The following is a 60,497-nucleotide window of genomic DNA, read 5'->3' on the forward strand; positions in this document are numbered from 1 at the left end:
ATTTCTCCCCTGAGATTCTTTTCTCAATGTCTGTGCTGTTCTATTTTAAGGGCCAAGGAAGTCACCCCAGTACCAAAATGGAAATGAATGTCCCTCCATGCAGTTTGTGGGCAGGAATCCCCTTCTCAGGGAAGGAAAGCAGCTTGCCCAAAGTCACACAGTGAGCAGCTGGGCCTAAAGCTGGGTCTCCCATCACCTAGTCCACAGAGCCTTCCGCATCTCTAGGAGGGCCTTTGGACTTTCAAATACTGGATTACCACTTACCTCCTTTTAGAGAGAATAGCTGAAGGCTGGCTCATCCGTGCCCTGGAGCCGCTTGAGATTGAGAACTGGAAGATACGGCAGATGAATTTGTAATGGATTGCCTCAGATATCTACAGCCTGAGTTAGGGAGATGGAGGGCCCAGGGAGAAGTGACTAGGGAAGCCTTCCAAGGGTGGAGGACACAGACAAGGTTCCTGTAACCACTGTCATGTACGGAACTCTCCCCAGGCAGAGAGGATGAGGACCAGGGGCCAGAGTGAGAGCCCCCACCACAAACTCTGCAGAGGACTAAACCCTGCTCCTGCCCTGGATGTTACAGCTGACAGCCAGCCACACCAACCTCTTCTCCATGTGTCTCCTGTGCCCGATAATGGTGTGTCCCACCCAGCCTCACTGAACTCACTGCGGTTCCTTCCCTGTCCTCAGCCCTAAGCAGCAGTGATGCACACATGCCCTGTTGCAGTTGCAAGCTGGAGTGACCCTGCCCTCCCTCAGTGCTCAGTCCCCATCTCACTGCTAAGCAGGGCCAAGTGTCACCCACTTCTATGTCTCCTGTCCTGCAACCTAGTAGGGGCTCAATAAATGGACAAACAGCGAGTAGTTTCTTCTCTGGGACAGAGCAGAGAGCAGGAATGGCCTGGGCTCTACACCCTGCCCAGTGATTTGGCAACGCAGGCCGGAGTCGGGCCTTTCCTGAACTGCAAAGGGCAATAGTCAACAGCCCTGGTTTCCACCTTCAGATGGGAAAACACAGGTATGGAGGACAGCCTCCCGCCTGAAAGCAGACACCCTCTCCCTACTCATAGTCATCATCTCAACGCCCCAAATCCCTGGGTCTTCTGACCTGGAGAACTGGGTCCCAGATCCTTCATCAATTCTCGTGTATAACATGGCTATTCAACTAAAGGCTTTCCTTTTGGAACATAGGCAGTTGGTCATGCTCTGAGCACTGGGAAGAGCTCCAGAGGAAGGAAACATTTCCTACCCTCAGGGAGTCCCCAGTCTGATGGGGAGACCACTGTCACTGCGCTACTCCTGTGGTTAATGGGGAGGACGCAGAGGACCCTAGGATGCTTAGAGAGAGACACATCAGCCAGAATGAAATTGTGGAGGGCAAGGCTGGTAATAAGCAGGGAGGGCTGTGTGAAGGAACAAGAGAGACGGTTTGTTGTGAGCCCTCAGGCCTCCCCAGTGTTCCTCCTCCTACCTTACTCTCAGTGAGCTGTATAGGAGTGGGGCAGTGCACGCCCTTTCCAGACACCACAGCAGGATCCCCCAGGTAACACACTATCAGATCCACTCCCCAACTCCTTACTTTCAGTGCCTGGTGCACACCCACCAGCCCCCATCTCCCCACCCACCAGTGCTGGGAGCCCAAGAGGCAGTTCACAGTCATAACCAAACTTGAAGGATCCTCAAAGATTAAAGATTTTATTTTTGAAGTTTGGGATGTTTAAGAGAAACTGGAGTCCCCAAACACGTGAGTTTCCCTCTGTGCCAGCACTTTGCCAGGAACCCAGATGGGACCAGGAAGATAGAAGAAGTAGAAGACAAATCTGTCCTTGGAGACCTAACACCTTCTAAGGGAGTTGAGATGTGCAAAGCCCATGCCTTGCTCTATTGGTCCTTTTCAAACCCACCTATGTTCCCTCAAGCTTCTGGTTTCTGCACATACCATTCTAGGGAGTTCTTACTCAGAGATCAATGTCTCTGTAAAGCCTTTCCAAGTTGGGAACCACCCATTCACCCCCTCCCCTGAGTTCCCAAAGTACCCTGCACATTCTTCCATGACAACACTTAACATATGATGTTCTAATTCTTGAGTACATGGACCACATCCGATTTATCTTTATCCCAGTGCCAGCACTAGCACTTGGCACACAGAGGTCCTTGGAAAGTTTTGTTGTTGTTGTTTTATTAAGATTTTATTTATTTATTCATGAGAGGGGGGGGGCGGAGAAGCAGAGGGAGAAGCAGGCTCCATGCAGGGAGCCAGATGTGGGACTCGATCCTGGGACTCCAGGATCACGCCCTGGGCTGAAGGTGGCACTAAACCGCTGAGCCATCCAGGCATCCCAGGAGAATGTTTTGACAAAGGACTCACACTTTCTGTCCTCGCCAGGTCTGTCTCTAGAGAGCTATGAGGGAACCAAACTTAATGCAGGTACCTGAAATTAATAGCAGCTAAAACTTATTGCATACGCATCCTGTAGTTCTCAAACTCAGCATGTCCCAATGCTCAACTCTTCACCTACTGCCCCAACGCCAGTCCTCACTGTGGTGAGCATCTCCAGAAATGGTGCCTCTGTGTGCCCTGCTGCTCTATGAATGAGAAACCTGGGAGTTATCCTCCACTCCTCACTCCCAACATTGAAAATGTCCCCTAGCTCTTGGTTTCTCCAAAATCCATCTCAAACTCCTGCCCCCTCCACTACCATGGTTAATACAAACCAGTCTGCTCTTGCCTGGAGGGAAGCAGCCCTCCTTGCTTCCCATCTTACTGCCAGACCCACCTCCATCCATTCTCCATCTGGAGCATGACCTTTTGAAATGAGAAATTGTGTGTGTGTGTGTGTGTGGGGGGGTGGTGGAACATCTCTGGGTGGCTCAGTCAATTAAACACCTGCCTTTGGCTCAGGTCATGATACTGTGGTCCTGGGATAGGGCCAAGCATTGGGCTCTCTGCTCAGCTGAGAATCTGCTTCTCTTCTTCTGCCTGCTGCTCCCCCTGCTTGTGTGTGGTCACAAATATTTTTAAAAATGAGAAATTGGGTCCTGCCATCCCCTGCTGACCACAGTTCAGCTCTTGGGATAAACCCGAGTTTATCTTGGGATAAACCTAAATCTCATTAAGGCCTCCAAGGCCCAGTGCTCACAGGTCATTCTTCACAAGCCTGGCTCTTCTCAGGCCCTTGCATACACCAAGGGCTTGCTTACAGTGGGATCTATACCTAAGTGCTCTCCACTGTCTGAACGCTGCCCCCATCCCTCCACTCTTCCTTGGACTATCTCCTCATTGTTCAGGTCCAGGATAAAGGCCCTTCCTCCAACAGGGTTTCCTCCATAACTGAGATCAACTACATCCCTCTAGTTCTACCCACACACCTTGTCCTTTGTCCCTTCATGGCACTGATCACAATTAGAAATTCTACGTATTAATATGTCTCCTACAGACACTTCAAGGGCCATGTGTTTTGTACAAATCAGGCATGCTGCAAAAACAATTTCCGTTCACAGTTACTATCCTTACTCCGTAGATGAAAAGCCACGTGCTTTAAGTTACACAGAGAATGGCAGAGCCAGGATTTGAGCCAAGGTGCCTTCACTTCAAACACCCAACCCGGGGCAGCCCTTGTGGCTCAGCGGGTTAGCACCACCTTCAGCCCAGGGCCTGATCCTGGGGACCCAGGATCGAGTCCCACGTCAGGGTCCCTGCATGGAGCCTGCTTCTCCCTCTGCCTGTGCCTCTCTCTCTCTGTGTGTGTCTCTCATGATTAAATAAAATAAAAAAATCTTAAAAAAAAAAACAACAACCCACAAACACCCAACCCCTCCCTACCTTACTTGGTCTATGCCATAATCATACAGACCATTCTCTGGCAGAATTAAGACTTCACAAGGAATTACTTTTTAGCGGGGCCATTTCAACTCTTAGGAAAGAAACTTCCAAATATCTGCCTCCAGCAAACCAGTCTCTCAGGAGGATCCTTCCAGAGCAGATCACTTTAGGGAATGTTACTGTGTCCTCTTCTAGGAAAACCCCAAGGGAGGTTTTGAGAAGTTGTGATGTTAAGAAACATACTGATACTTTTTAACGGTCTTCCAAGCATATGACTACAGTATCCTTTTTGCCCATACTACTGCGCTCAATGGGCTTGGGAGGACTGTTGAAGAGGAAGATTTCCCAGTAAAAAGGGGAAAAGGGATAAAGACTAATCCAGTTGTACTTTGAGTTAGGTGTCAGAATGATGAAAGCTATGTAGGCTGTCAGCTTATGGAAAGCCTTGAAAGCGAGGCTCAGTGTGACCTTAATCCAATGAGGAAAGGGGAAGCCTGATGGATGAGCAGAGAAGTGACGAGCCACGTCTCGATAGGAGAACCTTCACTTTCCCGATAGTCTTCTGTAAGGAGGTAGCTAATATTCCCAGGCCAGGTAGGGAGGGGCCTCAGCCCCACCTTGACTGACGGTGCAAACAAACAGGGCTTGAACTGGCTCCCAGGGTGCCACTGGATGGAATAGGAATCACGCCCCCTAGAGTTACACAGGGTGGTGTCCCTCTGCCCAACACCTCAGGCAACGGGTAGATGGGACCTCCAAGCCAAACTGAATTCTACTCCTCTCATTTCCTGCACTTAACCCATTGCAGTGTATTGAACCATCCCCAAAACAATGGCTTATAAGCCTTTCTCACAATTCCCTTGGTTGGCAGGACTCAGCTGTGTTCCACTGGAGAGGTCTGGGATTCAGGTGCTACTGGCTACAGCTTCTCGGTCCTTGCATGCATGGTCTCTTACACAGTTTTGTTTACGTTAGCTCAGGCTTCTGGTGTGGAAATACTTCAGCTGGTTTCCAACAGCCAAAGTGGAAGCTGCCAGAATATCATATCTGACACATCCAATTAGTCAAAACAAGTAAAAAGTCAGGTCCACTCAAGAAGGAAAAAAATTCTTATTGGAAGGAGCAGAACACATACCCAGAAATGGCAGAAATTGCTGGTGGCCAGCTCTAGAGATGACCTAGGTTTGTGTGTGTGTGTGTGTGTGTCTGTGTGTATGTGTGAGACAAGAGTGTAGACTTCTAATAACATTGCAATACAAGCTGTTCCCAGAAACAAATACCCAGTTAAGAAAAGAGTAGCTTCTTGGAATGAATAGGACTTGTAACAGATAAAGGTGTTCTTAGAGAGAACAGCTGGGAGGAGGCATGGCCAATGTTGCCAAAGAAGCAGGTTATTTTCTCCACTCTTGGACATAAACACCCCAGTCCCCAAATGGTGACAGTATGACCTGCATGGACAACTACTGCACAAGACAGGAGAGACGAACCAGCACTAGAGATATTTGTCACCACTGGGCAGTCCTTTGTTTCCTTCTCAGTGACATTCACTGGCATTCTTAGAAGGTGCCACAAAGGGAGTGGGCAATTCTACTGACCCCATCAGCAGGAAACAGTCTGGAAGAGACAGCCATGCAAGTCTGTAGCAGAAAGTTCTAGGGCAAACTACGTGGATCTGGTACTAGAATTCAAGATCCTCACCAATAGCAAAGGTAGTTTCCAGAATTCCTAGCACACATACGTATTTAGCAAGCAAAGGAGTTTTTGCTTTAATAACATTACAGAACCCTGGTCAGCATTTCGAATATACATGCACCTGCGAAGCATGGGAGGAAGTGGAGACACAAAGGGCTGGGCCTGATCCCTTAGTCACTCCACTTCACTCAGTGGTACCTGTTGGTTTGAGCCTGCACACTCACATCCCAGCTGAGGGTCTCAGAGTGAGTGAAGGCAAGGTTCACAACTGCTCACAGAAGCTTTCTTATACCCAAGTTTTCTTAACCCCAGTATGAGAATGGAATTCGAAAGCTCCATTTCCTGAACTGTAGACAAACGTGCATTTTTGCATCACATGTGTTCAAGATCCAATGCTAGGATTTTTCTCAAAAGGTCTAAAGAGGGAAAAAAAAAAAAAAAGGGTAAAGGAGCCCTGCTGAGATACACTGCTTGATCCTGGCACTACACACAAACTGCTGCTGGAGGGCCATTTGGCTTATCAATTGGCTCTTCAGACCAAGGCAGGTTTAGAACTACCCTTGAAGTGACCTCTAAGATGCTTTCTGTTCTGTAATCCCAGAGTGTGTGCTGTAAGCAAGCTGTGGTCTTTTTCTAGCAGCCTTTGACATGAAGCCCCAACCCTGATCTAAACCAACTGTCCTCACATCAATTCCGCTGAGGTCATTCCTAACCCTAGGCAGGAAATCTGCCTAGAACTGCAGGGACAAAACAAAGTTAAGTCAAAAGCATCCTCTTGTTACATAAAGGGTAAACCCAAAGATTTGACTCACTATTCCCCCCTGTGAGAAATAGGGACAGGCAGAGGCATCAGAGGCCTCAAGATGGCATTAATGCATCTGGAATCTGAGAATCAGGGCTTGGTTCCCATAATCCAGCTGCAAGACCACTGAGCCTCCACCTTTGCCAAGAGAAGAACGTCCACCTTACAGAGGTGTGGTGAGGGACACCAGTGAAGAGCCAGTCCTTATTCAATAGTTTTCCTAAATCGGCAGCAGCGTCAGAATGTGGGGCTGGGGCTTCCTGGTTCAAGTCTTGGGCCCCCAATGGCTACTAATAGGATCAACTAAAATCCCTGCTTTCATCTGGAATTTCCCACTTTTTCTGCAATGGCACCCACCAGAAGCATGGAGGCCTATCTATGGCTGAAGCAAGGAAATCTAAAAAGGCAAGAATTCATTATTACTAATGAACTAAAAGAATTGTGATTTCAAGGGCAAAGGTACTGACTGTACACCAAACTTCAAGTGTCCTGATCTCTCAGCATTCCAGTCTCCTGGTTCCTATTATCCACCCCCAGGTTTTCGAAATGTGAGGGAACAGAATTTCCTTTTGATACATATATGACAGGGAGATTTAGGCATACATCATTCTAAGAGTGCAGAAAGGGTCTTTTTTAGGCTCAAGCTGCTCTCCAACCCAGTCTCCACCCCGAGAAAGTGACATACGGGACTCTAATCTTACAAAGGAAAACCTTTAGTTTATCCATTGGGATTAGGTTTTCAACCCTACTGGCTTATGGTGAGCAAAACCATCCATGCATATACAATTTCCACCATACAGGAAAGTGTCAGCCTCCCTTTTCCTGCACTGGGTAAATGTTACAGGTTAATGCAAGGGCTTTCAGATCCTTTCTGCTGGTACCTTTGCCCTTGAAATCACAAGAAAATGAACTTAGGGATGAATTAACACTGAGGCATGGGGTTGAGTTCAGTGGGAAGAGCACAGGACTCTTGATCCTAGGGTTGTGACTTTAAGCCCCATGTTGGGCATACAGGTTTTAAAAAAGTAAGGAATATTTACTAGTCATTGTTATGCATATCTATTAGTCACAACCAAGAGAGGCAGAATTTGTCCTACCAACTAGACAAGTTCATAATAATCACTCCCTCTATAGATAGCCTGCATCACAGAAAAAAAAAAAAAAAAAAAAAAAAAAAACCCTCCACAGCCACAAACCACATCCCTTAACAGCCAGCTCACTGCTGAGGAAAGTAAACCCCAGGTGTACTCACTATTAGTAGCAGGTCAGCTGCACCCTTTTCAGACACAAAGAAGAGTTCCTGAATGAAACAGGCTTGAGCAGAGAACATGCTTTATTGAGGAGTAGATATAGAACAGCACATTCTACCACATGTGGGGAAGGGTTAGCTTCGGTAAAAGACCTTTACCCCTTAAGAAAACCCCCAGTGAAGTTGCTTTTGGATAAACTTTAACAGTGACACTGAAACTGGCAGGGAGCTGCCACTGAACATGCTTAAAATTAGCTCCCCCCAACCCACAGTGAGTATAAGTAGTGTACACAGATGACAAGAGAAAGGCACAAATGACCAGAGTCGGGATTGTGGGAAGGGCTCCACACGAAGACAGCAGTGTTGGAGGAGACCAAGTTGGGAAGGGTGGCATGTCATACATCAAAAGCTGCCCCAAGATAGCAGGTTATAATGGGCTGGAGAGAAATTAGAGGGAGCATTTCTTCCTTTGCTTGAAACCAAAAATAGAGCAGAGAACAGGGGGAATGGTGGCAAATCCCAAAAAGGAAATGGAGGAGGAGTTCTTGGAAGGGCAGGAGCACTTCAGTTCAAGAGGGAGGGCGAGGCACTGTCAGAGAAGCAAACACTGGGAGGGGGTGGCACTCTGCCTTGCTGAGTCATGGGCTTAGAGGAGATCTGGAAGTCATGTGCACTCATTTCCTACTTCTCCAAGGAGGTTTAGGCAAAAAAAAAAAAAAAATCAATGCAAAAATACAGGTGTGCCAGATGAGACTGGCAGGTACGGTGGGGGGCGGGGGGTAGGTTCTGCAGTCTGATGAACTGGTTAGCATGCAGCATGAAAGGGAGAACCGGACACTGTTTAGCCCCTGCCAATGTAAAAAGGAGCAAGGGCTTACGAGAGAGGAAAACATTTAGGGCTGGGCACTTTCTGGTGAGGCAATGAGGACTGGTTTCCTTCCACTGACACACGATGCCCACAGGTGAACTCAAATCAAATTACAGAATCACCACCTGTCAATTCTCTCCATTTCATTCTGATTAAGTTATGTGCAGTTACCAAGACGAATCCATGGGAGAGTTTTAAAAAATATTGGTCTCTTGTCAGCTTGACACGGATCAAAAACCGGCCTTTCAATAAAAATGGCAGAAAAAATTTCAAGTGAGATAAAATCCAAAGGGAATGGACCCCTCCTAGTACACACACTCAGAAATGTTACCTCTTCCCTGCTCTTCCAAAAAAACCGCATGTAAGGAGTAATTGGAAAGGTCCTGGTGGTGGCAACCATGGTTTGAAGTCTGGTATCCGGGCAGCAAGAAGCACTAGTACAAAGTTTAGAAGACACAACACAACCTCATGGGGCTAGAGGACATGAGGAGAACCAGTGACTGGACAGGTACAGTACCAAACAGAACACCTTGGGTCAGTGCTACGAGGGATCTGCACTCAAGTCTAAACAGCGATCCCATCCAGGCAACCTCACTGAGGCCGAAACAACAGTTCCTCAGAACCAGCGTCTGCAGTGTACACGAGGGTCGGAGCCAGGACAGTCCTGAGGGGGATGGCCTTCCCAAAGGATACTGTACTTGCCAATCACAAGAGCAACAGAAATGACAGACAGATCCCTAGGGTACGGATTCCTACTGCTGGGGTTCGCTGGCTCAGAGTAACAGGTCACTTTAAGTGCCCTTGGGAGGGGTCCATTTTAAACAGCTTGGATCCATGGTTTTATTGGAGTTAGATCTTTTGGCCTCTTTGGCTATCCACTCATCAATCAGGTCCTGCGGGAGAACAATAGGAAAAATGACTATACACATTCAATGAAAATACCTTTATATATGGATTCCAAAATGCTTGTTAGTGAAGAAGGAATCAAAGGTTTAATAATATACTAAGGTGTGAAGCAGGTATTAAAACTTCTCTTTTGATTTAGAAAATGCTTTCCCCTACAATCCATTTCTTCTGTGTTCCTCAGAAAGAAGTGAAAATCATTATTCACCTTCCCTTAAACATGAGTCCACTTAAACAAGTTGAATTTGGGCATTGGTTGAGATGACATTTGTTAAAGGAATTTCAAACACCTCCACCACAAGGGGCACCTGGGCAGCTCTGTAGGTTGGGCACCTGACTCTTGGTTTCAGCTCAGGTGGTGACCTTAATATCTCATGAGACCAAGCCCTGAGTTAGGTTGAATGCTCAGTAAGGAGTCTGCAAGATTCTCTCGCTACCTGCCCTGACCCCTGCTTGCCCTAAAGAAATATCTCTAAAAAAAAAAAAAAAAAAAAATTTTTAAAAATGTGCACTTCCACAAGCTCTGGAGTTAATGAGGACTCCTCTTTAACAGATGGGCAATTTGCTCCAATCTAAGAAAACCATAAATGACAGAAGTACTGTGTGACACAAATCTGCTTAACTGAGCTCCTTCACTTGTGCCATCCAAATTTGAGACAGCTTACTAAAAGCTTCTGATAAGATAGGAGATAAGCCTAACAGGCATCGATGCACAGCATACCAAAAAAAAAAAAAAAAAAAAGAAAAGAAAAGAAAAAGGGAACGAGACCCAGTAAAAGATACATGTAGGCAAACTCCTTTAAGGAGTAAAGGCTATTGGGAAGCCCGGGTGGCTCAGTAGTTTAGCACTGCCTTCGGGCCCAGGGTGTGATCCTGGAGACCCGGGATCGAGTTCCACATTGGGCTCCTTGCGTGGAGCCTGCTTCTCCCTCTGCCTGTGTTCTCTGCCCCTTCCCTCCGTCCCCTGTGTGTCTCTCATAAATAAATAAAATCTTAAAAAAGGAGTGAAGGCTACACCTTTCAGGTGTTAAAGCCCCATTTACTCTGCTAAGCCTCAAGAGACATTCAGCACTGAGCCAGCAGCTGACCAAAACTTTACCTGTCTCTTTAGAACTAGATGTTTTCCTTTCCAGTACTTGAGCATCTGAAGGGCTTGCAGAGTACTGACAATGTCCACAGGATTCACAGCTGTCTCCTGGCTAATTTCTGAAATAGAAGCACTCCTAAGAACTGGGCCAAAGTGCAGACACCCACCCCCACCAGCCCCCCACCCTGCTTTAAAGGAAACCCAGATGGTTGGGATTTCTGATACTCAACCCAACTTGTTCAGAAAAAGTTTATGAAGCATTTATTTGATCGGTCCTAATAACTATGAAAGAGAACTACTACAGGAAGAAATCACTCTGGCCCCTAGAGATCATGGTCAGAGACAGGACAGACCTGATTTCTTCTACCCTTCCATAAACATACAGATGTCATACCAGCTCCTCTGTTAGCCAAGACTTAGAAAAAAGGGAACATTTTTCTTTTATCTTGACTTTAATTCTTAACAAAAGTGTTAACTACCCCAAGTTTGTGAAACCAAAATCATATAGCCATTACCAAAGGGCCAAATGCTCTGGAATCCTTAGACAACTTTCATGAGATCTCTGTAGTGGCCCACATCCAGGGGGCCTTCTCTTTGCAATGAAGAAACTGGAATGTTTCCTGGCATTAACTTCTTGGGTACCAGCTATCCTAAAGAGCCAAAAACCAACCTTTGATAGAAATCTCTTTGCCTTGGAAATTATGCAGGTAACGGAGAAGCACTTCTTTCCAGTAACTGCGATAGCTTATGAGCCCCAGGTCAGAGAGGGGACGCTCCGGGGAGCCAACTTTTTCTTCCACTTTGGAAAGCAAGTAACCTACAGGGGAACAAAATGCAGACACTGTATTTCATTCTAATAACAAACACCATGGTGCCAACATGGAAGGCTTGAGAAGGACAGGCTGCTTCATGGTACCAATTAGGCATCAGATATTCAATGAAATATGGGGTGGCTGCTGTACAGTGTGCTGCCTTGTGATAAACCACAGGGGAAGAATGGTGTGTTTGCATTTAGTTGTATTAGTCATTAAGAAAACTCTGCAAGGTTCCATGAGATAGAAACTTTAATAACAATGGTAATCTGTAGGTGCAAACTAGGAATAGAAATGGGAAGCCATTTCATTACATTGCTTTTTCTATTTGAGACTTTTAAGTTTTTATAGATTATTATCTCAATGCTGGATCTCACAAAGCCTCTGGTTCTAACATTTGAATGTTAAACATGATGGGGATGCAATCTGAAAAATCCACTCTGCAAAACTAACCTGCTTTCAACGAATAGGTTAGAATTACAAGAGTTGGAGTGAGAACTTTCAGATTAAAAGTAATTTATAATTCACAACTATCAATTCCAACGTGAATTCCATTTGGAATTAAGTAAGAATAATTGCATGTGGGGAGGCTTGGGTGGCTTAGCAGTTGAGTGTCTTTGGCTTTGGCTCAGGGCATGATCTCGGAGTCCCAGGATGGAGTCCCACATCAGGCTCCGTGCAGTCTGCTTCTCCCTCTGCCTATGTCTGCCTCCCTCTCTCTGACTCTCATGAATAAATAAAATCTTAAAAAAAAAAAAAAAGGGGATCCCTGGGTGGCGCAGTGGTTTAGCGTCTGCCTTTGGCCCAGGGCGTGATCCTGGAGTCCCAGGATCGAGTCCCACGTCGGGCTCCCTGCATGGAGCCTGCTTCTCCCTCTGCCCATGTCTCTGCCTCTCTCTCTCTCTCTGTGTGACTATCATGAATAAATAAATAAAATCTTTAAAAAAAAAAAAAAAAGAATAATTGCATGTGTTTTCTTTAAAAGGAATAAAAATCACAAAATCAGGGAAATCTGAATACTGTAACTTAAAGTACTAAGGAATTTGGATTTTTTTAAAGATTTTATTTATTTATTCATTAGAGACACAGAGAGAGAGAGACAGAGACAGAGACATAGGAAGAAGGAGAAGCAGGCTCCATGCAGCCTGACATGGGACTCAACCCTGGGTCTCTAGGATTCAGGCCCCTGGCTGAAGGCAGCACTAAACCACTGAGCCAACCTGGGCTGCCCAATTTGGTTTTTTAAGACATGAAATAGAGCTTATCTTTTAGAGATGTCTAAGTAATTGAGCTTGAGAATAGAGGTGTAACAAGACTGGCCATGAGATGCTAATCACACTTACAGGGAGTTTTATTATCCAGCTCTTCTTTAAGCTTTATTTTAGGGACATTTTCAAACATATGAGCCCAGGTGGCTCAGTGGTTTAGCGCCACCTTCAGCCCAGGGCCTGATCCTGGAGACCCAGGATCAAGTACCATGTCGGGCTCCCTTCTTGGAGCCTGCTTCTCACCCTGCCTGTGTCTCTGCTTCTCTCTCTGTGTGTCTCTCATGAATAAATAAATAAAATCTTTTTAAAAATTAAAAAAACCTTCATTTTATGGACATTTTCAAACATTTATAAATGTTCCCAAACATGTCCATGAAATGAAATGAAAAAGTCCATGAAATGAAGTTTATAAAAAAAGTATTAACACCTATTCCAAAATACACAAGATATAGTTACCCATCCCCCCATGGATTATGCCATTTCCTGATTTCACCACTTCCCAGGGGGTATAAACATACAATTGGAAGGCTAACTCCAAGAATTGTAATTCTGACTAAAATGTCGTATGACAGTGAACAACGAATAAGATATAGTTGATTCTCATCATTTATAGTAGTTATGTTCTGCAAAGTCACTGCAAGCACTGAATTAGCAAACATGAAACATGCTCCTAGTGGAAACAGGGTTAGGTTTCTCAAAGTCTCTGGTCATATTTACAACCCATCATTATGGTCATCTCATTTTATGTGTTTGTTTACTAATACGTTTTAAAAAATACATTGTTGACTCATTAGCATCAAACTCCAGCCCAACACCAATGCTTGAATGAACCCTATCTAATACCAGTGTTTTCTCTGTAAGGCACTCAACAACAGCCTTTGTAGATGGCTTTTCTCAGCCCTACACCTAGGGGCAATTTAAAATCAGCAACCAGGGGGTGCCTGGGCAGCTGAATGGCTGAGCATCTACCTTCAGCTCAGGGCGTGATCCCAGGGTCCTCGATTGATCAAGTTTCACATCAGGCTCCCTCCCTGTAGGAAGTCTGTTTCTTCCTCTGCCTATGGCCCCCGCCCGTTTCCCATGAATAAAATCTTGGGGGAAAAAAAAAGTCAGCAACAAGGATGCTTCCGTGGCTCAGTCAGGCTAGGCATCTACCTTCAGCTCAGATCATGATCCCAGGGTCCTGGGATTGAGTCCCAGGTCAGGCTTCCTACTCAGGAGCCTGCTTCTCTCTTTCCCTTTGCTCCCCTCCCCCTTGGACTCACACTCTTTGTGTCTCTCTCAAATAAATAAAATCTTTTTTAAAACTAAAATCAGCAACAATATGCACAAAAATATGAAAAGTATGGCAATAATGGACCGATTGACTGCAAAAGTGCCAAAGAATATTGATTTGGGGATTAAAAATAAATTTGAGGGGATCTCTGGGTGGCTCAGCAGTTTAGCGCCTGCCCTCAGCCCAGGGCATGATCCTGGAGTCCCGGGATCAAGTCCCACATCAGGCTCCCTGTGTGGAGCCTGCTTCTTCCTCTGCCTGTCTCTGCCCCTCTCTCTCTTGGTCTCTCATGAATAAATAACAAAATAAAATTTTTTTAAAAAATAAAAATAAATTTGACTGAGTAGGCAAATTCCCAAACACAGAATACACTTAATGAGGCCAAAGCCTCTATTAGGTATACAGACTGCTACTAGGCAAGTCCTTATAAAACTGCAATCCTTAATCAAGGAACAGATTTGAAGTCTTATGCGTGTATGTGCTGTTCCCAAGTCTCAAATAGGGATAATCCTCAAGAGCTTCCTTTCCTACCCTTTATTTCCCCTACTATCAGGTATCAACTGAGTCCCGAATTTACTTAAGGGTCAAGATATACCAGGGCTGACCCTATGATGGTCAGATTCTCTCCACATATTCATTCACTTACTGCATGCCTCGAACTACAGCACTCATGGGACAAACCCCAAACAGTTCAGGTAGCCCCTATACCTCTTGGAGCCCAGGTCTTAGCAGATCCACTTACTGAAATCGATGAGCATCTTGCCATAGCCCTGTCTCATGTACTGAGGCATGGTGAGGATACATGACACATTGTAGTTGAGGAATGAATTCTTTTCCTAAAATCAAGAGCAAAACAGATGAAAGCAGGTCACAAGGGTCTGGAAACCAAGGTGTCAGCAGTCCCACAAACCCAAAATAAGGCTGCTTGCAAAATATCTGGTTAACTGGTCCTGGGGAGTGGCTGTCAGGCTCACAGCTGTTTCATCCACGCCCTTTACTGTGGCCAAAGCCATAAATGCCAGGCTTTCCCTTGCTCTGAGACTAGTCTCCGCTGAGAGGAGCTGATGGGAGTTCTTTCTAGTCACATAGCCAGGGCAAGTAGGTGTCAACTGCTCAAGTCGCTCAGGGCAACCCATCTGTAAATGTTAATTTTTCTAAAGGGAGTTGCCTACTGGAAAAGAGAGGGATCCCCAACAGTAAACCCCCATTTTGAAAGGGAGTCAACAATCAAATCACAGCCTGTATGGTTTCTTTTAGGTAAAAAAATTCATGACAGGTAACTTACAGAGACAGAGGGCTGGCAGGGGTTGAGTGGAAACAGGGAGTGTTGCTTAGGGGTTGTTTTCCGGGGTAACCAAAACGGAGCGTAGGGCCTGTGTGGCTACTGCACTACTCTGATGATACAAAAAACACTGAGTGGACTGTGTGCTATGAGAATTAGATTTCAATAGTTTATATTAAAAAATCATAAGCAAAATCTGACATTCAGCCTTCAAAAGCACAGTGGCAGTATCACAGAAGAAGCCCAGATAGAAAACCAGGCGAAAGGAACAGATTCCTGGTTTTAGGCTAATAACAGAGGGCCAAGCCAGAAGTGCTGGCTTGACTACAAAATGTGGGCTTCAGGGTTAGTAGGCAGGGCCTTGGCCAATAATTAAAAGGAAACTCCAACCCACAAGTCCAGAAATGAATAAACCAGAAGCTTTTAATAAAAAATCCTGTATTTTCATTAAATAATCTTTTATACATGGATTTCCGCAACCCTCCTCCCCAACCCTTAAGGGAAGGGATGTCACATCATTGCCCAGGATACTGCCTCTTCCTGTCAGTGATCTGGGTCCCCAAATGCCAACATCAATCACCCTGCTTGGGCCTGTAGCTTCTTAATCTCCAGATCCTGCTGACCTTGGAAAAATATCCAATCAAGTGACAGCCGGTATTGTCCGCTTCAGTCATAACATAAAACAGGAAGGGTTCCACATCATAATATAATGTCTTGTGGTCCAGAAAAAGCTTGGCCAACAGGCACAGATTTTGGCAGTAGATCTGGAAGCAGAGAAACAGAATTTATGTGTGGGCCAGGGATTTCGAAACTTATCAGATAAAGGCCTAAAATTAAGGATTGTAGCATCATTGTGGATGAAGCAGAAAGTGTGGTCAACAGCAGAGTCCTATCTTCTTTACAATGGGAGACGGAGATGGAACAAACTGCTTCTGAAATCTGTGAATATACACGCGCCACCACACCTCCTTACCTTGTTTTTCTTGCCATCCACTTCAAACACGGAGATGGAGCCTTTGCGATAGATCTCATCGCCAGGTGGGTGTTTCCACACACATTTAGCCTGTAAGAGAATGGAATTCATTATCAGAGAAACAAACCTTTCCCAATAAGACTGCTGCTCAAATGGAAAAATGAATCATAGGTCAATTTAGTTAGCAGAGATGACAGGCAGCTGGACACACTTGAGAACATACAGCAAGAATTTTTTTTTCTTTTCTTTCCTTTTTTTTTTTTAGTAAAACAATTAAAGGCTTCTAAAATCATAGTAATGTGTTTATAGTATTTTTATAGCAGTTTAGAACAAGTTTTCTAGATCATATTCCGGCCCTGTTTCAATCCAGGAGATTAAAATCATCTACTATGTAAAAGCCAGATAAACAAAAAATACCCTCGATTATAAAATGCCCTGCACCAACAGGAAATTCTTAAGCAGCTTATTTCTAGCAGCTTAGAGTTGCTAAGTGAAGGCAGGAATACCTGACGTTCACTTTTTTTTTTTTTTTTTTTTTCTGACGTTCACTTTTACTGGTAAAGGTTGTTACTACCTAACCATTAGTCTTTCCTTTGGATTAGAAAAGAGGCCCCCTAACAATCAAGACTAACCTCCGCCAAAGTGTTTCTTTTGTTATATAAGGAATAGTCTTAGCGTGTCTTTCTGTAGCTTAAAAAAAAAAAAAAAAAGAAAAAAGAAAAAAAAGGGCAAGGTAGCCTGGTTTAGCATCAAGAAACTCTGAGGGTGGGTGGGCATCTGGCCACAAGGTGGTACAAGGTGCCTCTTTCCTCACCCTCAGTTGCTAAGATTTAATGCAGCCAGTCAGCCACTGCTGTAAATAGGTGAATTCTTAACAGGTTTTATGTAAATACATTAAAAAGTAGCATTCAGGAAACGTATGTATATGGAACATTTTCTACTAAGTTTTATTGTGACTTGGTCAACTCAAGAATCATGCCCAATTTGTCACATATGAATCCAAATACTAACTGGAATCGCCTCAAGAAAGCTCTATCCCTAAAAAATATATATATATAAAAAAAAAAAAAGAAAGCTCTATCCCTAGCCTGTTCCTATATCCACCCATTTATTCAGTGGTTCTTTCCAACAATAACCCAACTAATCCAACAACTGTTTAGAAACAAAAGCCAAACCATTAGTAAAATGACCAAAGAAGGCTCATTTCAGCAATGGGAATCAGAAGACGTATAGAAGAAAAAAAACACAGGTTTTCATTTCCTGAAATTTGATTTTTGTACCTCACGTAATCCAAATCCTCAAATATTCAAAATGTTTACATGACCCTCAATTTTTCCAAACCCTTTTTTACCTTCTGGTACTAGAGGTCTTGCCCTTTGGGGCTGTTTCATTGGTTAATGCCACTGAATAACCAGAAACAAAAAGGAATTAAAACCTACATGGTAAGCAGTTTACAACAGTAAGACTTAGTTTCGCACAGCAAAACCATGTTTTATTTTATCTTCATTGTCTACAACTGCAGCAGAGACCAGTCCTCTGGTACAATTATTCCCCACCAGTCCTAGCCCTGGCCCATCCCTCAGGCAGTCCTCCTCCAATCCACTCTGGTGTGCACAAGTCTGTAGAGTTTAATTCATAGGGGGCAGTTCTAGGCTGCAACACTCCAGACCATGTGTTCCAGAGATGGGAACACAAAAAGTTATCCCCCAGCCCAACTGGGGAGAAGAGTGGGAGAGAAACTGTGGGAAAGCCTGGGCTGTAGATGCTCAACATGCAGAAATCCCAGAAATAAAGGTGGAAGGGGAGGGAAAGAGGGAAACCCTAAAAGATCTTAGAGCCAAATTACTCTGGGACTACAGAAACAGGAAAAGGAAAGTGCCCCGCCCAAGAAGGCTCCTTCCCCTTTTCCCATCCCAGTTCCCAGAAATTCCTTTAAGATTTTTTTACTCCACAACTAAGGAGAGGAAAATGGCTTAAGGCTACAAAATACCTAGTGAGCATTTTTATGAATAAAATGAGTATCACGTCTTTCTTCCTATTTTGACAATGTTAAGAACTGTACAGAACCAAACTTCAGAAGATACCAAAGGATCCATTTTTCACTTCATAATTTGTCTCCTTTAAATAAGCATTCATTCAACACACATTTACTGGGCACTTACTGCCCACACTGGTTGCTATGGATACAAAGTGAGTCACCTAGTCCTGTCCCTGTCTAATGAAGTCCATCTAATGAAATCTACTTGTTTTTATCTAGTTTGGGACACATAAAAACTGTGGGCAGAGGGAATTTATATCCCAAGGAGAAATGGTGAAGAGCAGGCAGCAAGAAAAGACAAGGAAATGTGTGTGACAGGATGTGATTAAGGGACATCAGCTGCTTGGAGTACCACTCAGCACCAGCCATGCCATACAGGGTGAATCCTCCCTACCCTGAAATGCGGCTTTCAATTTCCTACGCCTTTGCCCCATTACTATGGACCAGTGAGAGATGCGGTGAGACAGAGGTTCACCCAGATAGATATCAGCACCTAGAGCTCCTACAGGTCATGGCTATCACCATCACAGAATCCCAGAAAGCTTACCATGTGTCGGCGAAGTATCGTTTGGCTCTTCATGTATTTTAAACAGAATTCGCACATGTAGAGCCGTCCCAGTCGTGCATATTCTTCGGGATAAGGAGAATGGTACCAAGTGTCCAGCTCATAACGACCAAAAGCAATTGTTTTAATCATGTTGCTCCCCTCAGTGATTTGGCCTTGCAGCCTTAACTTCTCCTATTATAGATTTCAAAAAGCAGAAGGATTACAGGGTGCCTGTGTGGCTCAGTCAGTTAAGCATCTGCCTTCAGCTCAGGTCATGATCCTGAGGGTTCCTAGAATCAAGTCCCCCATGGGGTTCCCTCCTCAGTGGGGAGCCTGCCTCTTCCCCTTCCTCTCTGCCATTCCTCCTGCTTGTATGTGCCCGCGAACGTTCTTGCTCACTCTCTCCCCCAAATAAATAAAATCTTTAAAAAAAAAAAAAAAGTCGGGATCCCTGGGTGGCGCAGCGGTTTGGCGCCTGCCTTTGGCCCAGGGCGCGATCCTGGAGACCCGGGATCGAATCCCACGTTGGGCTCCCAGTGCATGGAGCCTGCTTCTCCCTCTGCCTGTGTCTCTGCTCTCTATCATAAATAAAAAAAAAAGTCGGAAGATTACAATTGATTATCTTTGTTTTTAAAAAGCCAGCAATACACTTGTTTGCATGTCACCATGCTAAGCTATGTGAAAAAATATGACAGAATTGGCTTCTAATTCAGGAGAAGCTTGCACTAAAGAGGGCTACCTACCTAGACCTAGTCAGGAAGGCTTCTAGAAAATTCACCATCTACATTGCCTGCAAGTACAGACTGCAGCTTTTCTCTGCTCCCTATCCTGCTCTGAGTGGGCCTCATCTCTAGAACCTCATAACAAGTACTTGGTAAAATTTTGTTTTTAATCAGGCTGTACCAAACAAACCGTTTTATAAAGGCAATCTCCCACGAATACAAACGCCCCACTTTTACAAAACATTCTAAAACGAAACGGAAAAGATTATCTAGGAATACTTCTGAAACATAGACAGTGCTGTAACACTGGAATTAAAATTCTAGATAAAGTAGAAAATATCTGCATCTGTGAATATCAAGCTCTACTCAATGGCTAGGAGCGGACACTAGGAATTTTTTAATCCTAACCAGGTGGCGAGCTGGGATAGGAAATGCTGTTCCAGAGCACGACAGAGAAAGCAGCCACCAAAGCCCGCTGCCTCCAAGTTTCCGACAAGTCTATTTGAGCATTTATAAATGAAGTATTTGATGCAATTAAAAAAAAGTAAGTAAGATATTCACTCTACAACCTAAGTATTCCTCAACACATTTAACCTGTTAAATCAGAGGTACCACAAATTTTTTTAAAACAAAGTTGTTGGAAATTCTCCTAGGGTATGAAAACGAAGGGAAACTAACTGTAAAACTTGACCAGGTCATAGATTAATTTCATAAAACACATAGCCAGCCTTTTCCATTATTCCTCTTCACTGTTCAATTCTTTTAGGGGATAGGCTGGAAAGCTCAGGAAAACCTGCAAAGACAAGTTCCTGGAGAGGTGGGGGGGAGGTGAGAGTGTTAAGAGAACAGGAGAGGCTTAAGCAAACAATCTAGAGGCTCTCAGAATTGCAAATTGCTCAACGGAGACCAAGGGCCATCTATAGTCTCACCCAGCCTCAACACTTCGACCAAACAGGTCCATCTGGGAGGTGAGGTGGAGAGGGAAAACCCATCAGGGAAAGAGAAGGGAATTAATTTTAAATATAAATGGGGTGGAGGACGATCAGATAAAAGGATACCTGGGGGGTGGGGAAAGAGATTCAAGCAGTAAAGGACATTTAATTCTTCATCAACTGATTGATCACTTTTCTTGGCAGTTCTACATGTCCTTCACAAGTGGTCCACAGCTTGAAGGTTTTAATACTCACCAAATCCTCTGAAGCCCGGGCTTGTGCTCTTCGGAAAAGATCCAAGTCATACTCGCTAGTCAGGTTTTCCAAGAGAGGTTCCCGAGTGTTCCCATAGGTCTGTCTGTGTTCCTAGGAAAATAATCAGAGTGTGATTCTCTTTGCTTCTAAGAACTTAATCTATTTCATTTCAATCAATGCCAACCAGAGGGCCAACCACAAGTATAAGCTATTTGTTTAGTGCCTACTATATGCCAGGCATTATACTAGGCACCAAGGACTGAGCATAAGACACAGTTATCAGGTTAATGCCAAAAACAACCATTATCCACCCTAGTGAATATAGAAAGAAAATGCTCCTACACTTCCTAAACAGTTTCATTCTTCTCTAAATGAGCAAATTGAGGGTCAGAATTCTAGGCCTCCACTTCATCTGAAAATGTGGACAATACAGATAAATAAAATATAACAAACCCAAAGGCACTACAAATTCCTAGAATCTTGAAATCCGGAAGGAGCCTTGGTGTATACTCTCAGATTTAAGAATAAAACAAAAACAATAAAACCCCACAAAATCTGAGACTTAGGGTCTGAGATTTTAGACTAAAAGGAAAAGCCTCAACAAGGAAGGGTATCTGCACTAAGTGGTCCTTGCTAAATTCTGTCTCTGTGGTCGCTGCATCCAGGACCCTTTCCACCCGTGGCCTGAAGCTCCTGCCTGAGATCTTCAGCCCCAGTGCATGGGAAATACAAGCTGGCCCCTTTAAAAAACATTGTACTAAATATTAAGGAAGAAGAAAGAGGCAATATTCATAGAAAATCAGTAGCATAAAAATAAGCCAGTTCTCACTAAGCATCAAATCTCACCATGGTACTCATGACAAGTATGCTGGCACCGGAAAGAAAGGTCACAAAGGAAACTTCTCTTTTAAACCTCTGATTCTAGCCCTTCCCACTCGGTCCTAACTCCACCTCTCACCCAGAGAATAGAAGACAATGGTTGTTAAGTGGAGTGGATGGCTCATCCCAGGGAGAACATTATAGAGTTCACATGTATATTAGCATATGAAAAAAACATTCACCAGGACCTTGACCTCTAATACAATTTCTTCCGGTTCTTCTGGGCCCCTGTGACCTGTATCTTTTGTTGTTGTTTTTTAAATATTTTATTTATTTATTCATGAGAGACTCAGAGAGAGAGAGAGAGAGAGAGAGAGGCAGAAACAGGCGAGGGAAAAGCAAGCTCCATGTGGGGAGCCCGATGACCGATCGGGGACTCCAGGATCACGCCAGGAGCCAAAGGCAGATGCTTACCTGCTAAGCCACCCAGGCGTCCTTTGAATTTGGAATGCCATCTAAGATTCAGGCTCTAAATATTTCTTCTAGTCTAATCAAAAAATTTTTAAGTTTAAAAAATCCTATCCAGCAGTTTTAAACAGGATGGTTGGATCCAAATAACCTAGCTCAAATTATTGGAAAGTAGATGTTTGTAAATTTTAGGAGCTTTTACTTCAGAAACTCTGTTTCCATATGATTTCTGGGCAAATTCTCTCTCTAAACCTCCGTTTTCAATCAACCAATCAATCAATCAATAAAATAAACCTCCGTTTTCTTACCTATGTAATAGTTTAAGACACCATCCATCAAAAAGGATTTCATAGATGATGGGAACAACATAACCACAGTGCCTAACCACTCAATAAATGCTATTATCATGTTACCTATTCCATGTCTACCCTACTTGTAGATAAAAACACTGAATTAGGCAGAGGGAAGCATACAACTTTGCACCTGACAACGCACTGGGGGAACCCTCCCCCTCTACAAACCCAGTAGTCTGGCGTAGGCGGTTAGCTACAAATTCGCCCACCACCAATTTCCTGCTGGTCCATTTCCATTTCATTCATAAGATTATCATTTTCAAGGCAGTGGGGATGACCAAAAAAGTAAACACATGGCTTGGCATATTTTTGCTTTAGTGAGGCTGTGCTAAGTATTCACAAACCATACATTAAATAATCTGGTGCCTAAATAAGCCAATATTCTAACTCCATGAAAAAATAAAAATACATACCAGAAAAAGACAAAAGATCATATAGCAAAACACATGGGGGGTGTGTGTCCTTCTCAGAGGGTGTTTTTTTTGTTTGTTTTGTTTTTTGTTTTTTTTTTTTTTTTTTTTTTTTTATTTATTCATGATAGTCACATAGAATGAGAGAGAGAGGCAGAGACAGGCAGAGGGAGAAGCAGGCTCCATGCACCGGGAGCCCGACGCGGGATTCGATCCCGGGTCTCCAGGATCGCGCCCTGGGCCAAAGGCAGGTGCCAAACCGCTGCGCCACCCAGGGATCCCAGAGGGTGTTTTTTATTGGAATTTTTCTTCTCTAATATTTTTGGTATTTTCAGTAGGAAACACATTTGTTACCACATTTATAAATATCATTTATAAAACACATTTGTTACCACATTTATAAATATCATTCACATATATTTATAAATTATGTTTACCATAAATCTTTATACTTAAGTTAAACTTTAAGCAAAAATTTTTTGAAAAATTTTTTATGAAATGAGGAAATTATAGTTCAAGTTATTTAGATGAAAACAGAGAATCCAAAGCTGTACTTACAGTAAAATCCAAATTACATAAATAAGGCATTATGTAAAAGGTTAGGAAAATATCTCCTCAAATGCTAACCATGGTTACTTTTTAAGGGTATAGGATTGATGTTTCTTTATGTATACTTTTCTTATGTGTTCTGTACTCCCCCCCCCCTTTTTTAAGATTTTATTTATTTATTCGTGAGAGACACAGAGAGAGAGAGAGGAGAGAGGCAGAGGGAGAGGGAGAAGCAGGCTCCCTGCAGGGAGCCCTATGCAGGACTGGTTCCTGACCTGAGCCAAAGGCAGATGCTCAACTGCTGAGCCACCCAGGGGTCCTGTGTTCTGTGTTTCCTATTACAAATGTGCATTACTTTTAGGGCACCTGGGTGATTCAGTTAGTTAAGCATCTGACTTCGGCTCTGTCATAATTTCAGGGTCCTGGGATCCAGCCCTGAATCCTTGGGCTCCCTGCTCAGCAGGGAGTCTGCTTCTCCCTCTCCCTTTTCCCCTCCCCCTGCTCAAGCTCTCTCTCTCAAATAAATAAAATCTTTAAAAAAAACCCATAAGCCCAAAATGTGCATTATTTTTAAAACTAGGAAGAAAGCTAAAATACTACACAAAAAATCTTGTTACAGACTGTATCACCCAATTAATTTTTATCATGCAGGAATTCTGTTTTCCCATTAAGATACTTTCCTACATACAGACATCTCCAACATCCTGGTATTTGTTCAATGGCTAAATTTAACCCTTTACAACTAAAGAGAGGTTTACAAACAACTACAGGATTGAATTTCTGTTTATCTAAATTATAAGGCCATTTTGTTTTTCAAAGACCTCCTGTTTCTACTCTTAACCCAGTTTGAGGAGGATTATGGTAAACTCTAAGGGCCAGAGGTGGGCCCTTCTACTGGAGAAAACCAAATGGCAGATCTGAAAAGCAGAGTTTAGAAACCAAAAACAATCAAATGCGACTGGTAAGAGTTCATGCTGTTTAACTTTTTCTCACCATATATTTCTCTTTCTGCTCTTTGCTCAGCCCAGAATTCCTTTTCTTCCTGAGTTCAGCCACCTTTTCCTTATACCGCAGCTGCCTCTCTGTTGGTGCCTAAAAGGCAATAAGAGGACACTGAGAAGCTAGCTAGAAAATGCATTATGTCAGTAAATTTCAAAATCAAAGTAACAACACAAAACCCAACACAATATGGGCAGGGAAAAAAATGCCACATGTGTTACAGTCACTCTGTAAATACTATGATGATTTTAAAATTTGAAATTGGGTTCCAGACCACCATAGTTACTGTCAGTTAATATGGGTTCAGGAATGTACTTATTTTAGTAGTAAACCAAACAAAACATAAATTAAGGAGGGAAGCCTCCACCAAAGCAACAGGAATAAAATAAAGATCATTTCAATTCAAAAAGCATTTCTTGAATGTTTGCTGTTTTCCAAGACACTGATACAAGAATGAATAAAACTTTTAAACTGAGTAACACGAGAACCCCAGACAGACAAAAAAAAGAATCGCAGCTACCACTCATGGGAGTGCTTATTACCTGCCAAGCACTGGGGATAGATATTTGTTAGATGACTACCCTACCAGGTAGGTAGTATTCACTCCTTGCTATTAACAAGGAAATACTATTTAGGGAGATTAGCTGACCTACCCGAGATCACACAGCTAGCATAACAGAATCACAGTATTCAAATCCAGATTTGTTTGGCTCCAAACCCAAACTTCTCCCTCCTCACCAGGCTTCCTCTGCTATCCACCTATAATCTAACCACAAAAACAGACATCCATATGATGAGCTATGTATATACAATATGTGACAAGTGCTAAGCCAGCATCCTGAGATCCTTAAAATGGAATACGTAAGGAAAAAGTCCCCGGTGGCAAGAGATCTGGGAAATTCCTACAACAGCTGAGAGATGCTCAAGGCCTTGAAGGATAAACACAATCTCTTCTTGGCACAGAGTTAGGCAGAAAGACAGCAAGAGCAAAGACCAAAGGCATTCATGAAGGAACAAGGAATTAAGCATAATCAATAAGCAGGATGTTCAGAGAAGCAGAAAGATTAGGGCAAAGCAGCATCTTGGAATCCAAGGCAAGAGAGAAGTAGAAGAAAAATGAGACCATCAACAAGAGTCAAATGCTAATAAGCACAAGTCACTGGTGACCTCGGAAACATGCCAGCACAGTGAGGGAGTTTGAAAGTAACAAAAGGTTAAAAAGGAGATGCAACATGAGGACATGGAGCAGCAAGTGTAATCTCTAAAATAATCAGGACTATCTGCGATTACTATTATTTTCATAAACAACATGAGCCCTTCATTTATGAAGCAAAAGTGTTTGTCTCATGAAATTTTACTATCTGGAAAGCAAATATGCTTCTGAACGTACAACTGAGTATGAGTCACTTAGAACTACCATGGGGAACAAGAGGCATGGTTAAACCTAATGCCCGTTCCCAGGCAGAGGAGATCCAAGACTTGGCTCTCAGACTGTGAGCGGCCAGAGCTTTAACAAGGCCCATACCTGGTGCCTGGTTGCATGCCTGTTGTTGTCATCTTGCCTGTGGGACAGCATCCTTTCTTCTATCTGCTTATCCCGGCTCTGTGCTCTCACCTGCAACCATCAACAATGTCAATAAATCCACCTGCTTCTAAGACTAAGTTTACTTAAAAGCATAAGAATACAATGGTAATCCCTTGAATTTATGTTGTGCTTCTACTTTCAAAGGGTCTTCGAGTTTATCACCATCTCTACAAAAATAGGTAAAGCAGGCTTCACGGTCTGCTTTCTCAGCCATTAACTGAGAATTAGAGAAGTGAAATCATCACAGCTACACGGTGGTAAGGCGAAGATTTTAATGAAGTCTGATTACTGAGCCTGGACCCTTTCCACCACGCAATGGAGAAGAAACAAGAAACCTAAGGAAGCACAAGAAGAGGTGCAAAGAAAAGGTTGGAAAGCTGGGGGTCAAGTCCATGGGGAAACTCAACTCTGCAATTCTGTGATCTTAACACCAATCACAGCTGTCCAACAGCTTCTACTTCACCTTCCGGAAATGAGGGCTCACATCCAACCAGCTGTCGCACTTCACACAAAAACTTAGCACAGTCAAACCACCACCACTGGCATTTTCCCACAAATCTGCTCCTTTCAAATATTCCCTCTATCGACAGATAGCAACACTTTTTAAACCACCATCGAGTCAAAAACTTGAAGGTCAACCTTGCTGCTGCTTCTCCCCTCATCAAATCCATCAGCAAGTCTATCAGGCTGGCCCCCTCCAAAACATATCCTAAATCCGATCAATTCTTACTATTTCCAATGATACAGCACCTAGTCCCGGCCACCAGCTACTGCCTGAGCTTCGGAGCAGCCTTCTAATAAGTCGACTGCGTCCACTCCTACCCTCTCCAGTCCATTTTCCACAGGCAAACAAGCTGTGATTTTAAAAAGCATTTATGAAATGGTATTACATCTTTGCTAAAGCCCTCCGAGTGCTTCCCACAGCCATCACAATAAAGACATACTCCTCGTGCCAAGGCCTAAAGGTCCTTCAGGATCTGGATCCTGCTTCCTCATTTCTGATCATGCTCCAGCCACACTGGCCTACTCCTACTGGTGGCCCCTCAAACTCCACATAGGGTTGATCCCCACCTCACAGCCTTTGTGCTTGCTCGTCCTTCCACCTACATCTCACCTCCTTGATCTTCACATAACAGTCTCTTTGCCATCAGCCATGACTCAGGTCCAATGCCAACTCCTCTGCAAGGTTCTTCCTTAACAACCTGAACAAAAGCAGTGCCGTACTCCCGTCACTCCCAAAACAGCCGTATCTCTGTATCTTTAGTTTTTTGTTCCTCACACATTTATCACTGCATGAAATTCTTCTTTATTCATTTGTATGTGTTTTGCCTCCCCCAATGAGAAAGTTAGCTCATTGAACAGTCTTTTCTCAGTCAGAAAATCCTCAGATACCTGGCACAGTGTGCAGTCACCGCAATCTGTAACTGAATAAAAATGGTAATACTCTTGATTGCAATCGTTTACCGGGAAACTCAAGGGTAATCAAGTATATGCAAGTACTTTAAAACTACAAAGCTTTCAATAAATGCAAGGAATTAGTCTAATTTTTCCATTTGGAATTCTAAACATAATAAAAATATGTATCTTTCAGAAATTCTATGGATCCTCCAAGTTCCAGTAGTAGAGATGGATTATGCAGAGCCTGATTTCTCTTGCGAGGAAGAAAAAAACTGAAGAAAAATTCAAGAAATGCTTTCCTTCTTTTTCCAGAATTTTCTTTCTCAAACTGAAATTTTTATTTTTCTTTTTAAAAAATAAATTGCTTAAAGTAACTTGTTCACATTGCCGCAAGCCAACAATTTAAAAAATTGTACCTTAGGAAAACTTCTATGTGAAACCATCCACAGTATCAGATCAGGATATTTAAAGACAAGAGGCAGAGGATAGCTCTCAAAAAAGAGACCACAGTTCTTTTCAGAGAAAGACCTAGTGCTTTGCTGGATTCTGATGCAGATGTTTTGGTCTCAGGCTAATGGGAAGACCTACCACTTGCTCTTATACAGAGCAGAAGAAATAATGACCCTCCTCACACAAGAGATTTGGACTGAAGAAAAATAAGAGTGTCTTCAACCTTAAAATCCATATAAGAATTCAAAGTATACATACTTTGTTAAAAGACTATAGAAGACATAAAGTAATTTCCCATCGTGTGGTCTAGCTATTGAATAAGAGAACTAATTCCTGAATCAGAAAGAACTAATATTAGCTAGGGATTCTAATTTTTCTTAGGATAAAACTGGCTCAGACAGGAATAAATCTGTGACCTTGGCGTTGTCAGAAAATAACAGCCACAAGAACAACAGTTAACACTTTGATGTAATGAGCTTGGATAACCTGTCCAAATACTACCCACGCAATCCATTTAATTAAGAACGTTTTCAACTCTTGCTTCTCCATTATTAGTTCCATTCCTGGTAGCTGCAACCCACACAGAACATATAAAATAGGATCTCAGACTCTCCTAAATCTATTACCCTCAAATCCCAAAGGTTATTTAGGACTATATTTCTCAAGAACTTAAAACAAGAACCAGCCAAGAGTAGGTGTGATTGAGGGTAACAAAAAGGAAAAGTATTCTGTAGAAACAGAGAGAAAGGAAAATAATTATGAAAAAATTTAAAGAGCAAAATGTCTTCACAGATTCATGAGAAGAAAATCTAATGCATAAATATTGAGATCACATATTTATGCAAATTATTTCCTAATGGAATAGGTCTCTGGCTGTCATTGAAGTCAACTTTCAACGGAAAGTATCAATGCACTACAAGATGATATTCCAAGTATTCCATATATAATCTCCCTATTTCCTTCAAGCATTCATTACATACTAGAATTCTTTTATCTGTTTGACTATTTTTTTAAAAAACAACTGTACTTTTGTTTCCTTCACTAGAATGTAAGAAAAAGGACCCTGCCTATTTGTTCACATTGGATCCCCAGTGTTTAGTAGAGTACCTGACAAACCTTAAGTAAGCACTCACTGGATAACTATATGTCAAGTAATGAATACAATTACCTTGCATTCATCAGCTGAGAGGTTATGATAGAGCGGACATCCTGAGATGGAGAAATGTCTCTCATGCTTTCCTGTAAGATGTCCTGTTAAAAGAAGGGAAAACTTAATCTCAAGATAAAAGATGTAAGCTCATAAAGTGATAGTTCTCTGTACGCCAATTGTGTTACCTTCCAAATATATTATTTTTATCCAATATATATCTGATCATAGATTGAATCTACCAAAGGTAAGTGATGTCAGGGCCATAACTTGCACCCACAATAAATTCTTTTCTTCCGGGCAGCCCCAGTGGCTCAGCAGTTTAGCGCTGCCTTCAGCCCAGGGCCTGATCCTGAAGACCCGAGATTGAGTCCCATGTCAGACTCCTTGCATGGAGCCTGCTTCTCCCTCTGCCTGTGTCTCTGCCTCTCTCTCTCTCTCTCTCTCTCTCTCTCCCCCTCTGCCTGTGTCTCTGCCTCTATCTTTCATTAATAAATAAATAAAATCTTAAAAAAAAAATTATTTTCTTCCACAGAATGGATCTGGCGATCTTTGAATATACTTGTAGTATGTTCAATATACTAGTAGTAGTTCCTTCTGTTCTTCTGATAATGTATTTCTCAAATTCCAAAAAATCGTAAAGCCATACATTTATTAAAAAGGAGCAAAAACAACATTTTCTTTTGGTGATATTTAACTTTTCTATGCTAAATTATCAAGTTATATCGATATTAAGTGTTGCTTCCTTTCTATTATGCAATGATATCAAACCTGAATTGAGCATTTTGCAATAATCCAAAAGAAACTTATGGAAAATGAAGAAGAAAATGGACTCTTCTATTATGGAAATAAACATATTTTGGCAATTTTGACCTAGATTAAATATATTCATTTTTTTGGAAGGGGGCTGATTCTGTTTAAAGACTTAGGCTTCCAAAACAATAAATAAATAAATTAATTAATTAAAGACTTAGGCTTCTTCTGTAATCAGATTTTTAAACAGGCAGTTAGTCTTTATAATAGCCAAGCTACAAAAGTAACTCAAGTGTCCATCCATAGATAAATGGATAAAGAAGACGTGTGTTCTACATATATATGTATATATGTATACACGGACACACACACACACACACACACACACACAGACACACACAGGAACATTACTTAGCCATAAAAAAGAATGAGATCTTGCCATTTATGATATGGACGGACCTAGAGGGTATTATGCTAAGTGAAATATGATAGAGAAAGACAAATACCATAGGAGTTCATCCATATGAGGAATATAAGAAACAAAACAAAGGAACAAACCAGACTCTTAAATACAGAGAACTGGTGGCTGCCAAAGGGGTTAGGGGGTGGGGGGGGAGAAAGAGGTGAAATAGATTTAAAGGGGCTCAAGAGTACACTTATCTTGATGAGCTCTGGGTAATATATAGAATTGCTGAATCATTATATTGTACACCTAAAACTAAACACTGAAATAAATAGGAAGTTACCACAAGGCACTCTTATGAGAGGACATTAATAGCAATAATATAGAAAGCTCATTTTATCTAAAGGATATACCTCTTCACTTTTCTATTTTTCATGTGGTTTTGGGAAACACAGAGGGAACTGAACATTATTTCCTTTTTATAAGTTTCTTTAACCAAAGGGTTTACAAAACTTCTGGTTAATGAAGACAGCGGGATTTAAAAAATCATATGGGATTTAAAAAGTCATACATGATTTAGAGTAAGCTTTAAAGAATGAAAATAATTCACATATTGGGGGAGAAAGGAATCAATACATGATATGTAGATTGCCATTTCTCCAGGACTATATTATTAAAAATGTGATTTTTGGAGATCCATTCAATTTATCTTGCATAGAAAAAACTACCCTCAGTAATCCAACATCATTATAAAATGTAAAGTGTCAATGTTATAGAAACCCTCCTTTTTCTATAGATATTTCTTAGACATACTTCTATAGATATTTCTAAAATATTATGTATCTATAACTTCTGGGTAAATTATTCAAGTCATGTCTTATTTTAGAATATATGAACTAAAACCAATTTAATGTGTCTATATTAAAAGTGTTAAAAAGGGACAGTTAATTTATTGATCTAGCAATTCTACTGCTATAAATTTATTCCTACAGGTTTTCTAGCAAGACACTAAAATACATACATATAATGCTTCCATTACAGTATTATTCAAAATAGATAAAATGAGAAATAATCTAAATGTCAATCCATACTGGACAATCTTAAAAATTTATAAACTATGGGATGCTTGGGTGGCTCAGTGGTTTAGTGCCTGCTTCTGGCCCAGGGCGTGATCCTGGAGACCCGGGATCTAGTCCCACATCGGGTTTTCTGCATGGAGCCTGCTTCTCCCTCTGCCTGGGTCTCTACCTCTCTCTCTCTCTCTCATTCTCTCTCTCTCTCTCTCTCTCATGAATAAATAAAATCTTTATTAAAAAATAAAAATATAAAATTTATAAACTATCAATGTAATGAATTCTCTGTATTCTTTAAACAGATGGAACCCTAAGTATCTTTTTTTTTTTTTAAAGATTTTATTTATTCATGAGAGACAGAGAGAGAGAGAGAGAGAGAGAGAGAGAGAGAGAGAGGTGGAGACACAGGTAGAGGGAGAAGCAGGCTCCACGCAAGGAGCCTGATGTCCGACTCGATCCCGGGACTCTGGATTATGCCCTGAGCCGAAGGCAGACGCTCAACCACTGAGCCACGCAGGCATCCCAGTAAAGTAAAATATCTAAGATGCGAAACCAACCATTATGTTTTCCCTTTTGCGATAACACAAAAGAAATATATATATATATATATATATATGTGTGTGTGTGTGTATAAATGTGTTACACACATGCACACTTGCTAGAACCATTCATAAAAAACCCCCAAGAATAATTTTATATCTGGCGATATGAATAAAGGAAAACTTTTACTTATGCATTTCAAGGCTCCCTGTAGGGTTTTCAGTTTTCACAGGCACAGAATACTTTTACACCAAAATTATTTTTAAAAATTAATGACATTAAAAAAAAATTAATGACATTATTTTGCTGAACATAAAGAGTGGAACAGGATCAAAGACAATTTCAGCAATGGATTTTTTTTTTTTTAATTCAGTAATCTCTATGCCCAACAACATGGGGCTTGAATTCATGATCCTAAAATTGAGTTGCATGCTCCAAGCCAGCCAGGCACCCCTTATCAAAAAATAATTTTGGAAGTTCAGGTTCATATGTTTCAAACTTTGCCAGTATATTAATACGAGAAGTCAAAGTAAACTTTCCTCTGATGCAACAGATTTATATTTATCCTTTCATCTACTCCAAGGAGGTTAAGGACTGAGCATAAATAACATACCGTCAGGTCCAACGCAGACCTCATCTCCTCCTATCCATTCTGGTTGCTCTGTCCTAGGCATATTGGCCCGTAAGTGTGCTTCAAACTGCTTAAGCATTCTTGTGTCCCATACCCTTACCACCTGTTTGTGTGTGTATGGTTTGTATATATGCACAATACCTTACCCTCTCAGCACTCCCTCATTTTCCTTCAAGGAAATATCTCTAGCTGACGTATTATGTATCCACCTGTCTTGCCTTTCCCAATTAGACTATAAGCTCCATGACAGTAGGAACTTTGTTTGACATGTTCACAGCTACACCCCCAGAAACTCAAACGGTGTCTGGTATGTGGCAAACAGAGTACATAAAAGTAACAATTTAGGGAAGCATGGATAGTGACTAGCAGAGCTTGAGTCTCTTCCCTTGCCATATGAAAAGTAGATCCCCTTACCATCTTAAAGTACATTAGCTAGCTCTTAAATACTAATGTTTATATGATGATGTCTATTCTTAGTTTTTCATCATTTACCCAAGGATACTGATTTAGGCCTGAAACAATTATTTTCTTTGAGTGATGACTGGTGTGATGGTTTAGGGGAACTTATTATATACTCTATGCATTCTGAGGAGTTGAAATTATCTGAGAGAGTGGTGCGAAGACCAGGAAAAGATCCAGATAAATTAAATGCTAGGGAAAACATACTGTGGGCCTGCAAAGCAACAGCTTACTCTGCTCTAACTTTTTTCTGAACCTGATGGCCAGGTTGAAAAGTTCACAGATTTGAGAAGCAGACTCAGTGGAGAAAAGCCTATAATGTCAATCAGTGCCTTCCAACTCTAGACAAAAACTTAAGCCCAACACTTGGAATGAAGCTCACTTAAGGAGCGTTAATAAGGTTTAAACCATCATAAGAATCTGTCAGTAAAAGGTAAAGGTCATAAAAAAAAAAACACTGAGATACTCATTTATCTGAGAAGAGATACTTGTCTGGTTTATATTTATCAAATATAGAAGACCTACAACCACCAAAGTCACAAAAGACCAGGGTCTCATCTGTGCCCTTTTAGTTTCATGGCCGTGCAAGAAGAATCTGTTTTTCTCATTTCCTTATCAGCTCTAACCATACAACCAATATTCTGCATTAAGCTCAAACTATGTACCACACAACAAGCCATTTTGAAGATAACTGGTCTTCGGTTTTATTTTTGCAGGAAAGAGGAGGAAATTTTCACAGGGAGCTTTCAATAAACTGGTGGGTGCATCCCACTTAATGTCCTTGCAACCAGATCTATTCTTATTGACAACAGACCAAGAAGCAAAAATACTTCTTGTTTGAGTGGGCAACCCAGTTGATATTCTGAGCACCACTGAAGAACCTAAAGAGCTAGATCACAAGAGAAGATGAAACATTTCTTCATGATCCTAATTTCAGAGGGCAAAAACCATAGAACACAGGTGTCAGAAAGCTGGTCACACTCACCTAGGGAGTTACAGCCTGGAGTAGGACACTTCATATTGAAATTGTAGCTTTCATGGAAGCGACGGCGCTTGGGACGATGAGAGAGATCGCTGCCTGAGTCCTTCAGGGACATGTCCTTGGCAATGCTCTCATCATGAGACACGTTGGGGCTGGAGATGTCTATGTCAGACTCAGAAGAAGGGGCATTTCCAGTTGGAGTTCGAGGTGGAGACTCATCATGATCAGCTGTATTTTTAGTTTCTAAAGCAAAGCAATTGGGAGAGCTCATAAATGGGGTTCATTTAGAGGTTTACTATTCAGAAGAGTTTATGGCTATCATTTAACCAGTGACTTTTAACCACTTATCTGCTATAAAGCTACTAGGAAAATGAAATTAACATCATTCTTTTGTGCTACTTTACATCCTAAGTAAAATCCAGTTTTGGGGGTTTACCTAATATATTTCACTTATCTGTGCTTCTCATAAGCCCCCCATCACAGGTAATCAAAACTGGATGGAAGTAAATTTTTCTTTAAAATGACTATCCAACTCTCCTTCCAGGAGACACACAGGATGGAAGAGAAATGAAAACAGGTGTCCTCCTTGATGACTGACTTGGTGTGAGTGTGAACGAACCTGACTCTTGAGCTAGCGTGTCAGTAATCTAACAATTCGGATTGTAAATCATGGGTTGTAAACCAAATGCCTACACTTGCTGGGCAAGGCCAAATAGAGAACCAACTGTCCACCTTAAGGAGACAACTACTTTTCCACTCCAGTAATCAATGCTGTGAGTGAATGGCCACCACACGTTCCCAGAGTTTCCAGTTTTTAAAAGAAACTAGTAACCCAGGTTTTTATGTTTTGATGTGAAATTCCCTATTTTCAAATGTTGGCAACAAACTTCTAAAAATGTAAACACTGAAGCACCTAAGAGGCACAGTGGCTTAAGCGTCCAACTCTTGGTTTTGGCTCAAGTCATGATCTTGGGAGTCCTGAGATCAAGCCCCACCTTGGGCTCCGCTCAACATGAATCTGTTGGTACCTCTCCCTCTCCTTCTGCCCCCCACCATCTCTGCCTCTAAAATAAATAAATAAATTAAAAAAAAAAAAAAAAAAAAAAAGGTAAACGTTGTGCAAGCAAACTAACAGAGCATATTGGCAGGCTATATGCTCCTCAGTCTGTAATTGCTGCTCTAAGGCCTAATTTGGGCTGGTCAATCACAATCTCAACAGCTCACCATCCCTCATTACCAAAGATCACTCCTCCTCAAAAAACAGAGATAAGTGGACTGACAAGCATGACTTTAAGAAAATGTGGTTCAAACTTTCTTCATCTATAGGTAAAAGGGCTCCAGTTCCTTTTGCCTATTATGGGTCCAATCTAATAATTTAATTACTCTAGTCTTCAAGAGTACTCTAATACAAAACTATCCTCAGTGAGATATTCAAGAAAGCAATCAGGTAAACAGCATTTACCTAGCTGAATTTGGTCAGTATAAAGCATCTATCTGCAGAGTGGCCCCAAGCCTTCCTTAAGAGAAAATTGACCAGATCTTCTCTGTAATTGATCAAATCATCCCATACTCACTCACCTCTATCTGAAAAGTCAACCACTTGCTCTGTTTCTGAGCCAGACGAACGAGTCTGACGAAGGGGGTATTTTTTCGGAGTCACTGGGGTAGGCTGTTGCTGACTACGGGTCACTCTTCTGGTAGAATAAGCAGGCTCCTCAGTGCCAAAAGATTGCAAATTTCGAACAGGACTGGAATCTGATCCCCAATTTTAAGAGATAATAAAACAATTAGAGAAGAAGGAAATTTGGGTTTTATTATCCATATGATTTATTAGCTGTATACCCTCCTCTTTATGCCTCAGAAAATCTGACAAATAGGTAAAATACCTATTTTATTAAATAAAATATAAGCTAAAGAGCCAAGATCAGGTATAGAGGTACAAAATAGTATAGAATAGGAATGCCTGGGTGGCTCAGTGGTTGAGCGTCTGCCTTTGGCTCAGGGCGTGATCCCAGGATCTGTTATCGAGTCCCACATCGAGCTCCTTGCAGGGAGCCTGCTTCTCCCTCTGCCTATGTTTCTGCCCCCTTCTCTCTCTTTCTGCGTCTCTCATGAATAAAAATTATTTTTTAAATATATAGTATAGAATAGTTTAGCTCCTGGAATCAAGACTCTCATTCAATTCCACTCCACCATACCAACTAGCTATAGCATTTTGGGCAAGTTCATCTCTTCAAGCCTTTGTCCTGATCTATAAAAAAGGCAAAATACTAGTTGCACATTCCTCACACATTTACCATGAGAAGTGAGATATTTCATATAAAGCATTTAACGTGACTTCTGGTACCTAGATCTAGCGCTTTCTAAATATTAGCTGTATCCTCTCTTCCCTTATTCCAATCCACTAAAACAGATATTCTACTACTAAAGATATAACAATATACAAATATTTCCTTTCCTTAGGGATCGCTTAGGTTCTTTTCTTCCTGATTACCCTCTTGGATACTCTGAAGCAAAATCATAACAGATTTATGAAGAGCGAGGCAAGAACATAGCTTTTGGGATTCTTTGAGATAACAAAACCTATTCTGAAGCACCCAGCATCCTTTTTACATCTCTAATTTGATGACACTTAAAAAAGAACTAGAAAAAGATTCAAAGCTGAAATTAAAGCATATTTTAAATGACAAAGATCTTAAAGTGATAGGTAAATTTTACAGTTCTCCAAAGAAGAAAACTGAAATTTTCAAACTTTTGGGTTAAAAAAAGTTAGTACACAGCTAGGTTAGGCTCAATTCATTAAGAATCTACATTTTGCTTTTGAGAAGGCCACCTTACATAGACTACATTGTGAAGAATATCCCTAGAAGTTGTGCAACTCCACAGTTATGAAGTACAACAACTAGGAAGAGACCCAGGACCCAGGTATTTCCTAGCTGTTTTTAATATTTACAACTTTCAGATGTCCAAGGATGATCAATTATGCTTTGTAAGAATATTATGTCTCTTCCCTTGCATAAACTGCTCCCTCTGCCTACAATAACATTTTCCCATCTTTCCACTGTGAGTTCCTATTAGATTCTTTAGGATTTCCGGGCAGCCCTGGTGGCTCAGTGGTTTAGCGCCGCCTTCAGTACAGGGCATGATCCTGGAGACCTGGGATCGAGCCCCATGTCAGGCTCCCTACAAGGAGCCTGCTTCTCCCTCTGCCTCTCTCTCTCTCTCCCTCCCTCTCTCTCTCTCTCCCTCTCCCTCTCTCTGTCTCTATGAATAAATTAAAAAAAAAATCTTTAAATTCTTTAGGATTTCCACCTTGGACACCTGCCCCAAGTTGTCTGCTTCTTGGAGGCAGTTGTTGAACTTCCTAGATACTCTATGCAAACCTCTCAGAGCTCTTACCACAATGCATGACCACGATCAGCTGAAACATCTATATCTTGCACTGAACTGTGTGTGAGCACCTTAAGGGCAGGAACTATGATTTTTTTCTATCATGGCATTCCACTACACAGCATCATATCTGAATTACAGCAGTCATGTATCAAAATTCTCACTATGCTAAAAAAAAAATAAAAACTTTCAAACTGAGAATCCAGAGACGACAGCTACATTTCAGCTGAAATGTTAAACTCAAAAATAAAGTTAAGAACAGTTGTTGAGAATGTTCCCATTTTCTTGCTTAAAAAACTGTTTTTCTCTCCTTCTGCAATGTGTTCATAAAGCAATAACCAAATTGGCACTACTTATGTGCTTGAAGCATATTACAAATTTTCCCCCTTAATTTGTTATCACCTATTGATCATCAGCTTTGTGTATTAACTACAACCTTCCTTCCACCATAGGGAATCCCAGAGCAGAACCAGGAGGGATTAGGGGTACCCTCCAAATCTAAGCCCAGATGGCTAATTGCACTAGAGAACCTTCAAACTACCTTTCAACACAGAGATTCTCCGTTCTTTACTACCAAAGCAAAATTCTAGGTATTTGCAACTGATAGTTTGGTATAACTAGTTATATCTACTAATTGTGTCTGGCTACATTACAGAAATAAATATAAGTTTTGGAAGTCTGAGAAGTACTGAACATCCTCCCAAAACAAGTTCAAGATACTATTTTAAATCCCTGAGTCTAAGCCATTCTAATAAAGTAAAGAGATGGCATTCCCATTTCCATGCTGATGGAAAAGCTGTAGGGAAAAGTTAAACGACTTAAGACATACATGTGTCACACACCATTATATTAGACATAGTTCCTTTGGATCAACAAATTGGACAATACCCCAAACAGAAACATTTTTAAAGACCTGATACTTCTGCAGTCATACACTCTGCATTTTACCAGATTCTGTCACCTACACCAAGCCAAGAGACCAGACCAGTTTCCACATTAACACAATAGTATAATGACCAGTGAGTTGGCTATGAGGCATGGTCAGGAAGAATGAATTCTTATACCTTGGGAACTCTGGCTCAGCCGGGCTGAGGAGCGGGTAACTCGGGCAGATCGCCGGGATGTGCCATCACTCTCTGAACTGTCTGTGTGCTCGAGATCTGTAGAAAAATCGGAATCTTCGGTTCCATCTGAACTACTGCCTGCATTCCTCTGTAACACCATAGATCCAGACATTAGCACAGAAGCATTTACTCTGTGGGTTTGTGTTAACACTGGAAATAAAATGAACCATGATACTGAAAATACTAAGGAAGGATTCAACTGCCAAACACTCTTTTCTTAAGGCATTTAAAATGGAACAACCTACAAATAAAGCACCTTTATTAAATGAACGAAAGAGAATTAATTCTTACTTTATTAACACTAATTCTGTAATAAGTCCATTTATCAGTCAGTACTACAAACTGGAAATAAAAGTACCCCATTCAAAATGGTCTGGCTGACATAACTATGCACTTAAAGTCCATGGTGGTGAGAAATCAATGCTAGAGTCCTTTTAACTTTAGAGCAGCTTTTGTTCAAAGTCTCCACAAACAGCCATCACATTATTTTAAACATCTACTAATTCTAAATATCATGGTCCACAACTCTGATACCAAGAGAACTTAAAGACTAAAATCCTTCTTCCTTATGTGGTCTAACTATGAAGTTTCTCCACACGAATACCAAAGTGCTTAAAAAAAAAAAAAAAAAGGCAGCTTGCACATGAAGACTTGTAGATACTCAAAAAGAGATATTATCATCTCTTTAATTAATAATTATTTGTCAATTATTAGCTTCCTGAACCATGATTAGCCATACAGATAACTTTTAACAGTTGAACATTAACACTATACCCTTTACCAAGCCAAAAAGGATAGAGAATTTGCTTAGAAAACCATACAAAACTTCAAACTACAAGCCCCTTATTTTCTATTCAAAACCCTTCAGGCCAGTTGTGTTTGAAATTCATAACTTTTTGGCTTTTTGGAAGAGAGATATTTTGCATATATCCCGCAAGTAACGCCTCATCATCAAACACATTAGTATTATTTCTACAGCAGGACATATAAACAATCACACCCAATGAGACACACAAAAACTCTAAGTAGCCTCAGGATAGTTCAGGACAGATTCAGCCAACCAAGTAAGTTACTAAAAACACTTACATTTTCAAGAGCTCTTTGTATTTGGAAACTGCAGAAAGGGGACTGTGGACCTATTCCAAGGCACCAATACTATTCCAGCATTTGGTGAGCCTTAACATAAATACCGTCTACCAATGTAGACCATTTAAGAAGATAAAAGGTACAAATACTTTATTTGAAAACCTCTGTGAAAAGAAATATTTCTGCAGAAATGAGCAAGAATACCACACAACTTTCCAAATATATCAAGGGTAACCTGCCCAGAAAGAAGCAGAGGCTCCAGAGTCACAGAAAATCCCTAAGATGAAGGGAGGAATCTTATAGGTCATCTAGTCCAATTACCTAGATAGTTCGATCCCTGACCATCCCCTCCTGGTTTGACCCTGGAATTCAGCTCTTCTCTCTGGCTTCCACCATCTACTTCCCATCTTACTCCAAAGCATACTTAATTGCTACCTCACTTCCCTCCCACAACACTTAGTATATACCATATACCCCCAAGTAGAGAATTTACTAGCTCCTTCTACAGTTTTTTATGTCCGTTTTCCCCATCAGACTGTGATCTCCTTAAGCCAGGGATCATGTCTAATTAATTCGTGAATCCCCAGCAACTAGCAGAGTAGCAAGTAGTCAATAAACATGTGTTGAACTGAATTAGATTTGTTCTGTAGTCCTGGCTCCGTCGGCTACTGCCTAATGGGAGTGGCTTGGGGGCACTCCCATCAGGCCTGTTTGTACAGCTGCAAAGAAAAGGGATGGGGGTGTCCCTAGGTGACCTCAGAAATCCCATCTAACTCGAGAAAGTTTTTGCTTTACAAACGGCATTTTCTGGCCGCTGTCCAATTGGGCCAATAGGGAAAAATTACGGGCTCAGACGCAACAGGCCTGAGTGGGATCCCCCGGGAGTGGGCGCTGGTTCCCTACCACCCAGTCCTCTGCTTTGTTGTGCCCCCCGCCTGGAAAGGAAGGATGCTCCAAAACGCCGCCTATGCACCTATCAGCATCAGCGGCCGGAAGGGCGGGGATTCGCGCCACCCAATGGCGCTACTGCTACACCGCGCCCCCACGGGACAGACTGCCAAGCCAAGCCAATCAAGAGAGGAGGGATCGTTCTCCACAGCCAGTGGGAGCGCGGCAGGGCCGGGCCCCGACACCGCCCCCGCACGCGGGGAGGTGACCGTTGGACCCAAATGGGCGGTGCCACCAGCCAATCAATATGCTGCTAGGCGTTTCAGCGACCAATTACCGAGAAGAACGCCTCCGAGCCAGGCAAGCAGAGGGCGGGAATAGTTGCAAGCACAGGCCGAGGCCAGGATCGGGCCCACATTTTTCTGTTGGGTATGGACAGGAGGGAGGCTTGCCGAGCTAGGTTCGGGGAAGCGGGAAGTTGGAACCCAACCACTGTGAGGCGTGGCTAACTGCGTCACGTTGCTCAATCGACTATCCTCAGACACCCGCCATCCCTTCTGTCCTGTTCCCCTCACCTTCCTTCGCGGCATTGCCGGCGGCTGCGGCCCGACAGTTCCGATTCGGGCAGCGGCGGCAGCAGCAGCAGGAACGGTGGCTCCGGCGGGCTCCGTGGCGGCCTCTGTAGCAGTCCCAATCCTGCGGACGATCCCAAGTGCCTCCTGCTTCACAGCGTCTAGACCCTTCTGCGCAGGCGCCGCGGGCTGAGGCGCTTTTTCCTTCACTTCCGGCTGGGGCTCGCGTCACCTGACGCTGCGGGCCGGAGAGGGTGCTGGGAGGTTCGCTCCTCTTGCTGAGGCTAGTGAGCGCCATTTTGGAGTTGGGCAGAGAGGTAGCCCAGTGGTAGAAATCCAGGCCAGCCATTTTTAGTTAGGGGGTTTGGTACATTTTGCGGACGTGGGCAGCCATTCTTGTTTGGGGCTGAAGCCTGACGGTAGAAGCTAACGGTTCTCATCTTTACCTTGGGCAAAATTTCCCTTCCCGGTCGTTTTAATTTCTGAAGTCGAGGAAGGAAACCCCCAGAATCCATCAGGTGGCTGAAGTTTAACCCCTTCGTTGCCTAATTGGCTAAAGGGCATTCCTGTTTATCGTATAAACTCAAAGTTGGGAAGGGATATTTTGCCCAAGAAATTGTATTTCAAAAGCCATCCTGTGTCTCAACGTGATGGGAATGGGGGCGTGTAAAAGGAACTAAGAAGGGTAGCGTCCATCCTCAGGAAGTTTGTTGTCTGGTAGAGGAGACATTGTCCTTGCCCGTAGAGAGCAGCAAGTCCTTCACGTCGCGGAAGGAGGCAAAACCATTCTCCAGCAGCGGTAGCTCCAAAGAGTTCCCAGTTTCGCTCTAGGGTGAGCGCCCAGCTCCTTCCCCGGTTCTGTGCGGGTGTGAGAGCCGTGGGTGGGGGTGGGGCGGGGGCGGGGCGGGGGCCGGTGAGGTACCAGAGTCAGAGGAGCGGTGAACCCCGTTTAGCCCAAGTGAGCCCTGGAGATCTAGGTGCTTGCGCCAAGAGTTGAGGGAGCGAAGAAGAGGAAGGAATATTTTTAGTGAAGCTAGAGTTTAAAAAAAAAAAAAAAAAAGCATGGCTATTTAAGTAGTAATAATGCTGATAATCAAAGGGTCAGTTTTGAAAGGGGGGAAAAGTTGGTCAGGGATAGAAGGCAAGAAGAGCCATTTTAATAAGCTGGGAAGTGGAGAGCAGACGTTGAGGATTTAACCTCGCGGCTTAAAATGCTTTGAGAGGAGCAAAGCCTGCGGAAAGCAACCGGGTGGAAGCCAGGCGTGCTCAGTCATTTGTTAGAATCCTGGACCCCAGTTTCACCTGAGACGCCCCCCCCCCCCCCCGAGCTAGATAACAAAGCAGCAGAAGGTAAACCATCTAACTGATGAGAAAAACAGAGGATTCTGAAGAGTTCAATGCCAGCACTGTCGTCGGGAATATTCTGGGCCGGTGGTAACACGGGCAGCAGCTTTCAGCATTTAGGATTTAGCTTTTGGTGTTTGGTATAAATACTTCTGAATAACCTACATAAGAACATGTTGGACAAGGGCTTCACGTTTCTTCCTCTCCTATCCCTTCTGCATTTAATTTCCCACTATTACTGTTACTTTGCACTTCCTCGTGTGCTCTTGAGGTCCGTCTTGGATGCTCTGGTGCTAAGAGCATATCTCGGCTTGGGGGTATCGTCCTTAATAGTGTGCCCAGACCGCACTCTACCCACAGTAAATGCTTGCTAGTCAATCAGAACGTTTACTGCCCTCACAAGTCTCTGAATGGATAGCACTCAAAGACGGTGAGATATCCCTCCCTGGAAATTAGTATTTTAGAATAAGATCCTATCCTGACTTAACTGTTCATCATACGAATACCAACATTACAAATGTTCAACGTTAATAGCTTACACTGGATTCTCAAACACTGCAGCTGACACTAAATAATTTATAGTTTCATTTAGACGTGGTTCTTGTCCTTGGAAACTGTGCACTCTGGAAGAAAGATGAAAAAAAAAAACTAACATCAATAGGATAGAAAGATGGTCATAAGGGAAATGTGTACTTAAGATGAAAGTGGAACAGCTAGGTGTATTTAGAATGAGTAAGAGGCAACCCTAAAAGCTTTTTTTCCCCTTCCTTTCTTTTTCTGAATCAAATATAATCTTTACTTTGAGGGTCATTTTAAAACATCATGGTACAATTAGCTCTTGAAGCAAGAACTGATGTTGGCTTCAGAGTTTCTTGACTAGTTGCCCCTAGCCCATCCTCATCCACCAGACTTAACACAGGCAGCTCCGCTGTTTCTTCTGCCTTTACACTTTCACAAAGGCTTTTGTGAAGTCTCCTGCCTGGAGATTTGGGCACCTGGGTGGCTCAGGCAGTTAAGCATCCAACTCTTTGTTTCAGCTCAGGTTGTGATCTCATGGGCCATGGGATAGAGCCTACCACCTCAATCTCCAAGCTCATCAGGGAGTCGGAAGATTCTCCCCCTCTGCCGCTCTCCACCACCACCCCTATCTGAAATAGATAGGTAACAGGTAAATCGAAAGGAAGGAAGGAAGGAAGGAAGGAAGGAAGGAAGGAAGGAAGGAAGGAAGGAAGGAAGGAAGGAAGGAAGAATTTGGTCGATGTTCTGTTCCACTTTTTCCTTTCCAAACATGTAATAGGAACTCCTGTTTATTTTATTCATAGCTTTACCAGTACCCAAGTACAGGGCCCCAATGTCAGATTTGGAACAGCTCTACTACTTCTTCCTGTCTGCATTGCTCTTAGGTTTTTGAATTTGTGCCTCAGTTTTCCTATCTGTGAAATGGAAACACACTACTAGCCACCCCACAAAGTTGTTGTCAGGATCAAAGGAGACAATTGTCGTAAAGCGCTAGCACAGTTCCTGCCGCAGTAAGTGCTCAGTAATTGGCTGCTGTTAATGATATTTATAATTCCCGTCATCCTAGTCATGGCTAACATGCTAATGTTTGTGAATATATCTTTACAAGGTCTAATGATTGTTGCTTTTATCCCTTTAACCCTCAAGTCAGGTCAAGAAACACAGAATGATTACCCAGGAATTCTGTCCCAGGTTTTGAGTCACACCAATATGGGCAAAACACCATGTTTCCCCAAGCCAGTAATCTCCTGGTCCCCAAACACTGTAGAGTATTAATGGAAAAATAGAAGGATGAGCAAGGGTCAGAAGTGGTACAGAGGAGGAAGTAGAGCGTTTTGTCTGGAGGGTAAAGGAAAGGATTTCTAGAATAGGTGAAATAAGAGTGGAGTTTTATAGGACAGATTCGTTTGCCAGCAGACAAGGAGAAGAGGGGCAAAGGGAACAGCATGTACAAAGGCACAGAAGTATGGAACAGCGTCATCCATGGAGGTTTTGAACTGCATGGTGAAGAGGCAAGAGTAGTTTTGGCAACACCCTGATGAGGATCCTGGACTGGAGGTGATGGGGAATCTCTGAAGGACTTTAAGCAGAGGAGTCCCATGATCACACTTGCTCCTTAGAGATCTCTTTCTGGAAGCCAGAACAGAGACTAATCAGAGTGGCAGGAAGACCAGTGAGAATCCTGCTATAACAAATAAACTTACCCAGAGTCGAGGAACTGAACAGGGCAGGGGTTGTGGGGCCTATCATTTTCTTTCTTGGATCTGTATCTTGTCTGCTCAGTCTTGCTTGTAAGCTCCCTAAGATTCCTCAATTTCCTTTCAAATGCTCCCATTGCCAGTGAAATGATAGGTGCCATATTTCTAATGCAAAGTGTAGTTGTTTGCTGTTTGCCTCAAAGGTCTGGGAGCTCCTGGAGGTTGGGAGCCTTGCCTGGCTGGCTACACTGCCTCCAGCTTCTTCCTTACTGGCTGACATCTCAAAGGGCTCAGTAAATGCAGTGGCTACTGCCAAGTATTGGCTCAGTTAGGAAAGACTTGCTCAGAACCAGCCACCCTCTCTCCACTAAGCCTGTTTTTGACTAGGGATGTGCCTAGGAGGGATTAGAGACAGTAGCTTCCTCTGTGTGAAGACAACTATCCTATAAGATGGAGAAGCATGCCTTGACCCTTTGAGTGGCTAGTGTAGCCAGGCCAATCTCATGACTTTGTAGTAGAAGTGTTGGCCTCATCTCTGTCTCTTTGGGAGAACCTCAGAGGTTGCCAGTGTGACCATAATTCATATTAAAAATCTTTTCATTCACAGCTGTCTCAAACATGGAATCACTAAGGGCCACTTCTTTCAAATTCTAGGGTTAGAGGTGGCCTGGAACTTCTCTTACCTTCTTGGCCACTTGTGAATTTGGTTCTTGTATCACCCTTATCTACCACCCACCCCCATCCCCACCGTGGGGGAACATTTTGGACAGATCCCAGCAGGCTCAGGCACAGCTCCCCGCCTCTGCAGCTGGGGTTATAAATAACCACCAAAACTAAACAGTCAAATAACCACATTTTAAAAATTGCTAAAAAAAAAAAAAAAAAAACACCCTAATCCTAATTCAATAGCAGTTCTCCCACTCTTGCACTTTTCTCCCTCCTTCCTCCACTTATCTACCTCCCTTCCCTCATCTAAGCTCCCCAGGGAAGTCAATCTGCGCACAAAGGCTGCATGTGATGAAGACATCCTTTTCCATATTTGACAGGGCCAAAGCCCTCCAGGGCTGTAGTTATAGTTACACAGTGTTGTTATGGCAGCAGAGGCCTCAGGGCAACATATGTTCCTGGGTGGTAATTGGGTTTGCTTTAACAGACTGTCTCTCCCTGGGTTCTCCAAGACCAAATTCACTTATCAAGAAGACCAGGGAATTGTCATTATGGATGGGCCTACTTTTTTTTTTTTTAAGTAAGCTTTACACCCAACGAGGGGCTTGAACCCATGACTCCGAGATCAAGAGGTGCTTACTCTGCTGACTGAGCCAGGCAGGCGCCCTGCCTTCCTTCTTTTATGTGAGCAAAACCAAATTCTTCTTCATTCCCCAAGATGCAATGTGCCCAGTGATCCCAGGTTGAGACTTTTTGGATGGCAGGCATTTTCATGTATCTGTTCAACAAATATTTACTGAGCATCTGATAAGTGCTAGGATGGGGCTGGGAGCTGAGTGTACACAGTGGATAAGCAGACCTGGTCCTTCCCCTCCTAGAGCAGAGGATGTAGGACAAGTATATAGAGGGAGCTGGAAGAGTATGACTTTTACCTGTCTCAATCCCTTCTACCTTTTCAAACATTATTCACCCAGCAGAATTACACTAAATAAGGCGTTTTTTTTTTTTTTAAGATTTTATTTATTTATTTTTGAGTGTGGGGAGAGAGCGTGAGAGGAGGGAGGGGCAGAGGGAGAGGAAAAAGCAGACTTGCCACTGAGCAGGGAGCCCAACAGATGAGGGGCTAGATCCTAGGACCCTGAGCTGAAGGCAGACACCCAACTGACTGAGCCACCCAGGCACCCCAATGCTAAATAAGTTTTGAGAAAATAAGGCATCCTTAATCTCACTGCTGCCACAAAGCTACTTTTTTTTTTTTTTTTTGCCAAATACCTTCCAATTTTTTACCACATGAACACTTTTATTACTGTGCGTGTTTTTGTATAGATGCACCTATTGTTTACATAAAATTCCATACTTTTTACATATTCTCAACATGTGCCGTGTTTCTCTATGGTCTTCACAATTGTAATTATAATCATTATGTGACAGCCTTGTGGTACCATGACATAATGTGCTCATTCTCTATGTGGGATTGTTGAGGGTCTTTTTTTTTTAATATTTTATTTATCTATTCATGAGAGAGAGAGAGAGAGCAGAGATACAGGCAGAGGGAGAAGCAGGCTCCATCCAGGGAACCTGATGTGGGACTCAATCCTGGGTCTCCAGGATCAGGCCCTGGGCTGAAGGCGACGCTAAACCACTGAGCCACCCAGGCTGCCCCTATATGTATAGCGTCACCATCACCATGTGAGGGTGCCAATTTTAAGACACCGTTCCCAGAAGTGAGTGTTACTGCTTAATAAGATCTTGCAGTTTGGGGTGCCTGGCTGGCTCAGTCCCTAGAGCATGCAACTCTGATCTTGCAGTTGTGAGGTAGAGCCCCACCTTGGGTGTAGAGATTACTTAAAAATCTTGGGACGCTGGGTGGCTCAGTGGTTGAGCATCCACCTTCAGCTCAGGTCATGATCCCTGGGTCCCTGGATGAGTCCTGCATCAGGCTCCCCCCAGGGAGCCTGCTTCTCCTCCTTCTTCCTATGTCTCTGCCTCTCTCTGCGTGTCTCTCATGAGTAAATAAATAAAACATTTAAAAAAAATAAAAATCTTAAAAATGATCTTGCAATTTTAGTCAAAATTAAAACTGTGCCTCCAGTGTGCTTTGGATTTGATTTCTGGTTAGGACTTACTTCAGTCTGCCATGTGTTTCTTTACTAGTTCTGTTTCCTCTTCCATAAAATCCTACTTGTTATTCATTTCTCTACTGGGGTCCTGATGATTTTCTTTTTAAGTCTGAATCAGGAATAGATAGATGATGATAGATACATAGATAGATAGATAGATAGATAGATAGATAGATACTCTGTGTGAGCCATATTCAGTTATGGAGTCATTGTTATTAAGAAAAGAGAACATTTGCTTCATAATTCTTGCCCTACTATTTTCTCCTCACTGTTTTGCTCTGGCTTCCCAGTGACCTCTAGGGGGTAAACTAGTCAAGCATGCTCGCTATTGAGAGAGAATACCCCATGAGCAGACCGTAGAGGTGACAGGCATGAAAGCAGTGATGAGGTAGGCTCTGTTTTACCTAAACAAGAGGAGAGGGGCCACTTTAAAAACTGTGGTCACTCTTGCCTACTACAGAAACCTTGAAGATGGTTCTCTCTGCAGACAGTACTTTCCCAGTGACCTAGGAGAAACCAAGTCCCAGGGAAAAAAAATTTCCCAAACCAGTTAAACTTTAGGACGATGAAAAAATGACCCTGAATTTTGCCATTTGTAAACTGTGGGTCATTTTATTTTGTTGGGAGATGCTTTCCCAGGAATGGGGGCTAGAAATGGGTCCCTGTGAGTCATTTACACATGCTTACCCAGCCTCCCTAGTGACTAACTGTACCCAAATGTGAATCAACTGGCCAAAGTTAGGGATGCAAGCTGCAACCAGAGAAAACATTTCTCTATTTAAGGCTAACCAGCACCGACGTGGTCCAAACCCACAACCATGGGCTTCTTAGTCTTGCTATAACCAATATCAGGGGCTTAGGATGATTTTTTTACTAGTCTAGAAATTACTTGAGGATAAGTGGGCATCTGGTCATTTGCTTACCTGCCTCGCTTTGCCAGTAGATGTCACTACACCAAACCACATTCTCCAAATATAGGACAAGAAAGAAGGAGAGGCCTTGAGAAAGGCTAAGTCCATCCATTGTGTCTTCTCCCATGACTTCCAGTAATAAGAGTGGAAAACTATCAAGGATATGTAAATATATGTGATTCCAGACAGTAATGAGGCGTGAACAAGCAGGTCAAAACCCCAGGTTCTAGGCAATCAAGGGTTCTTACCCAGAAGCCTTCCCCAGATTGGGTGGGGAGACCAGCTGTATACAGGAAGGGTGGCAGGGTGAGCAGGCCATTTAAATGGGGGGCATACATGATAGAGTTATCTAGAAACAAGAGCCATAGTCTTGGGGGTGTTCCAAATGTCACTGCGGAGCTGATACCTCAGGCAAAACACTCCACCCAACCTCCACCCCTGCTCCTCTGTCCACATTAGCAGAGGCCATCCCTTGCCTGATGGCTGCCAGGCTGGGGCTGGCTTATCAGTCCTGGGACTCCCCAGTGCCAGGCAAATATGGCCACACCATGCCAGGACACTGGGAAAGTTGCTAGCAGTTCAGGCCATCATTACTGTTCTCCTTCAAGACAAGTATAAGTGGCATTAGTAATCTGAGAAAAAGAGCCATTGTTAACTCTTCTGTAGATTTTTGTTTCATGTGCTTCAGGAAAATAAAGACTGGAATCCTTACCTGACCTCTAGTATCCTGCATGGCCTGTCTTCTGTTTAATATTCCAGCCCATCCCACACAACCTCATTCTCTGTGTTGTAACCTCATTGGCCTCCCTACAATTCTGGAGTGCACTGGTTCCTTCTGCCTCAGGACCTTTGCACTTTACTCTGCCTACAGGGTTCTTCCTCATACCCTTCACCTGTTTCCATGAATCCCTTAGATCTCAGGTCAAATGTCACTTCCTCATGGAACTCTCTCCTAAAGCTTCCAGACTAGATCCAGGCCTCCATTTCTATACCCTTAGGCATCCTGTATGTTTCTTCATAGCTCTCGTCTCGGTTTGTAGTTATATCTTTATTTATGTGACATTTAGATTCTTTATCTTCCATCCTCTAACACATACCCCAGACCACAGGTTCCATGAGGGCAGGTTCCATTTCGCTTTGCTATTGCATCCCCAGTACCTAGCATAGTGCATGGTGCCCAGGAGGCACTCAGTGACTATTGGACATTTGAAAGCTGGCCAACAGATAATGAAGAAAACATAGTGTTACCCTTTTTTATTTTTATTTTTTTAAAGATTTTATTTATTCATGAGGGACACAGAGAGAGAGGCGGTGACACAGACAAAGGAAGAAGCAGGCTCCCTCAGGGAGCCTGATGCAGGACTCTATCCCCAGTCCCCAGGATCACACCCTGAGCCAAAGGCAGACACTCAACCACTAAGCCACCCAGGCATCCCGTAGTACACACACACATATAACATTCATATACAAAATATAGTGCCTAATTCCAGTCACTCAGCTCCCCAGGGAAAACCTATCAGAGTCCAGAGAAAGTCACGTAAATTATTAACCAAAGGAAAAGTGGGGCTTACCACTTGAAAAGACTGTGGAAAGATGGTAGCTGAGGATCTGAGCCCTGCATATGACAATGTAAAGGGGTTACATGCCCATTTGATGACCATTTGATGACCAAATCCCAAAGCACAAAGGAAAATCTTTTGAAAACCAGACCATGGGCTCTGCAGAGAAGTGACCTGCATGTGTTATTCGGCTCTATATCCCTAGCACCTAGTGTAATGCCTGGCACGTGGTAGGAGCTCAAGAAATGCATGGGGAACTCTTTTGTTGTTAAAGCTTAAAGGTATCGACTTGGGTCTGGGGATAAGGTTGTGTGCAGTTACTCGCTTGGGAAACCACAGAGGCCAGAAAAAAGAGAAAACTACGAAGAGGGTCAAGCAGGGTTCTTTTACATGTATAGACAATACCCATACAATAGACTGTTTCAGGGACATTAGGGCTATTCAAGGCTCATCCCTTGACCTTTTGAGATCACACTTATGAAGGGCAATTACCCGGGTTCTCATGAAATGCATCTTCTTCCCACCAGCCAGGACCAAACTGTACACTATATAAAGCCCCGGTCTCACCCTACCTCACGTTGTTACCTCTGACAATGCCCCCCAGACTGTTGGGCACATGCCCTATTGATCCCAGGGGCATATTCTACTCTGGTTTTTCACCAGAGAAGGGAAAATCCCAGAAGGTGGTGCCCTCCAATCAGAAGTAAAAATGGCTGCATCTCTCAGGGCAACCAAAGCCTAGGCCTGGTATTCCTGAGCCCACAGCGGGGAGGCCATTAGCCCCTATCCCAAGAATCCCTGCAACCAGCATCTCTGGCTTTTAGCCTTCCATCCCTGGCACTTAACCCCCTGGCCCCTTAAGCAGGGACATTTCAAATAGTTTTTCTTGGAGCCATGGAGGGTTCAAAAGAATTCTTGTACATTAAAAAAATAAATCCTCCCAAAACAGCTATTGAGCTGCTCGACCTCACTGATTTCTTCCCTGGCCAGACAGCATAAGGCTTACAGAAAAGGCTGCAGATTTGGATGTATGTCCATTAGTCTCATTCCAGCCAGTTCCACGGGTCCCGTCTTAGATGGTACCCGAGTCTTGGGCCCCAGGAGGGGTGAGGGCTGTATCTTGAAACTGAAGGCACAGGATCAAGAAAATACTTTGACTCTTGTCAGTGGTGTTCTGATGCGTCATGGAAACTAGTCCCAGGGGCTTCCCCTCTCTGGCTTCCCCCCTCCGCTTCCAGCAGGCTATAAATCACGGGAGTATTAAATACTGTCTGGAGGACCCTTTTTACCCCACCCCTCTCCAGGGCTCCCTGCGAAGCAGATTTTTGCAGCACACTCAGAGAGAGAAAAGAGAATGGTCAACAGGGGTGCTCATCATTTATCAGCCAAACACAGTGGTCGGGCACTCTTCCCTGCCGTGTGCTGGGACAGGCTGGGCAAGAGGTGCAGCCAGTGTTTTCTGGCCATGGAGAGCACAGTCCAGCAAGAGTGTACCTAATTTGGCTGCCCTGCCCCAGAAGTGGGGAGATAGAGTCAAGGGGTTAGTCCTTTTGTGATTACAGTGGTTTCAGAATTAAAATACACTTTCAGTCCTGGATCAATTCTTACCTCCTCCTCTGCCAAGTCTTCCCTAGGGACTCCTCTTGTCACCTTTCTTTTGACTCCACGAAGAGCTTTCTCACTTTACCTGCCACAATACAGAAATTTCTTCTTGAGTCTCAGCTCCAGAGCTCTGGCGGCCTTGCTTAGAGAACGGCACCACCCTTCTACCTCCTTTCATTTTTTCTCATTTCTCCCAATGGAAATCCCCCAGCTTCCCAATTTTACTCTCCTCCCCCAAGCTGGAAAGCTTGGAGGGAGCAAATGGATTTGATCCTAGGCTAGTCCATTGAAGGAAAGATATGCCTTTGCTGAGGAGAAGTTCCAGAAAATGTTCAACTCCCACACCAGGAACAGCTGGAACCTGCCAGACTCACCTCCATAATTTCTGAGCACTGCTTTCTGCAATATAAACAAAGTCAGAATTCTAGAGAGTTTAGGGCTGGGGAGGTGGCAAGGAGGCAGGGGAGTGGGTAGTCTGATGAGTGGCATGAGTGATCTGGTCTGTATTTCTAACTCTAACCTAGACCTCTGGATAAGGGGTAGTAACCGCCCCCCAATGGTGGTTATACACATGGTGTATAGGTGGACCTCTCACTTCTAGCTCTATAATCTTCAACTCATTTCCTGACTTCTCTGATCCTCAGTTTTCTCACCTGTGAAATGGGAATAATTATATGTACTATGTAGGATATAATAACTATGAGGATTAAATGAGATTATGTGTGCAAACACTGCACAGCCTGTAGTAAGCATCAGTAAATGGATGTTTTCTCCTAATGCTGTGTAGCAGGAGCACATGGCCTTTAGCATCCTGATTATATTACTTCCTTCCTGAGGTCCACGTGTTACTGCCTCCCTAGGTAGTGCAGACTTCTTGGGCATTTTGAGGAATGCAGGCCCACTACTGGTTCAAGGGTCCCAGAATTTCTGATCTGTCTTGGGAAGAACTCAGAGATGAGTGGATAGGGCAGAGAAATTGACAGGGCTTTTGTCTAAACCCTCGGTTGACGTTCTGGGCAAACACCCAGGAGGTCAAAGAATTGGATAGAGCTTCCGGGTGGGACTTCTAAGGAAGGTGCCAACTTGTGTGATATTATCAGAATGGCATGGAAGAAGCAAGGCCAAACTGCTTCCTACCCCAGCAGAATACAGGCTACTACTTTGTAGACTACCAGGCCTTTGCCCAAGTTGATTGGAAGCAGGGGTCACAAAAGCCACTGGTGGAATGTACTGGAACATTCCAGGCCTTTCCGCCGTACAACCACACAACTCCTCGAGTCTTTGAGCCATCAGGGCCTTTCAGAATTGAGCACAAGCTCCTCACCCTCCATGATGCACAGTAGGAGCAACCACCTGCTCCAAAAGGAGAATGGTTGTCAGTGCCCTGAAGTTACTAAATGGGAGGAATGTCATTCCAGCCCTATGGGAATTTTTCATTAGATAGACTTAGTTGCCAAAGCCATTTTGTTGAGCCAGAGCCATCTTGTGGAATAGATGTGTTGGGTACAGGATATCCACAGGAAAAACCAGGAATAGACACCTAATTCAGTCAGGGCTGAAGAGTTGGACAGGATATAACTGGACTTCGTTGTTTCAGTCAGAAACAGGTTTACTGTGAAGCAAATGAAACTTTAAGAGTCTGAGCCCTTCACTTGCACAGAACCCTTCAGGGCCTTGTACCTAATTCTATAATTTCTCTACTCTTTAACTTAAAGAGGAACCCCTAAGTGATAAGCATTAGGCTTCACAAAATCTGGAACCTCCCCTCTTTTCAGTCTGCAGGACTTTTAGCCTCAACTTCCAAGAGTGATCAGAAACATTCAAGAGAAAAAAAAAGAAACATTCAAGAGTGGTCAGCTGGGGAACCAGTCAATAACTTAAATAACCAGCACCGACTCACCCCTGCCTGAGGCAGTGGCTCACATTAGTGCAGGCAAGAAATAGAGAGCAAGAGGCTCCTGGGTGGCTCAGTCGGTTAAGTGACCGACTCTTGGTTCTGGCTCAGGTAATGATCTCACGGTTGTGGATCAAGCCCCACATTGGGCTTGTGCTCAGCATGGAGTCTGCTTCAGGTTTTCTCTCCTGCCCCCTCCTACTCTTTCTCTTTCTCGAATGAATTTAAAACACACACACACACACACACACACACACACACAAAAGGAGAGCAAATGGTTCCCTTTGCTCAGAGGAGAAGGGACAAACATACATAAAATGACTTAGGAAGAGTACCTGGGTGGCTCATGACATCTGCCTTTGGCTCAGGGCATAATACCGGGGTCCTAGGATCAAGTCCCTGCAGGTAGCCTGCTTCTCCCTCTGCCTATGTCTCCACCTCTCTCTGTGTCTCTCATGAATAAATAAAATCTTTTTAAAAATGACTTAGGAGAAGTGAGAAAGCTATCCATAAGCTAGCACAAAGTAATGAGCTGCAGGGCAGCCCCAGTGGTGCAGTGGTTTAGCGCCGCCTGCAGCCGAGGGCGTGATCCTGGAGACCCGGGATCGAGTCCCACATCGGGCTCCCTGCATGGTGCCTGCTTCTCCCTCTGCCTGTCTCTGCCTCTCTCTCTTGCTGTGTCTCTATGAATAAATAAATTTAAAAAAAAAAACCTTTAAAAAAAAAAAAAAAGTAATGAGCTGCAAGCCAAACACCTAAGTCCTGAAGGAATCAGTAGTGCCTGACCAGGACAGTTGAGGAATGTTTGGAGGAAGTGAGGTCTCACTGGAAGTTGAAGCAGATGGTGAAGAAGAGGGAGTCGACGAGGGGAGAGTGGAGGCCGGGCACAGATCTCATATACCAAGGCCCAGAGAACAAAAGTGAGGAAGAATCTGTGGTGATATTTTGTGGTTATCTATTACAAAAGCTCTTTTGAGATAGTAGTTTGAGCTCTGAAAATAAGCTCTGGAGCCCATGCCCTGGGTCTAAAGGAAATCAGACTACAGACTAACTTTCCAATCACTCCTTCCTTCTGTTACATTTAGAATCTTTTTGCATTGGATCTCATGATACGTGATGCCTGACTAGGTGCCTTGGTGTGAGGGGAAGGGAGAGGGACTGGATGTAGAATTAGAGGGAGAATATTTAGGATGTTGTAGCTTATTTGCTCCCAGGTAATTGTATTTTTGAGGCCAATTTAAAGAAGGTAAACAGGAAGGGAAGTGGGAAGTCAAGAAGGCTGAGGGGTGCCCGGCTGGGTCAGTAGGTGGAAGATGTGATTCTTAATCTCAGAGCTGTGACTTTGAGCCTTGCGCTGGATATAGAGGCAAATTTTAAAAATACAGATCTTTAAATACAGAAATATTTATTTTAGAGAGAGGGAGAGAGAGCTCAAGCTGGAGTAAGGAGCAAAGAGGGCATGAAAGGGAGAATCTCCAACACACTCTATACTGAGCGTGGAGCCTGACGTGAGGCTCGATCTCCTGACCCTGAGACCATGACCGGAGCCAAATCCAAGAGTCAGATGCTCAACTGATTGAGCCGCCCAGGCAGCCCCCCTCAAATACAAATATTTAAAAAAAATAAAGGGAGCTGAGACTCTGTAGTCTGGGAGTGTGCATAACCTAACCTGTGTTCTCCGAAGACTCTGATCTTTGAGAAGGCCTGGGTGTGGGGAGATGCAAACTTCCCACCAAAGCACTGCTCTAGAAACCTAATGGTACCCCAAGGCACCCATGACCACATGGCAGAAGTAGCGTTCATTTTTGTGAGTCACCGCCTGGGTGCTGGTCACAGCGCTCTGTGTAGTAATGAGAGTGATGACCGAGACACACCTGTTCTCCTTAGGCAACTTCTCTCTTTTAGAAAGGTGGACTTCTGTAACAAATGAAAAATGCCAGCCTGGGTATTCCAGAGGCCAAAGAGCCAAATCTTTTGTCTCTCACAGTGACATTTTAGGGAGATAGGGGTAGCTCTATTTGTTTCCAGAGACATTCCCTTAAAAGATTAGAAGGGCTTGCCCCACATCCGAGATCCCTTGTTCATAAACATACCTAATTCCTTTTTAGGGGAAACAGCTTGATTGAAGTATAAATTACCACGAAATTCACTTATAACACATGTATAGTTGTGTGATTTTTCATAAATTTCTAGAGTTGTGCAACCATCACCACATTCCAGTTGTAGGTCATTTCTGTCACCCCACACAGTTTTACTGTGCCTATTTTCAGATAATCCTTGCTGTCCTTCCCAGCCCTAGGCAACCACTGATCTGCTGTCTCTATGAATTTGCCTTTACTAGACATTTCATATAAACGGAATCCTGTCATATGTGGTCTTTTGCATCTGGCTCCTTTCACTTAGCATCATGTATTTGAGGTCCATGCATGCTATAGCACATAGCAATAGTTGTTCCTTTTTCATTGCTGAATAGTATCCATCTACATTATTTTGGAAGTTATTTATGTTTTGAGGCAACACTGAACAGAATGCAGGAGCCCTGGACTTCTACCCTATCTCTGATTTTCTGAGTAGCCTCTGATCAGCCTTTCCCTTGTTTGGGCATCTATTTCCCCATCTCTAAAATCAGAGGGCTGATCAGGTGGATTCTCTAACATCTCTCTCAATTTTTTTTAAAGATTTTATTTATTTGAGAGAGAGAGCGAGAGAGAGCGCGCACATAAGGAGGGAGGGGAAGGGCAGAGGGAGATGGAGAAGCAGACTCCTTGCTGAGCAAGGAGCTGGACTTGGGGCTTGATCCCAGGACCCCGAGATCACAACCCCAGCCAAAGCCAGACACTTAACTGACTGAGCCACCCACATACCTTCTCAATTCTTAAAAACAAAAAACAAAAAACCCTGCTTTTTTTTTTTTCAGGGTGCCACCAGAACTGGTATTCCGATATTTTGATGCCTCTGATTCTACATTTACCCTTCACCTGTTTTAAAATTTCTGCCATATCCTCTATTGTTAAGGACAAGGAATCGTCATTTTAAAAGGGCTGCAAGGGATCCCTGGGTGGCGCAGCGGTTTGGCGCCTGCCTTTGGCCCAGGGCGCAATCCTGGAGACCCGAGGTTGAATCCCACGTCGGGCTACCGGTGCATGGAGCCTGCTTCTCCCTCTGCCTATGTCTCTGCCTCTCTCTCTCTCTCTCTCTCTGTGTGTGACTATCATAAATAAATAAAAATTAAAAAAAAAAAAAAGGGCTGCAATTTCACAGCAAAGTTTGATTCCCACTGAGAGGAAACAAAGAGTGAAGGAGTGAACATCATCTGGTCTGAAAGAAGGAAAAGAAGCCCGTGACACAAGTAAGCCAGAAGACGGGAAGTGGTTGGCTGCAGCAGGGGATGAAATGTGTCAGATGCAGCACCGAAGGTCGAAATCCAGGCCATCTAGTTACCTTGGGAGTCAGAGGGAAAGGATGGAGAGAGAGAGAGGCCACCAGAATGGGAGAAGTGTTGAGGGCGGGGACCCCTCCCTACTCTGTTCCCATAACCTCATTCATTCCTTCAACCCTCCTTCCCAATCCCTCTCCGGCTGCTCTGCTCCCTTCAGTTCTGACCCCATTTCCTCAGGATCTCATTCCCTGAGGAGCCAGGCCTGACATTTCAGACAGAGGCTGAGGAAAGGAGGTAGGTCGAAAAGAAACACTGTGTGTCTGTGTCATCTTATTTTCTCTTTTATTATTTTGAACCAGAGGGCCAAAGACATGAGCACTTGGAAATTCACCTGGAAGTTCAGAGGTAGTTCGCCAGGTACCAAGGAATATCAAGAGCTCTCCATGCTCTTAATAATTGTGACTGAGTATCAGGGTTTGGAGGGTAAAAATGGTGATCTGGAATTCCCATGCTTGTTGGTAATTGTGGCAGAAGTGCATAGGGTGAGGGTCAAGGTGCCCTGAAAGTAGGACCAGACAGCACCTTCAGAGCTAGAATGCTTCTCTTGGCTATGAGGACCCCAGCCTTCTCCTAATTCAGTAGCCAGCAGGGTTAGACTTCCCTGTTGATCCTCTGACCTGCCAGATTGCCCTGTAGCCTTTCGTTGGCAGTACTCCCTCAGACCCTTGCAACTTTTAAGACCCCAGACTTTAGAGGGACTACGTGGGGAGTGGCTGTACCTCTGACTCACTCCTATAGGAAAAATTACTCCAATTCTTTGCATCCTCATTTTTTTGTGACAACTGTGGATGTTCCTGAAGAAGGCTGGGATCAAGGAACCGAGCACCTGCTGTTTGAACCCTCTGAGGCAACTGATTCTCCTATAGCTGACAAACAATTTCTTGACATACGTTGTGTATGTAATCCTCCACTTTTGCTTCTGATCCAAACTCTTTGAAAGCAGGAACCACGTCATGTCTCAGTCAGAATTGCATTTAGCCCAGTACCATTTCTGCATACAGGTTTCTAGGCCTGCTGGGTTGTGAATTCCAGGATAGGGAGCATGTCTCTGAACATTATTGTCATTCCTTAGTGTCTAGCTCTGTGCCTGGTACACAGTCATCATCTGAATAGATTTGTGTTGAGTGAATTTTTTTTTAAAGATTTTATTTATTTGTCAGAGAGAGAGAGAACACAAGCAGGGGGGAGCAGCAGGCAGAGGGAGAAGCAGGCTCCCCACTGAGCAAGGAACCCAGTGCGGGACTCCATCCTAGGACCTGAGCTGAAGGCAGATGCTTAACCAACTGAGCCACCCAGGCATCCCCTGAATGAATTAATTATTGACAATCATGTTGCTAAAGATGATGGGGGAGGGGGGGCCAGTAACAAAAGGGTTCTTGTTTGTTTGTTTTTGCAAGCTATACGATGCTTTGTAAGCAAGGCATCTCCCTTAGCAGCACACAGCCTCCCCCCAAAGCCATGGTTTCTTTCAGTGGAGGAAAAAGACAAGGGTTTATCTTCAGATGAGGTCTTCATCCCTGCCATCAAGCCCACACCAAGAGAAGCTATCAGTGATAGAGAAGGGAATAAGAGACAGCTGCGTGGGCATGATACCTGTGTAAGGAGAAGACAGGGATCTCCTATGCATGCTTGCCTTCTTACTCTTCCAGCTAGGTCAACTCGAGTGTCTTCTGCCAACAACTTATCAGGAAGAACCATGACTCTCTGGACTCAGAAGATCCAATTCTTCAGCTGTGCCACCTCCACTGGCTCTTCTTCCACTGTCCAGGTCCTCAATTCCTGGCACCTTGACTTTTGAACAAAATTTAAACACCATGTCCTTGAGACTACCCACATTACCTTTCTCTCCAAGGAAGACTGCATCTGTCTAATACTATGCCATTTTATCTTTAGAATAACTCTGTGAGGTTAGTGGAAGTGGTCCTTGCATAGAGAAAGGAAGCCACCTGCCCAAAGTATTTTAAGATTCCTTATTCCAGGGCTTTTACCTCTCACACACACTGTATAGCTTAACAAATAAAAATTATCCATCACCTCCTAAGAATGCCTGAGAATTTACATGGTAAGGGGTCCTAAAATGGAATATGTTGTCAGGAAAGAACAGATTTCAAGAGATCAACTAGTCATTTTTTGGCTTTCAGGTAGGCCAATGGTCTAGAAGCTGAGTGTTGGTTAGGAAAGTACTTGAATTTGGAGTCAAAAGACCTCAGATGTAAGTCCTGGGTCTGCCATTTACTGAATGGATGATTTGGAGCAAGTCACCTAACACTTAGCCTTCTATAAAATAGGGACAATAAGTCTGTGGGCTTTTTTGTTTTTTGTTTTTATTTTACATGCCTATTGTGAAAATTAAGTGAGATGATGTATGTGAAGCTATAAAGTTCTAGGCAAGTGTTAATTTTAATGTCAGCTGAATTTGCATCTTTGGAGACTGTTTATGTAAAATATAAATAGTAATATCTGTGTTCATAACAAAGTTTTATAAAAATAGGAGTTCCGGTCTGGTGTCAGGCTGCCTGAATAATCTTGGGCATGCTATTTCTTTCTGATACCTCATTAAAGTGGAATAATACCCATCTCATAGATGTGGTCATGAGCATTAAATGAATGAATGTATACACAGTACTTAACATGTAGTTGGCATAGAGAAAGAAACTCAATGAATGTTAGCTGCTACCATTACCGATTTTATTAATGGAGAGGTGGGGCAGGGCGGTCCAGTAAGATCTGATAGAGATCTGAGCTAGAAATCAAAAAGACTCACCTTTTTGGGTCTCAGTTTTTCTACTTGCTCTATAACAAAAATCTATGGTTTTCTTCTTCCAGATTGTCATGAGAATTAAAAAAAAAAGTATATGCAGACTTTGAACTAATTGGACTTGAGGAACATTATAAATTGCAAGATTTTTTGTTTTAAGAAACTAAGTTTGTAAAGACTCTTGACTTTTTTTTTTTTTTAAGATGTTATTTATTTATTTGAGAGAGAGAGCATGAGCAAAGAGAGAGGGAGAGGGAGAAGTGGGCTCTCTGCTGAGCAGGAAGCCCGACTCAGGGCTTGATCCCAGGACCCCAGGATCATGCCCTGAGCCTAAGGCAGACCCTCAACCAAATGAGCCACCCAGCTGCCCCAAGACTCTTGACTTCTTATCAGTTCATCAGTTTTTGTTCATCCCTGTCTGCCTGTGGTAAAGTTGTCCTCTTCATGAAAAAAGAATATAGCATTTCCCAGCCAATAAAAAATATTTCAAATGTCAGATCTTTTTTCTTTTTAGAAGATTTTATTTATTTATCTGACAGAGAGAGCACGAACGCACAAGCAGGAGGAGTGGCAGAGGGAGAGGGAGAAGCAGTCTTCCCACTGAGCAGGATCCCAGGACCCTGGCATCATGACCTGAGTGGAAGGCAGACACTTAACCAACTGAGCCACCCAGGCCCCCCTCAAATGTTAGATCTTGACCTAAATCCCTCAAATATGCTAGAGTACACACACTCTTTGCAAAGAAAACCATTCTTTAGGATGTTCCATTGCCTCAATTTGTTCTGTATATGTAGGGTGATTTTAATATTCAACCAACTCTTGAATTTCCACTTTGGGTATTATCTGCTTTCAATACGTAATCACAGAATGACCTCTCTTAGCCTTGGAGGATGCTCCCAGATTGCCTCCTTTTCTCTGATTAGCTAGTATGGCTTCAGGGAATACCTTCATTTTAACATTAAAGTGGGCAAAAACAGAAATAGAAAGATAAATCTGAAGCAAGATCAAAAATAGAATTCAAAGCTAAATATAAATCTGGAGGGAATTATCCAATTATTTGTATGGTCCCTTATCGCAGACAATCCAGGGTTGATTGCCTTCTGCTTTTTCCTTATATAGAACAAAATGGTTAATAAATACCAAGTAATATTTTTTTTCTTTTGAAGAGTAATAGTTTTTAATAGTAACTTAAATGCTGTTTTCCTTCCCTAATGTTAGCATGTGATTTTTACAATTACATGTATTTTCTTTGGGGACCATCTCATCTCATTTTGACTTGTAGGTCAGAGAGCATTGCATTGGGAAGACCAGGATTTGCTCATGGAATTACTGTACAAATTTGGGCAAGTTTCTCAGTCACTTTGTTCCTTCCACTCTGCT

At 43.1% G+C, this 60,497-nt stretch overlaps 2 protein-coding genes and 1 long non-coding RNA gene across 8 annotated transcripts in view; 2 read left to right on the forward strand and 1 right to left on the reverse strand.

Moving 5' to 3' along the window:
- The window catches only part of TAC4 (tachykinin precursor 4), an 8,458-nt gene extending 7,491 nt beyond the window's left edge, over nucleotides 1-967 (forward strand). Inside the window, exon 5 of the mRNA XM_072780145.1 lies at nucleotides 493-967. Coding sequence (XP_072636246.1) covers nucleotides 493-524 — 32 coding nt within the window. The 3' untranslated portion in view covers nucleotides 525-967. The remainder of the gene's footprint in view (nucleotides 1-492) is intronic.
- Nucleotides 968-7,632: 6,665 nt separating this feature from the next.
- On the reverse strand, nucleotides 7,633-40,921 carry KAT7 (lysine acetyltransferase 7). 4 transcript variants are annotated; one of them, XM_072780133.1, is made up of 15 exons: nucleotides 40,612-40,921; nucleotides 38,003-38,098; nucleotides 35,127-35,303; nucleotides 33,552-33,791; nucleotides 28,729-28,811; nucleotides 25,653-25,742; nucleotides 24,122-24,220; nucleotides 20,530-20,640; nucleotides 18,621-18,812; nucleotides 16,036-16,125; nucleotides 15,686-15,826; nucleotides 14,523-14,616; nucleotides 11,095-11,241; nucleotides 10,437-10,543; nucleotides 7,633-9,327 (listed from the first exon to the last, which is right to left on the reverse strand). In XM_072780133.1, the coding sequence occupies exons 1-15, from the start codon at nucleotides 40,904-40,906 to the stop codon at nucleotides 9,226-9,228; spliced, it is 2,064 nt and encodes a 687-aa protein (XP_072636234.1). In that variant the 5' UTR covers nucleotides 40,907-40,921; the 3' UTR covers nucleotides 7,633-9,225. The 4 variants fall into 4 exon arrangements, with proteins under 4 accessions (XP_072636234.1, XP_072636237.1, XP_072636235.1 ...); XM_072780136.1 differs by having other exon boundaries at nucleotides 38,003-38,150; nucleotides 40,612-40,805; XM_072780134.1 differs by lacking the exon at nucleotides 25,653-25,742.
- Nucleotides 40,821-59,584, forward strand: LOC140606559 (uncharacterized). Of its 3 annotated transcripts, none has more exons than XR_012008900.1 (4): nucleotides 40,821-41,440; nucleotides 55,838-56,269; nucleotides 56,517-56,593; nucleotides 58,009-59,584. It is a non-coding gene; the product is annotated as an uncharacterized lncRNA (long non-coding RNA). The 3 variants fall into 3 exon arrangements; XR_012008901.1 differs by having other exon boundaries at nucleotides 56,537-56,593; XR_012008902.1 differs by lacking the exon at nucleotides 56,517-56,593 and having other exon boundaries at nucleotides 40,825-41,440.
- The last annotated feature ends 913 nt before the right edge of the window (nucleotides 59,585-60,497 follow it).

Source organism: Canis lupus, chromosome 16 (genome assembly GCF_048164855.1).
Source record: "Canis lupus baileyi chromosome 16, mCanLup2.hap1, whole genome shotgun sequence".
In the NCBI taxonomy this organism is placed as follows: domain Eukaryota; kingdom Metazoa; phylum Chordata; class Mammalia; order Carnivora; family Canidae; genus Canis; species Canis lupus.

Bases quoted from the DNA above. Each gene is read 5' to 3' on its own strand.
- KAT7 (XM_072780133.1), bottom strand. From the start codon at position 40,906: ATGGCGCTCACTAGCCTCAGCAAGAGGAGCGAACCTCCCAGCACCCTC. The intron at 25,743-28,728 runs GTAATTGTATTC...TGATGGTTGCAG, and splicing joins TCTCAGCTGATGAATGCAAG to GTGAGAGCACAGAGCCGGGA. The intron at 14,617-15,685 runs GTCAGCAGGATC...TCTTGATTTTAG, and splicing joins TGATTGGATATTTTTCCAAG to GAAAAGAATTCATTCCTCAA.